Source organism: Anolis sagrei, chromosome 2, assembly GCF_037176765.1.
Source record: "Anolis sagrei isolate rAnoSag1 chromosome 2, rAnoSag1.mat, whole genome shotgun sequence".
NCBI classification, from domain to species: Eukaryota; Metazoa; Chordata; class Lepidosauria; order Squamata; family Dactyloidae; genus Anolis; species Anolis sagrei.
The window spans coordinates 129839785-129911873 of NC_090022.1; the positions used below are offsets into that span (position 1 = coordinate 129839785).

At 42.8% G+C, this 72089-nt stretch overlaps 1 protein-coding gene and 1 long non-coding RNA gene across 3 annotated transcripts in view; both read right to left on the bottom strand.

Moving 5' to 3' along the window:
* The window catches only part of CBX4 (chromobox 4), a 9971-nt gene extending 1575 nt beyond the window's left edge, over window positions 1-8396 (bottom strand). Inside the window, exons 1-5 of the mRNA XM_060764330.2 lie at window positions 8173-8396; window positions 7989-8032; window positions 7170-7235; window positions 1990-2056; window positions 1-901 (exon numbers count right to left, since the gene is read on the bottom strand). The exon at window positions 1-901 is cut by the window's left edge and continues 1575 nt beyond it. Of these exons, the coding sequence (XP_060620313.2) occupies window positions 1-901; window positions 1990-2056; window positions 7170-7235; window positions 7989-8032; window positions 8173-8241 (1147 nt within the window). The 5' untranslated portion in view covers window positions 8242-8396. The remainder of the gene's footprint in view (window positions 902-1989; window positions 2057-7169; window positions 7236-7988; window positions 8033-8172) is intronic.
* Window positions 8397-28415: 20019 nt separating this feature from the next.
* LOC132768446 (uncharacterized) lies at window positions 28416-43809 on the bottom strand. Of its 2 annotated transcripts, none has more exons than XR_010909232.1 (5): window positions 43593-43809; window positions 34675-34760; window positions 33706-33803; window positions 30674-32078; window positions 28416-29702 (listed from the first exon to the last, which is right to left on the bottom strand). It is a non-coding gene; the product is annotated as an uncharacterized lncRNA (long non-coding RNA). The 2 variants fall into 2 exon arrangements; XR_009630708.2 differs by lacking the exon at window positions 43593-43809 and adding an exon at window positions 36919-37546.
* Window positions 43810-72089: the final 28280 nt, after the last annotated feature.

The following is a 72089-nucleotide window of genomic DNA, read 5'->3' on the forward strand; positions in this document are numbered from 1 at the left end:
AAGCTTGGTGGGCCTTGGTGGTGAGGGGCAAGGGCTGCTGCTCTGTAGGAATGGGCACTTCTTGGCCAGGGATTGGAGAAGTCTTTGGGGAGACAGTCCCAGGCTCTGCTGGCACGCGACCAGCCTCTGCACCAGGCTTGTCTTTGGGGCTACTGCCCGGCCACCTCTCCCCACCAGACCTTTTCCATGACTCTGGTCTCTCCTCCGACCCTTTCTTAGGAGTCCTGTCCTCAGTCACCCGTTTCTTGTGGGACTCTCCGGACTTGATCTTCACTGCCTGCATGCCATTTTCCATATATTTGCTCATGACTATCACTATGCGTCCGTTCTTGTTCTTATTCTTCACAATCTTCATTTTGCCCCCAATGCCATTGCTGGCTACCCCATCCCGAGGTGGGAGGGGTGGTGGCGGTGGCGGGGGTCCTGTGCCACTAGAGAGGTTCTTCTCAGTTCCGCTCTTCCCTTCCAGGCCACTCAGATTCTTTACTGGGTTCAGCAAGCTTTTTGCTGAGCTGTGAGACCATTTGTCTGACTGGGACATCAGGGGGCTTTTGCTGTGGTCTAGGCAGGCCTGCCCTTGCTGGGGCTCCTTGTTGCTGGGCTGGTAGTGGGGCTCATACATCTTGGGATCCGGCTGGTAGTGATGATGCTTCTTGCTGTTCAGTTGGTAGTAGTACTTCCCTTTGCTGTGGGACTGGTGTTTGATGCTGCTCTCCTTGCTGTTTGGCTGGTACTGGTGGTGCTTCTTGCTATTGAGCTCATACTGATGCTGCTGATGCTGTTGTTGTTGCTGCTGCTGTTGGCTTTTGCCAGGGCTGCCAAAATCCAGCTTGGGCCTGTTCTCCATCACAGGGTCTTGGAGGCCACTCAGGATGTTAGAGCGGCGTGCAAAAGACGGCAACTGCATACAGGGAAAATAAGTCCATTAGTAAGGATGCCCAACAAGAAGAGATGGCAAATGTTATTAAACCTTTTGGAAACCTGGGCTTACTAAAATGTCATTATTCTCTGTAATGCTGACTGCTGAGATTCTGGAAATTATATTCAAGAAAATAATGTCTTTTCCAAGCTCTGACTAAAAGACAATCAAGTGATGCTCTGAATGTCAAATATCTTGTTCTGTTCTGTCTGCCCCCACCCCCCATCCTACTCATCCTAGTTGGGTCCCAATCCTGGGTGAAAAGTAAAGCATAAATAAACATAATAGCATCAACATCTTATCCCTCAAATCAATTGGCCTTTTGAGCCAATTGATAGCAAAAAATAGCAAAACAACCTGCCTGGAGAACCAAGGAAGGAAGTGGTTCAGTAAGCAGACAGAAAGTATTGCTGTGAACTCCACCACGACTGCCTAGTCTTCATTTACTTCTTGCCAAATCACAGAAGTTATTGTCCATTACTGTTCACAAACATTAACCAGGAATCATATTTCACATGCAGATCTGCTACTCAGCTGAGAATGCAAGATGGCAAATAGCCATTTCACATCTTGTTCTACGAAACATCAATTATTACATTTCTTTCTGAGCATAGAGAGCTCAGTAAATGGACATCCAAGTCAGCAGTCCAAATCTGCTGTTCTTGGTCAGAAGAGCTCTTACCCACATTGGCCAAGTGGTCCTATTAATCTGTAGGTTAGGCAGCTAGCGGGGGAAAGGGTGTGCTGAGCTTCCGCTGACATTTAAAATGAGGAATACATTTGCATGCAAGCGTGTGACACACACACACACACACACTATTTATCTATTCATCCATCCATCCATACAGAGCCTCCCAGAGCATGATGAAACCAAAATGAAACTCTCTTCCCCAGGGAATGGTAAAAACAAAGATGCTGCTATTTGCCAATTAAACAAAAGCGCAGCAGCCAATAACAAAGGCTCCCACAAAATCATTCTATCCAACAACAATTCTATACACTATAACATAATTATTTTTATACATAGTATTGCTTTGTATTATTCTAACAAAAGAATGGAGAGAATTTACCTGAACAACCATCGGCTTTGGTTTCGGCCCTCGTTTGCGGTATCCCATAAGTTGCTCCTGCCTCTCCCTGTAGAAACATAAAAATCAATAGAGATGTAATTAGGAGACCTCCAACAGTGCACTAGAGGGCTAGGGATGGGGGGAGGTTGGTGGTGTCAGGAGTGTGTGTGTGTGTGTGTGTGTATGGAGGAGGGAAGTGGTCTTTCTCGTTCTGTTTAAGCATCAACACTATGCAATTCTGAGCAAAACTCTGTGTATCAAGTCACCTGCCAATAATGGGGACCCTATAAATGTCTAGGGTTTTCTAAGGCAAAATATTCAGAGGCAGTTTTGCCAGCTTCTTCCTCTGAAAAATAGCTTCTGACACCAGTATTTAATGGTAGCCTCCCACCCAAAAATTAACCAGAGCTAGTCCTACTTAGCTTCCAGGATCAAACAGTATCTGGTGACTTTAAGGTATATTTAGATTCTAAGTGTACCTACTCGAGAAATAACCTCCCTGAACATATGGGAATGGTGGGGGAGGGAGCCTTCCTGAATGTTTACCACAGAGCAGCGGGAAGAAGCTACAGAATGAAAGGCAACAAGATGCAAGATGGTGAAGTACTCAAAGGTCACAGCAATTAGTGCGAGCCAGTAGGCACCTCTTTCTCAAGCGTATGGAATGAGCTATTCTTGTGCAGCAAAACAGAATCCACAGATAAGCAGCAGAAAGGAGGGGTGCGTGAAACAACCACAGCACTTTCACATCTAAAAGGGATTTTGGGATTTCTCATACCCTGCATATCTGAAAAGACAAGGGGATATACAGAAATGACTACTTTGAAAACTTGCCAATACAGGCTTTATATTGGATTTTGAGGCACCGGTAATATAAAAGGGGGAAACATCCCAAACACGTATTGTATGAAGCTCGCGCATCTGTTTGGTGTAAGAAATTATCAAGGTCCTTCTAAATCTCTTGAAATTTCCAAAGGAATCAATGAATTATTTAAAAAATCAAACGCTCTTCCAGTTAACACCAGCTAACACCTCCCGACAAAGGATGCCTCCAGGCAGAAAGCAGCCAGGCTTTGAAGTTGCAAGCCATTTAATGCTAATCAAGGTGGCCAACTGCAACATTCACACTTGCCTCAAACAGACAAAAAGTTCTTTTGCCCGCCCTGGACATTATTACACAGATACATAAACCTCACTTGCCTAGTTTCCAACAGACCTCACAATCTCTGAGGATGCCTGCCATAGATATGGGCAAAATATCAGGAGAGAAAACGGCGATACAGCCCGGAAAACTCACAGCAACCCAGTGATTCTGGCCATGCAAGCATTCCACAACACAAACCCTCTTCCAGTTATCATGAAACTCAGAATCTACTGAAACTTGCGCTGTAAGAAATACATTTTGTGATCATTTAATCTTTTGTTGTTATTCGTTCAGTCGCTTCCGACTCTTTGTGACCTCATGGACCAGCCCACGCCAAAGCTCCCTGTGGGTTGTGGCCACCCCAGCTCCTTCAAGGTCAAGCTAGACACTTCAAGGATACCATCCATCCATCTTGCCCTTGGTCGGCCCCTCTTCTTTTTCCATTCATTTTCCCCAGCTTCATTGTCTTCTCCAAGCTTTCCTGTCTTCTCATTATGTGGCCAAAGTACTTCATCTTTTAATCATTTAATCTTATTTTCAGTAAAAGACACTACTGAATTGCGCTGACCATGCCCCTCAGGTCTCACACTTTAAATTGGTTTGAAAACTTAGCTCTTCTGATCATTTTAATCTTCATTCGCAAATTTCCCACTGCTCTGATAAGAGCTTTAATCTTAAAATATTAGAATTAATACAAAGAGTACTGCTCTAAGCACAGTGCAACCCTATACATGTTTATTCAGAAGATGGCTGCATATAACCCCCATCTACACAGCCATACAATGCAGTTGGAAGCCGTATTATATAGTCAGTGTAGACTCATATAATGCAGTTGAACTGTATTGCACTGCAATATATGAGTGTACACTGACTGCCATATACTACCCTATAACTGCATTATATGGCAGTGTAGATGGGGGCCAGAGTTCCACTGAACTTACAACAAGGAAACGGCATGTCCATTTCAACCTGCTAGAAATACTTCCAAGATTCTACATCCAAATGGATGTACAACAAAATTAATAAGTGCTGTTTATATTGACAAAAGACCACAACCCAAATCTAACCTAAAGAGAAACATCTATCCTGACTTATTTGCAATGAAAGAAGACTCCCACCAGTAAACAAACAGAGGGGCTACTCATGTAGTGACCCTGCCTAAAGGTGAGCATACAAAGGGTGGAGCCAGGTATTCAAGTCCAAGTAAGACAGAACACTGTTAATAGATTTCCTTATTTATCAGAGGAAAGATTTCTACAATCCTCTCATTGGCAGAAGATCAAGGGACTGCTGAAATCATATTCTAATAAATGGATGCAAAGCAGCTACTGGGAATATGTGATATTTATATAATAATGAAACATAAACTATGGTAGAACTGCCAAAAGCAAAAAGAACAGCCAACTGCAGATGAGCTTTTACTACAAAACAAGATGCACAAAGAGCGATTCGGAGATGTAAACCAAGACTTGCGACTCAAGGCTATAGCCAACAAAACAGTGAAGAAGACTACAACAAGACTTTTGCTCCAAGTTATACACATAACCACCAGCACAACTTCATGAATAAATAAGTTACTTAATAAGTAGTAGTAAAGGTTTTCCCCTGATACCACTACATATCCTGGCAAATTCAACCATGTATATGTGCCATCAATCTGTAAAAGGTAAAGGTAGTCCCCTGACATTAAGTCCAGTCGTGTCTGACTCTGGGGGTTGGTGCTGATCTCCATTTTTAAGCCAAAGAGCCGACACCTCCAAGGTAATTTGGCTGGCATGACTGCATGGAGCACCGTTACCTTCCCATTGGAGCGGTACCTATTGATCTACTCACATTTACATGTTTTCAAACTATGCTAGGTTGGCAGAAGCTGGGGCTAACAGCAGGAGCACACACTGCTTCCCAGATTTGAACCTGCGACCTTTTGTCAGCAAGTTCAGCAGCTCAGGGGTTTAACCCACTGCACCCATTTTACTTAATACTCCTATTTTATTTTCAGATTAACAAACTGATGGATCTGGCTACTCTGCAGTTCTGAGAACCCACTGGAGTGTACAAACTCTTTACGTCCATTAAAAAACCCAAATTAAACTGAATCAGGTGCAAAACAGGATTGTTAACTTTTAAACCAGAATAGGCCATTGTACGATACTATTTTATTTTTATTATTTTTTGCTCCAAGGCTGCACAGACTGCAAGATAAAGAAAATGAACAAACTCAGAAGTGACCATAAATCCAGTAATGGTTTTGAATATATATATATATACACACACACAATCAATAGATCCCATTAAAACATGAACTACTAGTCCTTGGCAAGAAACAACTTCCTGAAGAGGAAATTCACTCTTAATTATGGGTCAAAACAAGGTTGATCCAAGAAGTCTGTCTCAGCCCAGAGCTTCAGAACTGGATTGGGGGAGACATATGTGGGCCCAAAGCCACACTTTGCTCCCTGGATTTCACCTCTTGCCCTTGGCCCACACTCTCCCACCCAGGGCCCTTTTACACAGCCCTATATCCCAGAATATCAAGGCAGAAAATCCCACAGTATCTGCTTTGAACTGGGTTGTCTGAGTCCAGACTCTGATAATGTGGGATTTCCTGCCTTGATATTCTGGGATATGGGGCTATGTGAAAGGGTCCCCAGTCGTCCTCCTCCTTACAAGGCCCTTGATCTACCTCTCTGAAAAGGCTCACTATGCCCCTATCTATATGGACCATTTAATGCAGATTGAAGCTAGTTTCCAACTGCAGTGGCTGGACAACAAACACGCACAAAAGTGTGCAAAACAAAGGTGTTACTGCGCATCAGGGCTCTGCGGTTTGAGATATCACCACCTGTGTTTCACACTGGCTCCAGGGTTTCCTATGTAATCATCTGCACAGTAAATGATTTAAGAACCCTGATCCCTCCAGAAAAACTGCTAGCAGAGGTGTGTCTGTTGGGGGCCCAGTGTCTTACAATGACCCTATACCCCTGATAGACCCTCTGGATTTGGGACAAGGGGGAGCGGGGTCTTCTGCTGCAGGAGGTTTGTTAACCAGGGGCTGCAAGCGTCCCTTCCCCAGTCCCTGCCAGAGAGGGGGAGGAGACCTGCAGGAGAGCAGGGGGCGGGGCGGGATGCTAATCACCTCATTAGGATGCACCGGGGAGCCCCGCCCCCTCGCGCTGCCTGCCTGACGGCGGGGAGACCTGGTTTTGGCTTGTTTCACAGCCAAGGGCCCCAGCGGGAGATCCAAGGCAGCCACCCAAAGCCGGCGGCGCACACACAGCCCTCTTGCGCCGGGCCCAGGCGCACTGTGAGGCTCCTGGCTGCACTGCGCCCCACCCCAGCCCCAAGGCCACGTCTCCGACCTACAAGGACAGGGAAGGCACCCAGCTCCCAAGGAAGAGTGCGTCTACACAGGGAAATGAGTGCACTTTGACACTACTCGCACCGCCATGGCTCTGTGCTAGGGAACCCTGCGAGTTGGACCCTTTGGTGGGGCACTGCCACTCTTGGGCGGGGAGGACTCAGGCCCTTGTAAAACTAATATGACGAGTCAAAGCGCGTATCTATTGCAGTGTAGATGCACCCTCAGCTGGGGCTCACACGCGCCAAATCCTGCAGGGGAGAGTGGAGAACACTGCAGCAGCACCCTGGCTGGGAAGGGGGAATCCAGATCCCCCTCCCCAGTCGTGCAAAGGAGGCGGTGGAAAGGGGGGAGGGGGAGGCGCGATGTCGCAGTTAGAGCTGCTCTTTCCAAGGGCGGCTAACTGCAAGCAGCAGCCAAAGCAGTTCACTCGCTTGTTCGCTCGCCCGCCCTGCGCGCGCACACACGCCTTCCCACGCGCCGCTCCCTTCCGTCACGTGCGCCGCCTCGCGGCCCTCCCGCGCGCCCTCCTCTTCCCCCCCCCCCTCCCAGGCCGACCCCTCCTCTTGGAGTTGAGGCCAAGTTCCGCGAGGCCGCCACGCGCCCTCCCACCTGCACCGCCGACAGAGGAAGGGGCCTGAGGCTTGCCCTTCCCTCCCTCCCTTCCCACTCACTCACCTGTTTTGAAAGGCGATCAGCAGCCTCGGATCCAGGATGTTTTCCTCCGGCTCCCACGTGTTATACCTGGCAAAGGGAGGGAGGGGAGGGGTATTCGTTAGAGAGCAAAGCCACCCAGTTGACGTGCTTGAGAGCTACATGGGTTTCCCAAGAGGAGTTCCAGAGCACGAAGAAGCTGGGGGTCTGGCGGGGAAGGCAGTGTTTTGGCTTCCAAAGGCCAGCCAAAAAAAAGCCTCTGGCCTCCGATCTCCCTCCGAGGCAGATCTGTCATCCAGACCTCTTCCTCCTCGTCCTAGCTCTTGCCTCCTCCCGTCGGTCAAGTGAAATGTGCAGCCATGCCCCCGCTGCCTAGTGACAGGGCTCCCCTCCCTCGCCTTCCCTTCCTCCCTGCAGCCCGGACAGGATTCAGGGGTTGAACGCAGGCGGGGGATTGAATCATCGCCATGGCTATTATTATTATTATTATTATTATTAAATAATAAACGACTGCGCCCTCCGCTTCTCAGCCCCCTCCTTCCCCCGCCCTGCCCGGTCAATGTCTGAGCTGCTGGGTTCTGCAATATGGAGCCCTGCTTTCCAAGGGAAAGGAGCCATTTTCTGCAACATCAGAACCTCGCCGCCTGGCCACTGCCTGTTTTGCCCGCCTCGTCATCGGCGTGTGGGTCCCCCTCCATTTTTGTGCCAAAAAAATCAAAAAAGGACCACCCGAGCCTGATAGAGCTGGAGGGAAATTGGGGGGAGGGAGGGAGAGAGAGAGAGAGGAGCAGGCTCTGCAGCCCGCGAGAAAAAGCGCCCTTGACTTCCCTTCCCGGGACTTACTTGGAAGACCATCCTCTCCATTTGACGAGGTACTCCACTCGCCCCTGCAAAAAATGAAAGAAATTGGGGTCGGGGGAGAGAAGAAGGGGGGTCAGGCAACGGAGTGACACCCCCGTCCCCAAATACAACCCCTCCTGCCCCCTCCTCCCTCCCTCTTTTCCTTCCCTCTTGCCTTGCTGCTCACCTTCCGGATTCGCTTCTTCTCGATGCTTTCCACGGCGAAGACGTGCTCGCCCACTGCCGGCAGCTCCATCTTTTATTCTTAGAGGGTTGTTGATGTCGGAAAGAGGAATTTTTGGGGGGGAAGGGGGAGGGCTCGGCTGCAGCCTACTCCGGGCTGCCTTCGCCTTTCCAGACAACTGAGCGGCAGGCTCTCGCGGCGGCGCAACTCATGCAAAGCCAGCCAGAGACGTCACAAAGGGGCGGGGAGCTCGCTGCCTGTCAAACGGAGACGCCGCGACAGGATTGGCCGAGCGCCGCCGAGGGGCGGGACAACGGGGAGGGAGGGTAGAAAGAAGAAGGGGGGTCTTAAAGAAGCAGGGGGGCGATGGATTTGGATTCACGACGCCCCCCTTTCATTCCCCTCCCCTGCGAGGAAAGAAATTGGGGTGTTCCCCCTGAGTCCTGCACCGCCATTGCCCGCCCTTTTCTGGGAAATGGGGCTGGATTGCGAAGGGGTGCCCCCTCCCTTATTCTGGCTAGTCTACCCGGTGACACAGTTTTAAGCCGCCCTGATTCGTCCACAAAACGCGCGGGGGGGGGGGGGCTGATTAGGGGGGGAATTGCCCCCACTCCCCGGAGATGGATTTGGGGTTCCCCCCAAATCAGGAACGTTTTTGAGACGGGTGTCTTCGCCCGGTCTTCTCTTTGAGGGCGCCCTCCGATCCCAGCGGGAGGGGGGAGCCTTTAGAAGCCTATAATACACGTGTGGACCTTTCGATTGAAAAGAGGACGTGGCCCGAGCGGATCTCCCTGGGATGGGCGAGCCGTGGGGAGGGGGGGGGCAAGGTGAGCCCCCGCCACGGCATTCGGAGCCAGGCTCCTATCTACACTGAGCATTTAGTGCCGTTCTAAGCGCCGCAGCCAGGCAACAACCTCCCAGGAAAGCGCGCGAAAAAAGCCCATCGTGTGTGTGTGTGTGTGTGAGAGAGAGAGAAAGCCTCGGTGTGCTCTGTGGCTTGCCTCGTGGCACCCCGTCCGGGTCTCCAAAGGGGTCCAGGGTGGTTTCCTTTGCCATCCTTTGCGCGGCGAAACCACTTCTTCAGCACTGCCTTAAATGGGCAGTGTCGCCGGGCTGAAGGTGGCCACCTCCCTCGGAGTTGGCCTCCCGAACGGAAACGAATCGCCGAATCGAATCCCTGACTCGGGGTTCCGTTCCTCGTTTCTTCGTTGCAAAATGACACGTGTCTGTGTGTCGGACTGGCTCGTTCCTCTCCAAAACAGTCCTGAAAAGGCTCAAAGGTCAAGGTTGCGCCCTCGAATCCTTCCGCTGGAGATCCGCCCCTGCCCGGTTAAGGAGAGCAGTCGAGGGGGAAATCCACCTCGGGATGCGTGAAACGCGCCTTTTGTGGTCGTGAGAAAGGAGAGAGAGAGATACTGTGTTGGAGAAAAGGGGGTGTAATGGAAGCCTCCCCGCCGTTGATGAGCCAATGCGGAACCTGGGCGCATGGAAGAGGGCTGAGATGAGCCCAGAGTGGGGCTCGGGTGGTCATCTCAGGACGAGAAAGGCCAATTCTCCCGGAGTGCGTCCGCGCTGGCGAATGAATGCAGCTTGACACCGCTTTAACTACCCTGGCTCAAGGCTAGGGAATGCGAGGCACCAGCGCTCTTTGGCAGAGAAGGATGAAGAAGACCCTGTCAAGCTCCCATGGTCCCATAGCCTTGAGCCAGGGCAGTTCAAGTGGTATCGAACTGCATGGATTCTGCAGTGTAGATACACCCTGAGCCGTGGTTCAAGGCAGGCGGAGCCAGACTTGCTCCTAGCTGGATCTACACTGCCAAGGAATGTTTGATCTGCATTATAGGGCTCTACACTGGCTATATAACGCAGTTCAAGCTGCATTAAATTGCTGAGAGTTTTCCGGGCTGTATGACCATGTTCCAGAAGCATTCTCCCCTGATGTTTCGCCCACAACTATGGCAGGTATCCTCAGAGGTTGTGAGGTCTGTTGGAAACTAGGCAAGTGGGGTTTCTGTATATCTGTGGAATGTCCAGGAGGTGGGGAGAACTCGTCTGCTTGAGGCAAGTGTGAATGTTGCAAATTATTTGTCAGTGTAGATCCAGGCGTTTCCGCTCCGATTGCAAAGAAGACACCCCGCTTTCCCTCCAGGGAGCTCCCAAACCCCGGTTTGGAGCGCCCCGAGGGGGAAGGGTCCCTCCGTCCAGACGCTGGGAACAGAAGCGCATTCATCGAACCCTAAGGATGGCTTTGCCGCTTCGCCTTCTGCCAAGCTACCCATCAGCTCGCCCTCTATCGACATTCAGAGGAACTCAGGGTGCATCTGCACTGTAGAACGAATGCAGTTTGACACCGCTTGAACTGCCAAGGCGGCTCAATGTTACGGAATCGCGGGAGTTTCCGTTTGAAAACGTCTTCTAGCCTCTTCTGCCGAGTTAGGATTCCACAACATTGAGCCTGGCACTCCATTCATTCTGCAGTAGATATCCCCCCCCCCGCCCCCCAGTGCCTCTTGCTTTCAGAGAGCGGGAGACGGCACACTTTAGACAGAGGAGGGCGGCTGTTTTGGGGGGACACAGTCCCGATTAAGGAGCTTTTCTGCGTTTCCTTGGGTGACTCTCTGGTTGCTTTGTGTGCATGGACCGGAAGGAGGTTGGAGCGGCTTTTTGATTTTTCCCTGCTACTCTTTTTTTCTGCCGGTATCCTTTTGAAAAGTCCCCAGCCCGTCTGCTGAACAAAGCGCCCCATTCACTCGTGGGCGGGAAACGGAGCATTTGGCCACGTGGAACTCCTTCGTGTTGAACTCAAAGCTAAGGGTGTTTCTAGAACGTGGCCACACAGCCCGGAAAACTCACAGCAACCCACTAAAGCCTTCGACAATAGACATAGGCTGAATAATGCAGTTTGAACAGTGTAGATCCATCCACTGACTGAAGGAGAGAACTGCCTCAAGAACAGGAGGGCGCGGAAACACCCACGCCTTTCGCGCCAAAGAAATGGAGTGGATTTGCGGAGGGGCAAAGACCCCTCGTGGATTCTAATCTTCCTCGAAGCCTTAGATGTCCCAGTCCCTTGTGCGCCTTTTGTGTGCTTTCCCCCCCATCCCGGTGTGAGTTTAGAATCTACATCTACATCTAATGCAGTTTTGACTCCGTTTTAACTCCCAGAGGCTTTTAAGCCTCTATGTCAAACAGGCATGTAGCGGGGGGGGGGGGGGGGGGGCTTGGGGGGCTTCAGCCCCCCCTCCCGAAATTCTCATGGTGGTCCACGAGAAGGCCTTACTGGTACATTATTTAGACTGTTGTGTTTATTCATATCATGATCTGATCACCATGCTCAATATATCCCATATGCATGGGGGTATTGGGGTAACGATACAAAAGGTTTGCTAGGGTAGACCCTCTTTCACTCAGACTCAGCCCCCCCCCCCTCAACCAAACTCAGCCCCCTCCCCCCCCCCCAAACAAAATCCTGGCTACGGGCCTGATGTCAAAGAGTGCTGGTGCCTCGTCAAACTGCAACTTCCAGGATTCCAGAGCATTGAGCGAGGGCAGTTAAAGTGGTGTCAAACCGCATTCATTCTACAGCGCAGATGTATCTATGGCAGTATGGGGAATCGGACTAGTTCAGAGATAATAGGGAGCCCGGCCCCTCCCCATCTGTTTTCTAGCGGAGCCCCGCATGACGCAAGCATTCTGTCCCTATTGTGACATCACGGGGCGTGACGTCATGACATTCCATTGCTTGCCGCCAGCCTGATCCACTCTGGCTTCCGAGGGCTCGAGACGGAGCTCAACAGAGCAGAGCGCGTGAAACAACCTTGAACACAGTGCAAGAAAGAGTGTGTTTGGGTCATTTCAATATAAAGCCCACTGACTGGCAAAGCATCGCCAGAGGCAGGCGCCTCAAAGGCTTCTAGATCTTTAAGAGCGGGCTGAAAGGGAGACTTCCACCCGGGAAAGCGGCCGCGTCGGGGGAAATGCCCCTTCCCCGTTTCCATGCAGGCTTACTTGCCGGTAAGAAACGCCATAAGGGGTCTCTGAGTTATGAGTGAAGCCTCCGAAGGAGCTGTCGGTTGCTCCACCGACTTTATTCGCCCGGCGGTCATAGAATCCTAGAGTTGGAAGAGACCTCATGGGCCATCCAGTCCAACCCCCTGCCAAGAAAATTGCATTCAAAGCACCCCCGACAGATGTCCATCCAGCCTCTGTTTAAAAGCTTCCAAAGAAGGAGCCTCCACCACACTCCGGGGCAGAGAGTTCCACTGCTGAACGGCTCTCACAGTCAAGTTGTTCTTCCTCGTGTTCAGGTGGAATCTTCTTTCTTGTAGTTTGAAGCCATTGTTCCGCGTACCAGTCTCCAGGGAAGCAGAAAACAAGCTTTCTCCCTCCTTCCTGTGACTTCCTCTCACATATTTATACATGGGCATCATGTCTCCTCTCAGTCTTCTCTTCTTCAGGCTAAACATGCCCAGCTCTTTAAGCCGCTCCTCATGGGGCTTGTTCTCCAGACCCCTGATCGCTTTAGTCGCCCTCCTCTGGACACATGTCAGGGAGGACAAAAATTTAACATTTACACTGCAGGATAAATGCAGTTTTTGACCCTACTTGAACTGCATGATGTGAGTCTACACTGGCCATATAAGGCAGTTTGATCTACAATGGTCAGTGCACCGTCCTATAAAGCAGCTTAAACTACGTTCTATCGCCAATCTGACTCAGCCATGGGCAACCTTGGGCTCTCCTGGTGTTTTGGACTCTTTATTTATTTACTACATTTGTCTACCGCCTTTCTCATCTCACGGGCGACTCAAGGCGGGTTACAGAGGAAAAATTCAATGCCTGAAGCTTCCGAGGGAGGCTGTTAGGAATTGTGGGAGTTGCAGTCCAGAACCCCCGGAAGGCCCAAGTTTGCCCATGCCTCGTCTAACTCATATAATGTTCCATATGTTTCAGACTGAGCCATATGGGTCTCCACTGTAGATCCAGCCCTGGTTGCCCTCAGTTCTCTTTCCTTCCCTCTCCGCCCTTCCCTTCTCATACACAATGCAGGCGGTGATCTTCATGGTTAGTCCTGACTGTGGAATAAATAATGGAAAGGCGAGCCAATCGTTGATCCCATTGATCCAATGGGTCTTCTTTAGCCCTGATCCCGATTCAGTCGCCCAAATCAACGTCCCCCGAGGACGGACGGACAGACAGACAAGGACCCCGGACTACGCGTACGCGGGCTTTGCTCAAATCCAAGAAGACCCCGAGATGACGCTGGGGAGGGAGGCTGTGTCTACACTGACTGCCATAGAATGCCCTTTGGAACTGCATGAGATGGCAGCGTAAGTCCAGCCTCAGTCTGCGATCCGGCCAATTCGAGGCGACAGTTTTAAAGGGAAGGTCTCTTCCTACCTTAATGTTGTTCCTAGGAATCTTAGACCATCATCATATTCCGATGCCCCCCCCCCCCCCCCGCCTTTAGACCTTTCCGATTTACCACGACCCTGGGTTTTGGGGGCAATATTTGTTCAGAGAAGCATTACTCTTGCCCTCCTCTGAGGCTGAGAGAGTGCGGTTGGCGTACGAACACCCAGTGGGCTTCCACGGCTGATCAGAATGGAACCTTAGTCTCCAGAGACCTTAGCTGGTTTCCTTTTAGGAACTGCATTAGATGGCAATGTCGACTCCTAGAATCCAGCTCAAGGCAGTTCCTTTGCATTCCAAGACTGCCTTATTTGGCAGGGGAGGGCAGCCTTGGGCGCCCCTTCTCCTCGTGGGCAAGGCGGGAGGCATCCCGGAAGGACTTCTGGCAGAGCCTCCAATGCACGGGGCATTGGAATGGATGCAGGATAACTCCACTTCAGCTGGGGCCCCATCTACACTGCCATATCATTTCGTTTCAGAATGCAGTTGAACTACATTGAACTGGATTATATGAGTCTACACTGCCATATAATCCAGTTCAATGCAGTTAAACTATTCTGAAACTGCAATCAAATTCCCCACGCCCCAAATTTCTTTATTTGTAGAATCGAGCTAGGAAAAGGCGGCTTTTCCTAAGAGAAATTATTGTATGAATCCCCTTCTTTCACAAGTCATTTTCGTCTTCCACAAATAGCGGTGCTAATCCGCGACTGAGTCAACAGAACTGTCTGCACGGTGTGTTTGTATTCTTCCAGGTCGCGCGTGGAATCAGCCACCTCAGTCGCTGGCATTCCTTAAAGAAGCAAAGAGCGGAAGCGCGCGGGAAAGGAGCGGGAAAGAAGGAAGAGCCGCTGCGCCGCCCGGAAGCGAGAGGGTTAAGCGCCGCCGTATGCAAATGAAGCCCGGGCTGGCAGCCACGTGTGGCGCTCGCGCGGGGCAGGCGAGCCGGGCGCGCACTCGCTCGCTGGCCGAGCTCTGGGTTCCCTGCGGCCTTCCTCGATGCAGGCTCTTGGCGCTTCCTCCCTCCTTCCCTCCTCACCCACGCCTGCCCTCTTCTTCCACCCCTGGGGGCCTGAACAAACGAGGGGCACCTTGCCCAGCTCGGATCATCTCTTTTGCCGCTGAAGGAGGGTGTGTCAACACTGTAGAATGAATGCAGCTTGACACCACTTGAACTGCAATGGCTCAAGGCTATGGCATCCTGGGAGTTGCACTCTTTGGCAGAAAGAGGAAAACCTTGTAAAACTGCAAAATCTCATGCCTTATCATTGAGCCATGGCAGTTAGAACAGTGTTGAAGTGAGTCAGTTCTATTTAAATTATCTTCTTCATGGCATGTCTCAGGGTGTAGAATTGGATGCACTTTGCACTTTAACTGCAATGGTTCAATGCTATAGGATCATAGAATCATAGAATCTGAGGCTTCAAAATTATCTAGCCTTCTCTGCCAAAGAGTGCTACTGATTTAGGCCCCATCTACATTGGCAGTGTTCACTCAGATAATCCAGTTCACTCAGATAATCTGGATTCAGAAACTGGATTATATGACAGTGTAAATCTAGCTTCACCAAACTGCAAGTCTGTGGGTTCCATCTCACTGAGCCATTTCAGTTCAAATGGTGTCAAACTGCATTCATTCTATAAGGTAAATGCACTCTCAGGCAAGCCACATTGGAACAAGCTTGGGAAGGGGATTCATTTGTGGACCTTCTTTACCCCAATGGTGTCCTCAAATTACAGTAAACGTTTGCATGGAAGTCATTCTCACACTCAGTGAGAATGACTTTCAACCCACCTGCAGAACAGGCCATAGAGCCCTGTCTTGGACTTTTAAATTATTTTGTTTAAGCATATTGCTCCCACCGAAAGTGAAGACACCACTGCATCAGTATCTAAGGCTGCTCTTCTGACAATACACCCCATGGCTTTCCTTTCTCCTCTCTTCCTTGATGTTGCTTATAGCTCATAAACAGCCATTTCCTCCCAAAGCTTCATATGTGCCTGTTTTTTTCAAGGGGTTTTTCTGGCCTCACAACCCCTACTAGCGGGCTTGGTGGGTCAGACCAAAGGCCTTGCTCCTCCAGCCTCCTTTTCCCACAACGAAATGCATGAGGACAACTGATAAGCAAAGCTATGCTCCTGTGTTACTGCAGATAATATATTAGCTATCAGGACTGCCAGCTGTGGTTAACAACTCTGGAACTTCACCTCACATCCTCTGATAGCCGCCCAAGGAAGCAAGCAGTCCCCTGGCACCAAGGTGCTGTAAGCATGTATTGGACTATTGGATCATGACCTGTTAGGATCATAACCTAATGGAGATTATGACCTGTTAGGATCATAACCTATTGGGTAGCAGAGTTTCAGAAGTGTTCCTTTAGTTTATTGGGTAATGGATAATCACTGGGCACTTAAATATCTTGTTTCTATTCCATGCTTTCTGCAGACAAAGATTCAAGTAGGCTTTAAAATAACATGTTTGTTTTACTCACAACTTCATGTATTTAAATATATAGGTAAATTTCTTGTCAGGTTAAATTCTAAAACATTTCAGATTGTATCTTTAACTCAGTGGTTCTCAACCTGGGGTTCCCAGATGTTTTTGGCCTACAACTCCCAGAAATCCCAGCCAGTTTACCAGCTGTTAGGATTTCTGGGAGTTGAAGGCCAAAAACATCTGGGGACACCAGGTTGAGAACCACTGCCTTTAACAGTCTTTTCAAAACTATAGTGCTCTGTAAAGCTTTCTTTTCATAACAGTCTACTTCCAAGGGACTCAAGCCTCAACTGACTTCTAACACTGGCTTCTGTACTCAAACATACTCAAGACTCAACTGTCATTCCTCAACTGTCCTCCTTTTAAACTGCATTCTAAACAGTCACTGAACCAGTCACATGGTCTGCAGCCCCTCCTAATGCCTCTACTACATAGAGTTAAGAAAACTGCAAACCAAAGAAAACATACATTATGAAAAAAAATATAACATTAAATAGAGGAGGCTTGAGAAGGTTGCTAACTCCAAAAGCATGATCAGGACACCATGTATATGCAGCATGATTGGGCTGCATATACATTCATTGTGGAATTTATGCAGTGTGACCCTGCCTTAACTACCACAGGTCAATGCTATGAAATCCTGGTAGGTGTAGCTTCACTGCCTTCTTTGCTCGAGAAGGTTGGTGTTTCACTAAACTACAACATAGCATTGAGCTGTCCAAATGAGAAGATGTTGGCCTAAGCGTATGAATGGCTCCCACCTGATGTGTTGTACACCGAGCAGCTTTTAAAATGACCAAACACTATGTTTCATGCCATATTCAAAAGTAAAAGCAAAATGATCCACAGCTAAATTATCTAGAAATCCTAATTGTATTTTGTTATGTGCCTTCAAGTGTGGTCAGACATGTGGCAACTCTAACCTTGGCAAGATTTATCTGGAGAAAAATTGCCATTGTTTTCCTCATTTTTAATAGTTTAAGAAAGTGGAGAATGGGTGAGAAGCCAAATATAGTGGACTTTCTTTAGTATATGTGTGCAGTCAAGTAGCCTGTCGACTTATGATGACCTCAAGAACGTCACAAGGCTTTCTTCGGCACAGCTGTAGGTATTTCTTTCCTCCACTTCTAAAAATGGCCACAAACCCACATCTAAGGGTAAGCAATATTATACCCAAGAATGCATGTGGAGATCATTTTCTTTGACCACTAAAAGAGTACAATCATATACTTGAGTCATGCCAACTGAAGGGGTACAGGAAAAAAAAAGTGGCAATCCCTCATTTCCACTCCTGTATAAGTAAAAAAACAGAACTAGATTTCTTGTTAAAGATAGGGCACTTCCAGACAGGCTCTATATCCCAGGATCTGATCCCAGGTATTCTGATTATACCAGATTATCTTGCAGTGTGGACTCATATAATCCTATTTAAAGCAGAAAACCTGGGATCAGATCCTGGGATATAGGGCCTGTCTGGAAGAGCCCTAAGTTATATTCATTGAGATGCTTGAGGTGAATGTTGAATCTGTAGAGATCATCACCAGAAATGCATGGAATTGTCTCCCCATTTCAATCCCTTATTTACAGATACCACCATATCTCTATTGTGTAAAGATCCAATCAGATTTGTTGTTTAGTAGCAACAATAATTATTGTACAGAACTGAAGAAAATTAAAATGCTCTATCACCAAAGGGGGGACAAATTACATTCCATTGGGAAAAAACACATGTCAACATATATTTCTCAAGAAATTATAGTAGCTATAATGAAATATTTACACAGATATGTGGATAGTAATACAGATGAATAAGTACACCAGCTCTTCACATACTATGGAAATACGTGCATGAACAACTCACTTTGATATAATTTTGTTACATAGAGATGAGAATAATACCAAAATGACTTTCACATGGGAAGTTTTTATTTTTCCTTCTATAGATTGGCATGCTTTTTTAAAAAATATCTATCTGGTATTATTTTCTTTTTGTGCAGAATTTAATAAAATTGTTTAAATGGAATCAAAGTTATAATTTTCATTTAAAAAAATAAAATAAGGGTCAGCCTTCTTGCACAAATAAATAGAAACCTGGGTACAAAGTGAATTAAAGCAGTAAATTACTTTTTAAAAATGCATTAAAATAAAACAGATGATGCCAACAAGAAAACTATAGTGGGAATGCACAATAAAACACAGAGGACCAACACTGGTTTGCAGAAATGAGGACTGAATGGCCTAGTGACAAAGGCCTTTGATGTAGCTTTAAAAAGGACAACAACTGAGCATTTGAAAAGAAAGAATTTTGCAAAATTATCCAGCTGAAATTTCAAAAATGGCTCAGCGAGAGCTAGTCTAGCATAGCAGGTACTCTCTTAGCTTGTCTATCCTTCCTTGAGAATAACACCTGCCATTTGAGCACACCTTGATATTGCTTGGCCACACATGTCCTAGTTTTTAATCTGTGAAATGTTGTGAATTATTGGAAGGTACAGGCTGCCCAACTTGGGAAATATGGAATACCCGAAGCACTATTGCAAAGATGTCCTGGATACTGTGTGATAAGCATTCTAAATATTCAAAAGAAGGACTATAAAAGATTTTTGGACTTTTATGAGGATCACTTAGTAAATCCCACCCACCTTACAGATTGTGGTATCCTTCTGGGATACCACAATTTGTAGATACTCAAATCCCATTATAGACAATGCTATAATAAAATGACTTCCCGTATATAAAATAGGAAAATCAAAACTTGCATTTTGTTTTCAGATTTTTAAAATTTTGTTTTTGGAATATTTTCAAGCCATTTGTTGATACTAACAGCCAGCTGTACCAATTGAAGAAGGAGATAAGCTTTTCAGGTCCAGACTCCTCACTCTATGGGCTTTATCTTAAAGAGAGTTCATCCAGAATAGGCCTATTCCTACCAGCTTAGATACAAACATCAACCGCTGCTACCCCTTTTCTGACATGATTTAGCTTTCCTTCATTGGCTTAAAATATGCATACAGGAAAGGTCCTGCTACATGGAGAGTTAATGAAAAGGAAACAGCAAACTGTGCTTCAAATGTACACAACACAGCACAATGCAAATAACACTGGTCCCTGTGGAGCCCTGCAAAATTCAGCGAGGCAACTGCTTGGAGCATCCATGAAGGGGAGCAAGTTATCAGGAAGTCATATACTGGTTTTAATAACGTAATGTTATGTACACTTAGGCCTCTTCCATACACTATCTGCTTTGAACTGGGATATATGGAAGTGTGGACTCCAATAACCCAGTTCAAGGCAGATATTATGGGATTCTCTGCCTTGATATTCTGAGTTATATGGCTCTGTGGAAGGGCCCTTACTTGGAACAAACTATCATCATCAGAATTTCCAACTAAATATGCTATGAATTATAGAAAGTGGCATTGAAAATGCCCCCCCAGGCTCTGAAATGCAATGATGTGGTGTCATAAAACTAATTTTAGGTGTGTTAAGGAGATAGAGAAGGAGCACTCCATATATTAATTTCATGGTTCACTTTGTTACAACAAAAGGATCACAGGAATTTGTGTGCGCTACAGGGATTTTTGGTGGTTGCTATTGGGCTTGCCATTTGCATTTGTTTCATTTAGGCACCGAAATGTCCTTAGCACAACAATATATCGGGATAATTCTGTTCTGGGCAGCTGTAGTGTATTATGGAATTATGAGGACCCTTGAAAATAAGAGACATCTCCATCCTATAGTGTAGATGCTGTGAAACGGGCGTCTTGTTTATGATGTAAACTGAAGAGAATGCGTACAATGTCTTGGGTTGGCGGCTATTATTAAACCACCAAGTGAGTGGGCCCAGACAACATATACAGAAAAGAATCAGTAATCAATGACTTGTCTGTAATTGACAGAACAATTATTTTGAATGGGAAGAAAGGTAGAAAACTACTAGGTTACCAGCAACCTGAACAAGGTTGGCTGGGTATCACCATTTGTACACACATTGCTGGCTAAGAGCTGAACAAAGACCCTGCCTCTGCACTGTCACTGAGCTGAGCCAATAAAAAGCAAACTGATATTACAATTTTGATTTCCCTAGGGGCCTGGCAGGGCTTAATGTAAGAATTATTATCCATTGTGAATAGCAGCTGATATAGAGTGCACAAGGAAAATGAGGGCGGTCTCTTTGCTTAAAATAAATAAATCAGCAGTTTTTCTTCCCCTGCTCAAATAATGCTAAATTCGTTTGACCGTGCAAGTTCTCAACATTTTGTAAAACTTCTTTTAACAGACAGATAGAATGCCTCTTCAACGTCTGTGATAAATATATGGTTATAAAAATTATATATATATATATATATATATATATATATATATATATATATATATATAATTTTTATAATCATATATATATATATGATTATATAATTACATGCATAAAGAAAAATCAGATCTGAGTAATTTGAGAAGAGATGGCAAGAGGAATGGAAAGATAACATCCAACCTGCTGAATCAGGGCCGTTTCCCAAGCACATCCCACCTTTAGTCCCCTGAACTTTCAATGGATGTCTCCATCTCGGAAAACTCAATATTTCCTCTTCAGAGCCAGTCAAGCTTAAAAGTGGTCAGACAGTAATTGTGCAGCTGTAATATATCTTTTCAAAGGCACAAATTAATTTACTCAGGTTCTTTGTGATGCTAGTGCTGGGGAGTATCTCAGGTGAAACAATGAAGGATACCAGTAAAGAGTATAAAGAAAGAAATCACGTCTTGGGACTACCATTCAGTGTTATAATCATTCAATTTCAAAGAGTTCCAATTGCTAAAAAGCCATGTCTGACAATCTGGAGTTCAGCAGGATTTTCATCTGGTTTCTCTTCATGGACTGATTGCACATGATTTGACAGTAATGGTTATAATGGGGCTTATAATGCTGTCTGCCTTCATAGCAGTTAGGAGGTTCAGTATTATCTACCTCATATCTATCTATCAATCATCTTTCTATCCGTACTTTTGTAAGTACATAAGAAGGACAGAGCTTCTAATTTTTAATAGTTCACTTTTCATAACATAAATAGTAAATACTATATTTTTCATCAAAGTGGAGCTGGGCTTGCTCAGTAGACAGAAGGTTTGATTCATGAAAGGCTCAATTCCTTCCTGGGGGAGGCTGAGCTGACCCCCTCTGTATTGTGCTTCTACTACCAGACAGAGCTTTTTTATTCCAGCAGCTTCATGCCACTTAAATGCTTTCTGTGGAAGGGTGATTCAGTGGTGGTGTTAGATATTTCCCTTCCTTTTTTGTTATCCTTTCAAAATGCTTTGAACTATTTTAACTCAGTGTTTGGCTTTTAATAAAATAGCTTATTTTGCTGTTTTGAAAACTACTCATATTATGCTTTTAGCTATATTTTATTTTAATGGACTATTTGGGGTATGTACACTTTTTTCTGTTATATCTTGTCTCAAAAGCCAGATTTTTTTTAAAAAAAAATCATGTCAGAAGCTACTTGAGAAAATGCAAGTTGCTTCTGGTGTGAGAGACTTGGCCATTTGCATGTTGCTCAGGGGATGCCCAGATGTGTACCATCCTGTGGGAGGCTTCTCTTATGTCCCCGCCTGGAAAGCTGGAACTGACAGACAGGAGCTCACTCCATCAGGTCAGCAGTTCAGCCAGCACAAAGGTTTAACCCATTGTGCCACTGTGGCTCCTAAAAGGAAGATGATGAAATTAAGAATGATAATAATAATACTTTATTTATAGCCTGCCACCATCTCTTGGAGGAACTCAGGGTCATTTGCAAAGCACTCAAAGGTGCAAACACGCAATATACAAAAAGTGCAAAGACAACACAAAGCAACCAACAACCAACATAAAAATCACAAAATCCCCAGATTTAGATCAATAGAAAGAAGGGGGTTTCTGAACATTAAACAATAGTTCTAGATAAACTGGAAGACAATGATGGGCTATTAAGTACATATATACATATGGTACATACATATCCACATACATGCTAACCAGATGTCAAAGGGTGCATCAAATACTATTTCACAAAGATCTATATAGACACCTGGTTAGTACATACCAGGAGATATGTACAGTATGCTCCCCACTCCCAATTTGTAAGAGATACTTTTGAAGAGCTCTTATGGATATCTGAAACCATAAATAATGATGGAGTTTATTTCCAAAAGGTACCAAATCCATCCGAATAAATTTTACAGAAATAAAAAATCATACTGAGGATATGCCTTCTGTTGAAGAAAATTGCAATTTTTCCAAATCCTGTACCAAAATAATTTGATGCAGTTTCACAGTCTGATCTGTACATAATATTGCAGTCCTAGGCACCAATGGGCCACCTCCTATAACTGAAAATTCTCATTTTGGGGGGGGGGGGGGGGGAGGGAGGGGAATTTGATACTTTTGAGAATAAATGCCACATTAATAAACCCTATATTTTGACTATACGTGTGCTGGAAGCATGCCAGTTTCTCTGAAGGACCCAGAGAGGCCCACAAACACTTTGAGATGGTGAAATATTTTTGGATGTAGTTAAGTGAAAGAATGGGTACCAAACCAGTTGATATGGGGGCTGGACTGTATTTATATATTTGATAACACAACATTCTCTCTCAGTTTACCCAGATCTATTGTTTGCCTCTTAGAAAACCCTTAGCTTAATTCACTTTTCTGGCTTTCTGTTCACTCCTGTACTTAAATCATACATAAACATATCTGAGCATTTTTTTGAGTTCCCAGTTCTAATATCTCTTTTACTAGTGACATTAGACTTTATCTCTATATGTCCTTATCATGGCAGTTCAATCCAAACTCTGTCAGGCTGGCTGTTGGGGGTTGTAAACAAACAGAATCCTCTTGTGCTGTCTGAGCTGACTTTTCACTCATTAAACTTCAGCTAGGCTAAGGCTAGCCTAGCCCGCTCTGTCTCCTGATCTCAGGGATGAACTACCAGAATGACCTGGCAGCACAATTTCTCTGCTAGCTTAGATCATGAGTAGAAAAATAAAAAACAGGAAAGACAAGAGGGACAGCAAGGGAAGAGTCAATTTCTGTTAGGTCCAAACCCCTTCCAGAGATACATTATGCTGGGCAGGGGCGGAATTGAACCAAAAATGGCACACAGAACTCCCACGACGAACAGAAAATATATATCAGTGATTGGTTGTGGGGGTGTGTGCCAAAATACTGTTTGCTTACCATTGAAAATCACCTAGGGCCACCTCTGATGCTGGGGCAAATTTAGGCCAGGGTAATCCTAAATCATCTTCAGGGGTTTAGATTAAACACGGCTTCAGATGGCTCAGCTAACCCTTGGCCATTCTTATAACATCACAGTAAGTCACCTGCCACACACACCAGAGTTCAACAGAACTGCTAGTCTCACCTAGAGTAGAACCATTGATTCATTTACTTGAAAGTATATTGCCACCTATGCAAATTTCCATTAATTCTCTTTCACTGCTATAGTTGAAATTAAGAATTGGTTGGCAGTGCAATTGTAAGTCAATGACGTGCCAGCTGTAGTGGGTTTGGATTAGGCAGGACTTTCTTCATTTGGTTCAGTACAGAGCTCTGCTTATTTATTTATTTCATATCAAAAGCATTGCATAAATTAGTAAAAAACTGATAAAAATAGAAGGAGCACGAGTGGCAATTTTTTTTTGACCAAAAATAGGCAACAGCAATCACATTATCTGCAGACTCAAACAACTATTCCTCTGTACATGAGGCAGGACATTGTGGGCAAGCATACTGATACCGAGTTGTCTGTTCTGCTCCACAGTCACACAAGGTGAAGAGTTCTTTTAGGTAGTGCCATTTTGCCACGTTGTCTTTTGATCTGCCCAACCCACTTCTGAGTCTGTTCTGGGACTTCCAAGTTGACCATTCTAGGTTTGCCCCTGGAGGCAGACCCTTGTGGGGGGGGGGGGGGGGGGCATCCAATTGGGATTTTCTGGTTTAGCTACCCAGAGGGATACTCTTGCTGTTGCTGGGGAAAAGTTAAGAGGAGTGGTGGTTCTTATGAAGCCTTTCCTTGATTTGAGTCTACTGTTAGGAGGCTGATAGCCATGCAGAGGATGGCTTTCACAGTGTTCAACTTTATTTCTCTCACAGTTGGCAGCAACTTCCCGTCACACATCCCAGAGGGAGGGGGGCAATGCCTGCTAGCTTGTAGAGTTTATCAACAGGTGTTGATTTAAGACACCCTGTGATTATTCTACATGTTTTGTTCAGTGCTATATTCACCTTCTTTTCATGGGCAGACTTGTGCCAAACAGGGCAGGCATACTCGGCAGTTGAATAAGACAAGGCCAGGGCTGATGTTCTTATTAATTTTGGGTCTGCACCCCATGTGTTGTCAGTAAGTTTCTGCATGATGTTATTGCGTACAGCTACTTAGAGCTCTGCTAATAGAAGGCACTATCACAGAATTCTTTTGGTGACTAAAGTCTCCTAGAAAACCATCCTCAAAAGAGGCAGAAAAAAACAAGATGAAAGCAGAGGCAAGCTATGCCAGATCCATATTTCCAGTGAGACATCAACAGCATTGGCACAAAACTAGGCCAAGGTGAGGATAGTCTTAAATAATTTCTAATTTCTAGCTGTAGGTTGAGAAGGCTTTAGAGTCAACACAGCTTTAGCTGGCTTAATGTTGACTCAGCAGAGCCTTAACTGCCTTGGCTAATTAAGGTTATGTCCTATTAGGCCATAGTCCAAGAGTGGGAATCACATAGCCTCCCAGAGATTATTAGACCAGAGCTCCCAGCATTCCTCACCATGCTGGCTAGGGCTGCTAGAAGTTGCAATCCAATGATAACACAGCCCAATAAAAATATATTGGTGTCCTGGTTTTTAGGCTGTTCCTGGGGTTATTTGAGACACTGATTCAGAAAATTGCATTGGGTAAATCATATCAGCTCTAGTTTCTTAGACATTGTTGTTATGATGACTAGTAGAATAGAATATTTTTATTGTCATTTTACATTGCACAATGAAATTAAATGTTTTCCCCAGCACACACCAGAAAACAACACACCGAATCCTCCACACTCCCACCACCACCACACAGATCCCAAAGCACATCAGTGTGAAGCCATGGCATTCAATATAGTTACAGCTCTAGGATAAAAGTTGTCTTTCAGTCTGTTTGTCCTTGCCTTTGTCACTCTGTACCATCTGACAGATGGTAATTTTTTTTTTTAAGAATATGCTGGGTGATATGGATCCCCAAGAAAGCTCTGAGCTTTCTTACGGCTGCGGAACCTATAAAATTTTCCAAAGAGGGGAGAGAACAACCAATGATTCTCAGTGCAGAAGTGGTGACCCTTTGGAGTGCCTTCCTACCTGCCACTGTGCAGTTACCAAATCACACACAGATGCAGTAGGTTAGGACACTCTCTGTAGCACAGCAGTAGACAGTCAACCTCAGTTTTTCTTTCAGTTGTTGGTTCCTTAGAAGTCTTAGGTAGTACAGTCTCTGCCAGCTTTGATTTTGGATTTAATATATCCTAGAAGATTTCTATGTTTCTGTTCATGTACTCCTGTTCAAATTTTACTAGTTATACCTTCTGGATTTATGCTGTATCTGTAATTTCTGGCTGTTCCTGGACATCGTTACCTCTGGAACTTTATGAGACATTTGGATTATTGTCTGGTTATCACCTGTTGCTAAACTTTTTTGGATTATATATCTTTCTTTCTTTTTTCCTGATTTTTATATGTTTTTAATATATATATATATATATTATAATAAACCGTTTGCTTATACTCCTGGAGTCTTGTGTGGTGCAGTGGTCATAGGTGTTTCTAGGCCTGGAGTGCAACAGCCGGGCCCTCTTAACCAATATTGCCATAAGGGTGCCCCAGATCAGATCCTCCTTAACAGTGACACCCAGGAACTTAAAACTGGCCACCCACTCCACTTAGTCCCCATTTGTGATTAAGTGCTAGATTTCTGGTCTATTCTTTCTGTAGTCCACTATCAGCTCTTTGGTTTTATTGATGTTAAGAACCGGATTATTGTCCCTGCACCACGAGAACAACCGATCCACCTCATCCCAATAGGCAGACTTAACCTTTTCAGAGATAAGCCCCACCACGATTATATAATCTGCAAATTTGGTAATGATATTGTTATGGTGGACGGGGGTATACAGCATATGTTTCGTATCTCAAGAACTAGATCTGATAGGTGAAATCTGGTGCTATTTTTGGAATCAACAGGTCAAATATCCCAAAAAACAGGGCCAACATTGCAGTCACCAAAATATGTGTGTAATATCTCCATCTCTGCCACACTCTGTTAAAAATAAGCTTCTGAAAGTTACAATGGAAACCTGTATGTGTCTTCCTAGAGGTGAAGCCCATTGAGCTGGTGGCAATTACTCCCAGGGGAAAATAAGATTTCAGCCCTGGCTGTGCAAAAAGCTTTGAATTAACAGAGAGAAGAGATGCTGGAGGTTAAAGAGAACTGTGCTCCTGGGTTGTTGTATGACAGAGGTAAACTCAGCTTACCTAGCTTGCATGACAAGCTCTATCTGCTAAAACATTTACTTTGTACAGGTTTAAAGATGCAGAAACACTGTCACATTTTTCAATGGTCCACTAGAGATGAGGAAAGTCATGAGATTTGAATAAGTCAAAATGGGTTTCTAGATGTCTTGTTGAAGTTTTCTACAGAGCATTAATGATTTTTCCCCCTGGCAGTTAAGGGCAAGATAATGGTATTCCCATCACATCCTACTTATTGATACTGTTTTATTGCTAATTAGAAACCTTGACAAATTGCCAATACAAATTCTGTTCATTTTTATTATTTCACCCATATTTGCAGCAAAGAAATACAATTTATGCAGGATTTCTAATAACCCCCAAAGAGCTTCTCGGTGTTGTCTGCTCATGCTCATTCAGGATACTAGTATCATTAATTCCAGTTGTATAGTTGAGGGATTTAACACTCATCAATATATTTGCTGTATGTAGAGATCTGAACTCAAGTTTCCCAGTTTAAGGTCCATATGTTATAGTAGAGCACTGGCTCTCATCAGCATGCATTCAAGTTTTCATCTTTCTGTGTAGTTTCCAGATCCAAGACACTGGCAGCAAGATACTACAATTTGATCTTCCAATATGTAGTTTCCTTAAGATAATAGATTTCAACTTACTCATGGATAATACTACCCAACACAGTTAAAGCCAAGGATAAGATAGTGGGCAAAACATTATTGTTTACAACACAGAAGACTGTTGGTTTAATTTTTCTCATCTGCTTTGGTCAAAATATAAGAAAGAAAGCAGTAGATGTGTACAAATGGACCACAAGAGGGATAATTAGTGTCAATTCAGTGCACAAAATAATTAGCGTGACCATTTTGGGGCTGTACTAAACTGCCACCAATCAAACCTTTCACTGTTTGTGGTCATTTACCCCCAAAATTTACAATCCCTTTCTAACTCTCTCCTTTTGCAAATGGAAGAATAATAAATCAATTATCTGATAAGGTTGATACCAGTACTAATTATTAAATACCCGTGCCACAATAAAATGGGGTGAATATCCACTGTACAATTAATGTAGTTTGATACCACTTTAAATGACATGGCTCTATGCATGAGGCACCATCTCTATTTGGCAAAGAAGGCTAAAGAACTCTCATTATTCCATAGCATTGAGCCATGGCAGTTAAAGTGGTGTCAAACTGCATTAATATTACAGTGGAGATGCATTCTTAAGGCCCTTCCACACAGACATATAACCCAGAACATCAAGGCAAAAAACCTACAATATCTGCTCTGAACCAGGTTATCAGAGTTCACACTACCATATATTCCAGTTCAAAGCAGATCATGTGGGATTTTATTCAACTGTGTGAAAGGGGCCTTAGTTAATTCTAACACACTACACCAGGGTGTACAACCTCCAGCTGTTTCAGTCTCCAAGTCCAAAACGCCTGGAGGGTCACAGGTTCTGCACCACTGCTCTACACTATTCTTTGTGGTGCACAGACACAAAACAGGAAAATGAGACTTTTGGTGGGAATTTCCCAACTATTTGAAGACACTACAACAAAGCTGGAAAATGTAATGACTACTAAAGTGTTGTGGAAAAGCAACAGGATAAACTTATGCTTGTATTCTGTTCATGGGCTTTCCATTTGTCCCCAAATAGCAGAGTTTGGGGTGAATTAAGTTTTTGGTCTAATCCAGAACAATTTATGTTATGTTCTGGGGAGGACAAGGTGAAAATTATGGTGATGGGAGGACAAAACAAGACCAGAATTGTGTATTTCTTTTGGGAAAAAAACCCCCATACTACAAGTAATGTGGCATACATATGCGTTCTGTTTATTTTCTTTGCTGTCTGCATCAATGCTCCTTAATGGCACTCAGTTTTGATTGTTGTTGCTGAAGCTTTTTATTCCGATAAAACTTCCTACCATTCGTAGACAGAATACCAAGAATACTAAGCCAGTCACGCAGGTAGTTCAATCTGTCTATGGATTCTAATGATTTTATTGATTACGACACAAGCTTTTGGAAGCTTTCTCTTCTAGATGCATAAAACTGACAGAGAAGTGCATTTCCAAGTTTGATTGAAGAAGACAGGAGTGTAAATCAGGAGTATAAACCAATTTCAGTGCTCTTCATTACAGGAAGAGCACTGACACAGACAAACAAAAAGCCAATGATCAGATAATTTCCCTCAACCTTCAGTGTCTACATAGGATATTGTTAGCAACCAAAAGTTGGTTCCTAGACCCAGCTCCTATTGTTCCAGGTTCTCCTTTCAGATTTTGGTATTAATCCTTTCTATTCAAAAGCAATCAGTAATAGTTGAAAAGGCAAGCAAAAGAAAGAACAGGAAATGGTATGGTTACCTTATAGAGAAGAGGTTTTTTTTGTCATGTCAGGAGAGACTTGAGAATCTGCAAGTCACTTCTGGTGTGAGAGAATTGGCCATCTGCAAGGACATTGCCCAGGGGATGCCTGGATGATTTGATGTTTTTATCATCCTTGTGGGAGGCTTTTCTCATGTCTCCGCATGAGGAGCTGGAGTTGGTAGAGGGAGCTCATCCGCCTCTCCCCGGATTCAAACCTGCGGTCTTCAGTCCTGCCGGCACAGGGGTTTAACCCACTGCACCACTGGGGGCTCCACAGAGAAGAGGGTGAAATGCTAAAAAGACAGAGCTACTCAAGACCTTCTTTGTTTCAGTCTTCTCCAAAAAAGAAAAACATTGCTTAACCTTCCTCTTATACTCCCTTGGCCTGCTGGATGCCTTTCTTGGATTTGCTCTGGCAGCACTGTATTTCACCTCATCACCACACCTGAAAGCATTGTTTCTGTCACGCAAAAGTCGCTGGACTTCCTTGGTCGTTCAAGGTTTCTGGTTAGGATAAATCTGGATGCGTTTGTCCACAGTGACATCACCTGTGCAGCATTTGATGTAGCTTAGAACTGTTAGAGTGTGTTCTTCCAGGTCTGGAGGACAAAAAAAGTATCAGTTTGTCCTCTCAAAGCAATACTGAAGTTGTTGGGAAACATCTTTAGACCAGGATTTGTCTTTGTTTCAGGCAGGGTCTGTTTCCTGAGATGAATAATCTTTGATTCCTGGAAAACAGAAGAAATCCTAGCAAACTAGATGAAAGTAAATATTGATTAAATTACCTGACTTCTGGTCCCAGCATACCATGGTGGTGTGCTGGAAGACGTAGAGATTACTATATTCTAGTGCAACTCTATGGTAAAAGCATAATGGTAAACATGATTTCCATATTTTGAAAGTACCATGCAAACTTCTAGAAACAGAAGAACACACAGGAGAGAAGATTAGGGTGAACTATTGCCAGGAGTTAACATTTCTGGAAGAAACATTAACAACCTTAGATATGCAGATGATATTACTTTGATGGCTGAAAGCAAGGAGGAGCTGAGGAGCCTGATAACCAAGGTGCCCTGTGAGAAGCAGCATAAACAGCTGGGTATGTTTAATCTTGTGAAGAGAAGATTAAGAGGTGATATGATAGCCATGTTTCAAACTTGAAAGTTTGCCACATTCGGAGGGGGCAAGCTTGTTTTCTGCTGCTCCTGAGACTAGGACACAGAGAAACTGCAGGAAAAGAAATTCCACTTAGATAGTAGGGAGAACTTCCTGATGGTAAGAGCTATTCCACAGATGCACATACTGCTTCAGACACTACAAGTGTGTGTTGGAGTCTTCTTCTCTGAGATGTTTGAACAGAGATTGAATGGGCATCTGTTGACAGTGGTATGTGTTTGTGTATTTCTGCATGGCAGAATGGAGTTGGCCTGGATGGCCCTTGTATTCTCACCCAACTCTATTGTTCTATGAAATTGGTTTTAGAAAGGGGTAAAGTGGAGAAATGCAGACAAAAATGATAAACCTCTTACACCTTTACCAGTAATGCCTGCACAAAATTTTTGGCAATTATCTGTTCTATGTGGCTATGACAGGTACAAGACTACTACCCCCATAATCTCTTTTTCACCAAGCTATCTTATTATAAGGGCAAAGTGGATATGATATGTACATGTTTCTTTCTGCATGACTGTAGGCTTACCAGATGAGGATAGCACTTCATGCATCTGATGGATTGGCCTCAAGTCTTATTTCAGATCTGTTAAGCTTTGAGGTCCTCTTTTGAGCTTGCTTCATCAGACCAAGATGGCTACTCTCTTGGGTCTCCACAGATCAACTGCTAGTCAGCTCCTTGTGACAGCAACCATTCATTGCATTTACTGCAGTTTCTCTTCTCTCCCCTCCCCGTTTCTCTCTCGGTTTCCTTTCAATTTCTATCTAAATATTTGAACCCATCAAGCATCGGGTTTGATCTGTGAGGCAAACAAGCAAGTTGCATTTTCAAAAAGAACAATAATTGCAAGTCAAATGCGTATGTTCAATACTCTATTGACAGATTTGCCTTGGCAACCCAGAGCAGGGATTCTTTGTGTGCCTCTTACTTTGTGGCATCCCATTGATTTTCATTTTCAAACCTCTTTTCTTCTTCTTCTTCTTAAAAAAAAATCTATCTACTCATCTTTTCTTTCTTTCTTCTTCTGCATGGTGTTTGACCCTCAGGAAAGTGGATGATCACTTATATTTCAAATGCGTTTACGCTTTCATGAAGCATAGGCTAGCTAGACAAAGGCTGAGGGGAGCATTAGCAGAACAAAACGAAGGAGGAGCTCTCTAGCTGTTCTGGGACTGAGGGATGTAAAGATTCACCTAGGTGGGAATTCACTTTTCCTTAACAATATAGATTTGGCTTCTCAGAACAGCTTGAGATTCTTACAAACTATAAAACCATTTTAGCCCCATGACTTCTTCAAGCACAAGTGAGTCAGGTAAGTGTTTGGAAGTGCTGTCTATGACGGTTAGAAATTCTTTTAAAAGAATTCTGTTTCTTCCTTTATTGAACCGTGTCTTCATCCATCAAAAATGTATCTTGTTGTTTTAACTGGAAAATTTCTGTACCAATAATTGCATAATTAATATAATTTACTTTTACCCCAGTCCCCTTCTGGATAAACAAAGCTGATGCATATTATCTTTATAACCTTGGGTCCCACTCGCAGAGAAAGGTGGCATATGAATGAATGACTGAATGAAATGTATTGTTGGTGCTGTGACATGCTTCTTTCTCCCATGAGAGGGGAAAAGTCAAATTTGTTTTCTGGTTCTCAGTTGAACTAGATTGTAGATGGTTAAAAGTAATTTTGGTCTAGTTTTCTCCAATTACATGGATTTGAAATAGTAATAAAGAACCAGCTGTATATGGAGGAAAGAAGGTACACCGGCATTATTTTTCTATGGTCAGCCATGCTCCACATAAACAGATTTTCTTGTAGGAGGGTCAGGCATGGGTAGAAGCTGAGAAGTTGGCACAGTTATAACCATCTTAGATTCCTGGCATTTCCTCATACGGTCAGTCCTCCACTGTCAGTGAGGTTAGGGACAAAGGACCCCTGTGAAAGGGAAAACCACAAATGACAAAACTGCTATTTTTATTTCAGAGACATTCCTGTAAGCATTTATAAGTGTTCAGCACAACTCTATGGTCAACTTCTACTGGAAGCTGAACATAGGATTTCTTCACACAGAGCTAGATCGCCCTGTTTGGGTACTTTTGGCCAGGGCTTACTGAGCACCATGTTCCTCCCAAAGTGGAGGTAAAGTGCCAGAAGGTGCTTCCTCCTCCACCTTGGGGAGGAAAGTGTTTTTCAGGTAGTTTAGATAGAGCTACCCATACTTTCCTCCCCCTTTCCCCATCAGATGAAGGAATCTGATGGAGACAGGGTGCCAGCATGCCCTGTCCCGCCCCACCATGTGATGGGGGAAGGAGGGAGGACATATGGCAAAATGGGTCTGCCCCCATGAACCATGTGAAGACAACCATAGAAATGCACTGGAAGACTTATAGATTCCTCAGACAGGTGTTATTTTCAGAAATCTCTAGGTCCTCTAGCATGACTAGGGGAAGCTAACCACAGAGTCACACTGGAGGACCTACAGATTTCCAGAGACAACATATTTAATCAACACTGAATAATCAAAACCATAAAAGTCAAACCTACAAATGTAGAGGAAAACTCTATAAACCTGCATAAGGCAGGACCTAGAATGGCACCAAAGTAAATACTGAGGTTCTTTCACTGAGTTTTTATGCTTAGATATGCATAAAAGAACAAGTGGTGCTTGTTTCATGTAGAGATCCAAGAACTGGAACTTATGCTTGGATAATTGTTTAAAAGAAACTTGATACATAGTTATGTCAGAAGAAAAGAAAGTCAGGATTTTAAAATCTTCATCAGATGGGAAAGGTCACTTGCTTAATAAGCTACAGTGGCTGAAATCTGCTCAGTCCGATGGCTTCAGATGCAGCAGCCATGCTCTCTGGTTCACCAGAAAAGAGAGCTCTCACTTTCCAGGCTAGGAAAGAATATTATCTTGCATTACAGTTCAGTTGCAGAGATATTTCCTTAGGTTTTGTGAAGTAAGGGGGAAAGGAATTGCTAGATGAACCCTGATCAGGGGTCATACCTGAGCCAAATGTGCTTCTGGGATGTCCTTCCCCTTTTTATTAACACTCATACCTTTTCATGAGTGCTAACATTTAGTTAGCCAAACTGTTAATGAATCCATGGCAGAGCTGAGGCAGGAAGAGACTGAGCTTTGTTGGAGACCCACTTTCTAAGAAGATGCCAAAAACGAAGGATATCTGGATCTGGCACAAAGAGAAATGGGCCCTGGGGAAAGTTTTCCAGCTATTGCACTGATGATGTTTTTTCATCATAGGCTTGGAGAGATAAACAATGGTGTCTTACAGACTTCCTCTACTCCTGGATGGACAAATGTGGCTCTCCAGATGGTGATGGGCTTTTAACTACAACTCCCATCATACTTAGTCAGCATAGCCAATAGGGAAGAATCATAGGAGTTACAGACCAAAAATAGCCAGAGGACCAGACTTGCCTCCTTCAGAAATTATCTTCTCATGTCAGTGATGTGAGAATGGAACAGAACAGCTCATCCCCATGAAGCATGATAGCAAAACCAGATTACTTATGCCATCAGATTGGAGAAGGAAATTACCGTGACTTCTTTGCTCCTCTTCCTCTCCAGTGAGCTCCAGTCAGTGCTTCCATTTACAAAGGTACTGATCAGGGGTGAGGCTATATCTGGGTACACACCTAGGAGAGAAGGAACAGATTGTGCTCTAATAAAACTGCTACATGTTCAAGTGCAGCTAGAATATGCCAAGGCATAGCCCCCTGACCAAAGCACTGGCTGGGAGAATGGAGCTGTGCCTGAAAGCCTCCTGGGTACTCCTTTGTCCATTAGGAGCAACAATAGTGCAAATAGAGAAACAGATTGAACATCCCTTGTTTAAAATGCTTTGGAACAGAATTCTTTTGCATTTTGGAATACCTTTATTTGCCTATACATGCATAATAAGATATCTTGGATGTGGGACTCAAGTCTAAATACAAAATTCATTGATGTATTCTATATACATACATTGAAGGTAATTTTATATACAATATTTGTAAGAAATGCATGCATGAAACAAGGTTGTATAGATTGAACTATCAGAAAGCAAAAGTATCTCAGCCACCTATGTGGGCAATTTTGGAGTTTTAAGAATTCCAGACAAGGGATACTGCATTTGTACACTATGCCTCCCTATGCAATATAATTCAAAATATATACACAAAATAGTAAGGGTAAATAACTGCCTTGGCCACTAAGGATCTGGTGTAAAGGGTTTATAGTAACAAAATGAATGCATTTCTGTTTTTGGATGAAGAATGGTCTTGATGAAGATGGCTTTCCATCTCTACACCTATGAAGCAAGTTTAATGCAAGGAACAGATGTGCTGGGATTCATAATTGTTGTGACATTTGGAGAAGGGACAGAAAGAGATCTACTGCAAATTTAAGACAGAATGAAAATAGCCGTGAACCTTGCTCATTCCCCTGACTGCTTGTTTCAAATTCAACATTGACAGACATGTAGAAACATTTTGAATAAATATTTTAATTTGGAAAGTCCAGTCATACCAAGTGTATGTAACATCACGTAACAAATCATTTCTGATCTTCACAGCAGAGACTCAGTTTGAAGAGAGGATCTGCATTTTTCCTTCCTGTGCAAGAGAAAAAATGGTACCTAGAGTCCTCTATGGTAACAGAGAGAGATGCATCAGTACAGGGAAGAAAAGCACTGCTGTCAGACATTTATATAGAATTTATGAGTGTGATTCCATAAGGTTTATCTCCGTAACACCCTTGAGAGGCAGGGTATTATCATTCCATTATAGGGGCAGTGAACTATGATTATAAAGAACATTTCTAATGACTTCTCATTTCCCTCCTCTACGCAGTAACTAAAGACAGTGAATTTATCCACCACTCCCCACCACCCTCACCCCACCAATACCTGGCTATCTTGTGTGTGTTTAGGATCACACTCAAATATTATCCACTCAGATATGCTGTGATCTGTTTTGTGGTAATTCAAAGGAAAAATATTATTTTCTGGGAAGAGCTATATATCCAGTGGTGTTATCTTGAAGACAGAAATCTAGAGGATTCCTGAGCCACCAAACACACATACATCAGGGGATACTATTAGTACAATATGGCCCCTGTATCCACGAGAGATATGTTCCAAGAGCATACATACATGGATGCCTGAAACCATGAATAATAGTGCATCCTGCATTTTGTCTACACTTGGAAGCCTACCAAAGAATCCTCCTTGTTGGATTGTCACTTTGTTGTGAGGGGGCTTGTGTGTTCCAGTGAACCTGTAAGTGAAGCTGTTGGAGTTCAGTGTTCCCAGGGGGGTCTCCCATGGTTGTGGAGTCATAGGGAAGGAGCCAGACAAAGAACAATCTGAAGGCCTCAGTGGGAGAGCAGGTGGATGATAACACGGTAACACATGTTAAAACAGCTGTGAAGGAGGATAAAGGCTGCAACAGATGAGAATCCACCATTTGTCATGTTAATCACACAATTGAATCAAACTCTCTGTCTGTTAAAACTGTGTGTTGGTCTCTGTGCAGCAATCTCCATACATAAAAACATATCCATGCAGAGGCATCTTCCAAGAAACCCCAAACCACCAAAAGTCCCATGGCTATGGCAAGTGGCAATGGGGGCAGGACTGTGAAAACTGGAAGCCCCTAGCCACAGATGGGCACATGGGTGGTAGATATGGATTCAGTTGTTCTAACTCAAGGTCTGAGGCAGTTGAGCAATTTGGCAGCTGTATATATGTCTGAGTAATCCTATTTAGAATCCCCTCTGCTCACCTCATATGGTGGAGGGGGCTAGAAGGATGCCCTAAACATAGTCTGCCTCTCCTACTTATCCTGACTGGGCTGCCACATCCAGAGGGGTCACCACCTTGAAGTTCTAAAAGATAAATGAATTTTGGAACATGGAACATATGGACACTGTTGGAAAACACAGACAATGAATGCCCTGAACATAGGACTGCTGTTATTGAAAAAGAGCTGAGGCTCTTTAACACAGATATAGCGGTGCTCCAAGAGACTCAGGGAATAGAAGGACAGCTGAAGGAAGAAAAATTAGGCTATACCTTCTTCTGGAAGGGACTGAACAAGAATTACAAAAAGACAAAATTGCCTTTATGTCAGAAACAACCTGGTGAAGCTTCTGTCTGAAGCACTCACTGGCGTTAACGAACGACTCTCATCCCTCCGAATTAATCTTGCCAAAAACCAAGATCTTGCCAAAAACCTATGCACTAACACTAGGATGCTGATGAAGACATCAAGGAAAAATTCTACTGTCAGCTGGCAACCATCCTATATGAGATACCGAAGGAGGACAAAATCATCCTCCTGGATGATTTTAACCCAAGAGTTGGGCAACATTTCAACCTGTGGGCTAGGAACTATAGGGAAAGACAGGGTTGGAAATAGCAACTAGATTGGCATCCTCACCAAATGTGTGGAACACAACCTTGTCATCACCAACACACTTTTCTGCCAGAAAAATAAGTTTAAGACATCATGGAGGCACCCCCAGTCAAGGCATTGGTACCTCTTAGACTATATACTTATACACGCCAGAGACTGCCCTGGTGTACTTCTCACAAGACCCATGACACATGCGGATGACTGTTGGACAGATTAATTTGATCCATGATGGCTATCAAGATCATTCCTAAATGTAAACACCAAGGAAGAAAGATAAGACATAAAATAAACATCCAAGTCCTTCAAGAGCCCTCTAGACAAGCTCTCCTCCAAACAACGCTTAAGGATAATTTACCTACAGAGCACCCTGAAATGTGGAGGAACTTTGGAATAAACTGAAGTCTTCCATCATTACAGCCTGTGGGAAAAAAACATTGCATATCAAACCAAGAAATATCAAGACTGGTTTGTTGAGAATAATAGTGAGATCCAACATATAATCAACAAGAAAAGGAAAGCCTTTCAATGACTCCATTATCATCATTCTTTTCAAAAAGGGAGAAAGAACAAACTATGGAAACTATTGAGGTATCTCCCTTTTAACCTCTGCAGGGAAAATCTTTGCAAGAACCCTCTCAAACTTCCTTCTACCTATTTCAGAAGACATCCTCCATCAACCCCAGAATGAAATTCGCCCTTCCAGAGGAACAGTGGATATGATCTTCACCACACGACAGCTCCAAGAAAAATGCAGAGAACAAAATCAACCTCTGTACATGGCATTCATCGACCGAGAGGGGCCCATAAACACTTTTAGGGGGGATATTTTTGGAAGCATGGGTAAGTAAAACCATGCAGATTGAAACTGTAGAATAAGAGGTTGTACTGTATTCTGATATGAGAGGGCCAAAGGAAGGCTGGTTCCTGGAGGCTGCTTATTACATGTGTTTTGCCACTTAAGAAAATGCCGTTTATTGACAGATTTGTATAATTATATTTTTTTCTCCTTGAGGAATAAGTCTACATTTGTGTCTGTCTACTAGCAACAAAGGAAGATGTGATAGCAATAGGAGCAAGAAGGAGCTTGTGGGCTGCTCCAGAGACCTGTGTTGCAAGTGGATCTTTGGCACATATTTTACAGCTTCACTCCCCACCCCCTTCTAGCCATGATCTAGTTTTTGTGGAAGGCTTTGCTATGAAGCTTTTCTAATATATGCTACAACAATCCTAGAAAGTCACACATCTTTCAGAAGTGAATGCATTTGTATTCATGTTAACTCAAAATCAAGTCTCACTGTGTTAAAAAACGACTTAGTAATGCTGTATAAGACAACACATTTAATGAAGTCTGAAACACTTCTATAGGAAAGGCCTCTAGGTTTTAGGATAAAAGCAATTTATTCATTTCAAAATCAAACACATGGGAGTATGAGCTCTTTATTTAAGATTCCCACCAGCCATATCCTCTCCCATTTTGGAAATATTTCATGCTAACCCTTTCCCTCTTGTAGAACATTCCAGGCAGCCCTCTCTGATCTGTTTCCCAAAATCTTCAATTGCAGGTAAAAGGTAAATGTTGGTAAAGGCTTTCCCCTGACATTAAGTCCACTCGTGTCCAACTCTGGGAGTTGGTGCTCATCTCCATTTTTAAGCCAAAGAGCCAGTGTTGTCAGTAGACACCTTCAAGGTCATGTAGCCAGCATGACTGCATGGAGCATCGTTACCTTCCCACCTGATCTACTCACATTTGCATGTTTTCGAACTGCTAGGTTGGCAAAAGCTGGGGCTGACAGTGGAAGCTCACACCGCTCCCCGGATTCAAACCTGTGACCTTTCGGTCAACAAGTTTAGCAGCCCAATGGTTTAACCCTCTGTGCCACCGGGGGCTCCAATTGCAGTCATGTTTTCCCCCCCCCCCTCTTCCAGAATTTTGAATTCCATACCCCACTTTAAACAAACACTCAACACCCAAACTTTTTTAGGCTACTTAGACTCATTCCCTTGCTTTTTTCATAAAAAAAATATCAGGCAGAGGTGTATGGTACTTTTGCTAGTCTTACCATTTTTCCAAGCCTGCTGATGACTTTCCTCCAACATATGGATGGTGTTGTTTGGCGATTTGAGAATGAGTTCACTATCAGTAAACCTGATTTAACAGAAAAGTCAAAGAGCCACAGTGGCTAATCATGAGTACTATTTATGTAAGACCTCAAGAGCTTGTGGGAAAATTCAATATGTGTTGAACATAACTCTGAAAAGACCATTATTTCTACAAACCTTGATTATCTAAACATAGATAAATAAATCTATAAATCCTGAATATCTCCACATTTGCACTGTGCTCTCACTTTATTCTTCAAGAAAAGCAATTTTCCATTTTTCTAACCTTGCCTGCACTTCTAAAATTGTTTATTTCCTTCTATCTTATCCTGACCTCAGAATCTGTCTAAAAGGTAATGGCTTTGCTAGAACCATCTACAATGCAATAGAATGCTAGACAAGCAAATCTCTTTTCCTTACTACATCTTAAGAAAAAATAAAATGGTGAGGAAAAAATGGACAGAGAACTTGAAAGAATCATAATTTTGGATTTTGTAATTATCTTCTGGTAGAGGATAGAGTGGGATGTGAAGAATCCAAGTGACTAAACTGTATTAATGAAATGAAACTTTATTTATAGCCCGTCCTATCTCCCCGAAGGGACTCAGAGCAGCTTACAGCAAAATACACAGTGACAAACATTCAATGCCAACCAAAATAAACAAATCAAAAACAACTCATTAAATTATAAAACAACTTAAATAAACATGCCATAACACAATATAGATAATTTCAAACATATTAAGTCATTAAAATCCCATTAAAAATCTCTAAAATTCTACTAAAAATTGTTGGAGGGGAGATGGTAAATAGCAGCTTAACATGTGTTAGCAGCTAGTCGGGGTGCATATGGATGTGCTTAACCTCTTCCCCATAAGCTAAATTGCTTGGATGTGTTTTAATAGCTTTTTAAAGGAGGAGAGAGGAAGCCATTTTTAATTCTGTAGAGAGGGAGTTCCAGAGGTGGGGAGTTATCACGGAAAAGGCCCTGTTTCTTGTTCCCACCAGCCACACTTGAGATGGAGGTGGGACTGAGAGCAGGGCCGCCTCATCTGGCAGCAACACTTGTGTTGGTTTGTATACAGAGATGCGGTCTTTTAAATAGTCTGGGCCTGAACCATTTAGGGCTTTATAGGTAATGACGAGCACTTTGTATTTAGGCTGGAAGCAGATTGGCAGCCATTGGAGCTGTCATAACGTAGGCACTGTCCACTCCCTGTACAGCGCTCCAGTTAGTAATTTGGTTACCGATCTCTGAACCAGTTTCAGCTTCTGAACTGTCTTCAAAAAAAGCCTCAGGTAGAGAGTGCTGCAGTAGTCCAAACGGGGTGTGACCAAGGCACGGACTATCATAGCCAATTCTGGCATCTCAATGTATGGGTGCAGCTGGCGCACAAGTTTTAATTGTGTGAAGGCGCTCCTGGGCACCACTGACACCTGGAGCTCCAGGGTCAGCAATGAGTCCAGGATCATCCCCGGACTGCAAATCTTCAGGGGAAGTGCAACCCCGTCCAACACAGCTGTAACCACACACCCTGGTCCACCTTCCAACTGACCAAGACTACCTCTTTTTTGTCTGTATTTACTTTCAACCTATTAGCCATCATCCATCCCATCACTGATGACGGCACTGGTTTAGAGGCAGGACAGCATCCTTGGCATTAGGTGGAAAGGAGTAGGGTAATGTCCATATAAATTTGACACCGAACATAGATTACAATACAGCATATATTATAAGATGGCAAGTAGCATGAGGCTGTCTTGAATCACGGCTACCAGCACTCAGGAGAAAGAAACTTAAGGTCCTGTGCTGCCATTATGGTATTTTTAATTTCTGGTTTTGCAGATGGTGCTCCGCCTGCATTTTGAAGGAGCTTGGTGAGGATCCCTGTAGGAGCATATCTCTCATGAGCCTGAGCAGAGAGCTCGCTTTAGGACCAAATCCTATCCATCATCCAGGCCCTCTTATGGCCCTAAACCCAGAGCTGGCGCCTTAGTCTGAGCAGCTAAAGAGAACCCTGTCTGCTTAACTAAGTGCCTCCATATCCCCTAAAGATCACTTTATGATACATTTATAGTAGTATATCTCCTCCAATTCATGCTTTGCTAGAGAAGTGCCTATAGATCAGGACTGGGGAAGAAAACCCAAGGGGGCTTTCATGCTACACAGTTATAGCACCGTGATTCCATTTTAATGTCTACATGGCAACATACCATGAAATCCTGGGATTTGTACTTGCAGGAGGCGGATTCAAGAATCCCCTGCCAGACAGCAATGGTGCCTCCTGAACTACAATTCCCAGAAATCTTCTGGATATGACCATGCAGCACTTAAAGTAAAATTGTAAAGCTACACCACGTAGTGCTGAAAGGCCCTAGTTGTCCCAAGAATATGAGCTACATACATTATACATGAGCCTGGTAGTTATAATTCGAAAGATCATGGCTCAACCAATAAGATGATTGAGGAAACAAGGTTTCCAATTATGTTGCTGGGATCTCCATGTAAGACTTGAAAACAGGATTGGACTATTGACAAAGCAATAAATGTCTCATCCTGTGTCAAGGTCAGCCCAGTTATTTTAGCAAATGATGCAAAATAATCTTACACCTCCGCAGGCCATTCTCTGCTAGTAAAAATGAAGTAACAACAAGTTAAATAACTAATGATTGGCTGCCATTTTATGACACCCCTGATCTGCTCCTTGATGTAGTTAAGTCACTCTTCTTAATGATAGAACTGGTCCTGCTGGGAATGACTCTAGTCATTCACTCCAGAGAGCATATCCTGGCCAATGGAGAGAAAAAATACTAGGCTAGATGGATCAGTGATTTGCCCCAATTGTATTTTGTTGCCTTAATGACCATTCATGTTGTGAAAGATGGAGGATGCCATTGGAAGAATTTAGTTGAAAAGTTTAATGGACATCAGTTCATATATCCATTGTCAACACACCCGATCAGCTCCGAAACCTTCATGATTACAGGTGGGACCAATGGTGAGGACACACAGAAAAAACATTTCCAACCACTGTGATGAAAGGAGGACCACTCAATATGCCGTGGCAAGGATGCAAATGCTGTGAAAGAAAGCATCTATACCTTGTCGGGGCTGCTGGATATCATATAGACACTGCGCAGATTTACTGTTTACAGGGAAAGTGTTCTCAACATCCTTGTCTGTCCCCAGGAATATACTGGGGACAGAGCTAAGTGTGAACCTTTCAGATATTTACACCTTGTGGAAAGCCCTCACGTTTTCTTAGCCACTTCTGTGTACCTGCTCTAGCATACAAAACATCTATTACTCAGATTTCCAAGTTACTAACAGACTCTATACTCTACTCTGCTTTACTCTATACTCTAGTTCTTTGATACAAGTTCCCAGTATTAGGCAAGTTTACATCTAATTAAGTTGTTAGCATTTACAAAGGGATTTCATGAGTGTTTACCTCATTCATACCTATAATAACCTTATTTATTGGTCAGCACTGTTATCTCAATATTATGGATGAAATCAAGCTGAGTTTATGACTGCATTTGAAGCACATTGAGCTAATCACTCAGGATGTCTGTTGTCGTTGTTGTTTTTGTTGTGTGCCTGTATATTGACTCTGAATTATGGAAACTCTACCCTAGGACATTCTTGGTAAGATTTCTTCAGCTTCCCTTGAGGGTGAGAAGGTGTAACTTGCCCAGGCTCATCAAGGCTCCTTCTACAGTGCCATATAATCCAGACTATCAAAGCAGATAATCCACATTATCTGTTATGAACTGGATTATATGAGTCTACACTGCCATATAATTCAGTTCAAAGCAGGTAATCTGTATTTTATATGACACTGTAGAAGGGGCTCCAGTGAGTGTTCCTGGATTAGTAGATATTTGAATTCTGCTCTTCTGGAATCCAACATTCAACATAATACCTGGCATTGCCTGGCAATGACTGCAGTATTACGGTATACTTTCAACTCCAACAACATGGTGTCACTAGGTGGTATGGTAGATATAGGTTTGCCACATACAATAGGGGAAGCTCTCTGCCTGTGACCTGCAAAATCCTTTTAGATAGCAGCATAGGAAAGAGGGTGTGACCTTTCATAGATATCAAATTCCAAAGGTCTTCCAAACCACTACATATCCTGGCAAATTCAACCATGTATATGTGCCATCAATCTGTAAAAGGTAAAGGTAGTCCCCTGACAATAAGTCCAGTCATGTCTGACTCTGGGGGCGTGGTGATCATCTCCATTTCTAAGCCGAAGAGCCAGCGTTGTCCGTAGACACCTCCAAGGTCATGTGGCCGGCATGACTGCATGGAGCGCTGTTACCTTCCCGCCGGAGCGGTACCTATTGATCTACTCACATTTGCATGTTTTCGAACTGCTAGGTTGGCAGAAGCTAGGGCTGACAGCGGAAGCTCATGCCGCTCCCCGGAATCAAACCTGCGAACTTTCGATCAACAAGCTCAGCAGCTCAGTGCTTTAACCCACTGCACCACCGGGGGCTCACACCATCAATCTGTAAAGACACACAAATCAGGATGTGTGGGCAGCTTCACTTGAATGGCACAGGATGCCTCTCCACCACTTATGGCAGCAGCTAACAGAACAAGATGTTAGCTACTGCATATGATCACTGCCAGTCAGCCCCCATGCTTCTGTAGATTCAATATACATAGTCTACTAGTGTCTTGCAGCCCCTTCACTGGCTTTGCTGCTGGCTCTAGATAGAAGGAGGAGACCTGTATCTGACTGCCTGGCCATCTGACTGTGCTTGTCTTTTCTGCACCTGAGCAGAGATGCCAGTGCAGAGCAGCAGTACCAGCACATACCACTTGACTACTACGTCCACCTCCTGCCCACTTTCCCCCTGGTTGCCTTAGGCTCAGCCCACCCAGCCAGCTCCTTCGGCAGAGTCTGCACTCACCAGCACTGCACTGGCAGGCTGAAAGGACATGCCAGTGCACAGCCATTTGTGAAACGATGTCACCAGCCCTGCGACCACCCTGCGGCTTTTATCCTCTCAGCAGATTACACAGGGGCCTTTATGCTTTGGAAAGATTTAGTTGACAAGCTTGGGGGAGAGCTCTCCTCCCCTTGCTATGTGCATGCTGTTGTTACTCTGGTGCTCTGTGCTGTAAAAGCTGCTTAGCCCCTTCTCCAGTGTGCGTGTGTGTGTGTGTGAGAGCGTGTGTGCATGTGCACACGCCACTACACTAAACCTATTACCAGATGATTTGTGTTGAGGGCTGGGGCTCAGTTCCACGCAAGACCTGGCTGTGAGCAGCGTGGTTTAACTCTTTCTGTTCTGCTCTAGCCTGCAAAGCTGTTGCAATGAAGTAACAACCAGACTCTTTTCCTGAGGAAAGAAGGGAGACACAAAAACAGCCGTTCCCATGAATCAGGAATGCCATGTTCTCGCCATCCTTCTTTGCCCTGAACCATTGTTTCCCAGATCCCCTTGTTGCACAGCCTGAGATTCCTGGCTATGAGGAGTAAGTGATCTCTTGAGCCAAATTTGGCAATGATTGGGTTAATTGCAAACCAGCTTATTGTACCTGACCAATTGAATCTATTTGCTTCCAGTGGCTGGAAACAAGCATAAAGAGAGGACTGGAGGGGAGATGTGCAACTGGAGCAGATACAACTCTGGCCAGCACATCTGGGGAAAAGATCACAGAGCTCCAAGAGAAAGAGAGTCGAAACGGAGGAGAATCTCAGCCTCTGACAATCTTTGCAACACCTGCTCACTGGAGACAAGGAAGTGACCCATTTGCTGATTAAATGGGCCACGTATGTGCAATGGTTCCCATGTCCTCAACCATTTCCTTAACACCACTTAACTAGACAAGATGCCTCCCCTAGGGAGGCACTGAGAAATAAATGGCATTTGTGGGAAGGGGATCAAGCTCTATCCAAACAGGGCAAATTTTGTGTTGATGTGTCCATGTAAGTATACACAAACTGGGAGAGAAAGAGAGTAGGCAGAAACATCCAGATCTCGAAACATCCCAGTATCTGTCTCACAGATCCCTTGAGGATTTCCCCCTCTTTTGGCCTTCATTTCTTAATGGAACGAAAACCCTTACTCTTCAGAAGTCCCATCTGAGTCAGCCCCCCCCCCTTCGCCCACCCCGCATCTGCAGGATTCAGAAGCCTTTCCCTGTTACATCACATCTGGTTGCCATGGCAACAACAGTGATGTCAGACAAAGGAGGGGATAAGCTGCGGGATCCTTGCTGCATAAATCTTCTTATCAGTATTGCCAAGATGAAGCCGGGATAGGCTTGCAGCAAAGAAGAAGCAAGCGGGGAGGATTCTTCCATCCCCAGGAAGGTCCCCACCCTTCATAAATATGTTTCAGATTTCCTGTTTGGTTGCTGCAAAGCAAGCTTGCTGCAGCAGTGCAAAAACCAAAACCTAATAAGGAGCCACACTGTCTCATGCAGATGAATCACACAGCAAAATGAAGATGACATTTTACCCAAATGTGGGGCAACTGCTCTGCAGAAAGGAAACCCGCAGAGGCCACTTGCTCCTTTCGTTTGCCAATGTGTTGCAGGGGGGGGGCACAGATGGGGGGCCAGCTTCATTGGGGTTCATCTGCTCTCTCTGTGCCCCTTGGGTTCTGAGAACGCCAGCTGTGGGAAGCCAAGCAGTAAGAGAGAGAGAACTGCTATTTTTCTAGGTAGGGGGATTCTCCCTTACTGCTAATTTTATACATTGCATTCTGGTTGCCACTGGTTTCATATCATTGCACAAGGTCTGAGGGAAGCACATGTAGCATTTCCACAACATGTAGGGCAGGCAAACCTTGGCCCCAGAACAGTGGCAGCTCCCTGTGTACCTTGCCAGAGGAAGCGGACTTTCTTTTAGGGGCTGGCTTTTAAGAGTTGGCCAGGCACACAGGCTTTCACGAGAGCATTTTAGCATTTCTCAAGGGTTAGTGTGACCCTTTCAGCTGGTTTTGTTCCCATGTTATGTTTTCTTTAGAAAAAAAAAAAGAAATTGCCCTGGCCTCTTGTTATTGTTTAAATTACTTGTCTGGCAGGTTTTACGTTTGGTCTTGCATAAGGAGAAAGGCAAGGTAGAAATCAAATACATAAAAGAATAATGCCATCCTTCTGCTTATTGAATTGTCTTTGTGTGGTATTAGGAGTAAGGGGATGGGTTTTGTAAAATTATGAATTATATGCTTGTCCTCATAGACAACAAGTTAAACATGAGCCAACAATGTGATGAGACGGCAAGAAAAGTCAATGGGATTTTGGCCTTCATAAATAGGAGTCTAGATCCAGGGGAGTCATGCTACCCCTCTATTCTGCCTTGGTTAGACCACACCTGGAATACTGTGTCAAATTCTGGGCATCGTAATTGAATGGAGAGGTTGGCAAGCCGGAATGTGTCCAGAGGAGGGCAACTAAAATGATCAAGGGTCTGGAGAACAAACCCTATGAGGGGTGGCTTAAAGAGCTGGAGAAGCCTGAAGAGGAGAAGGCTGAGAGGAGACATGATGGCTATTCATAAATATGTGAGGGGAAGCCATAAAGAAGAGGGAGCAGGCTTCTTTTCTGCAGCCCTGGAGACTGGGACTCTGAACAATGGCTTCCAACTACAGGAAAGGAGATTCCACCTGAACATGAGGAAGAACTTCCTAACTATGAGAGCTGTTCAGCAATGGAACTCTCTGCCCCGGAGTGTGGTGGAGGCTCCTTCTTTGGAGGCTTTTAAACACAGGCTGGATGGCCATCAGTCAGGGGTGCTTTGAATGCAATTTTCCTGCTTCATGGCAGGGGATTGGACTGGATGGCCCACGAGGTCTCTTCCAACTCTATGATTCTATAGCAGCGGGAAATTTCTGACACTCCAAATGTTGCTGGACTACCTTAGGTAAGGGGATTCTCTTGCTAGGTAGGACTACGTGGCATTGAAGCCAATAATATTGCTGGTGCTTATGACACATTTCTATAAAATTTTAATTGCAACAGCTTATCCCTGACTACAAGCAAAGAGTGATCTTCCCCAAAGCGATTGGTCACTGAAGATGATAAGGATTGAAACCAGAAGCTTCTGTATGCAGGGTATGGCAAAAGAAAATGACTTGGCCTGGTGTTCTTTTGTGCAATTTGAAATTCCTTCTTTAATGTAAGTGTTGAAGACCCTTACCCTCGTTTGCATCCTCGGCCATCCTATAGCTTGTGTTCTAAATAGTATTAATGACTTTAAACATAAGAATACAGGCACATAAATTTTGCTATATGCCCTTGCTCAAGCATTAAGTTTTATCAAGGAGACTTTCCTGTGCCTCTCTCACACTGGGAGGAGCACATTATGTGGAGAAACAAGACTGCCAAAACTAGCCTCTTTTTGGTGTGTTTCATCCCTGAACTGCACAAGTCTCCTGTACTCAATGAGTAGCTAGACTAGATAGGATTAGAGTGAGGGATTCCTCCCCCCACATTCCTATGCATGCTTATCCCAGAAGGAGCTTTGACTTACTCTTCTTCCTTGCCACTAACTCCTCTCCATTTGAAGATGTAGCAATGGATCTCTGTGAGGGATGAGGTCACATCCTCTTTAAATGTATTTTTTATTGCCCTGAGTTTGGCCATGTGGTCATTCTCCATTTTGGCCCTCTCCTCTTCTGCCTTTGTCTTCCTTCCAGTAAGGACGCATTTTGTCATTCCCCAGACAAAATGTAGTTGCATGGATACTTTTGATATTTTATCCTTTTACCTCCCATAGAAGATGAGCTTGGTAAGCTAATTAGCTCCAAGACCCTTTTCTAACTAGAGTGGGTTTCTTTTTTTACTTCAGTAAATATATTCTAAAATTATGTCTCTGCAATCCTGTTCCACCCTCTTGAATGGAGGCTAATCCTGATGCACCACACATACGTTTCTGCTGGTTATGAATTGTGCTTTTCGCAGAATCACCCCAAGTGAGGGTTTGTTTGTTTTTTTATCTTAATGGCTACAAGTCTCAACACTTTTAAACACTATATTAACATAGCCTTTAATTTCCCAATTTGACAGGGGTGTTCTATAGGGTGTTTCTTCCATCCCACTTTTTATCTGCTTTTAAAATGTCCTAGGGCCCTTCCAGACAGGCCCTATATCCCAGGATATGATCCCAGGTTTCTGCTTTAAATTGGATTATATGAGTCCACACTGTGAGATAATCTGGGATAAACAGTAAACCTGGGATCAGATCCTGAATATAGGGTCTGCCTGGAAGGGACCCCAGTTTCTCTCCTCCTATTCCCACCACCCTTCATTCTCTGATTAATTCAATAGTTGAAAACTGAATTCAAGATGCAAAAGTAATTTGCACTGTTTTGTCTCGGCAGGGAAACAGGAAAGGAAGGGAGCAGAACTGTGGCCCCTTCTACACTGCCATATAAAATCCAGATTATCTTCTTTGAACCAGATTATATGGCAGTGTAGAAGGGGCCTGTCCCCTGTCTTGTAAACCCTGGCAAAAGCATGGCTGCAGGCTCTCTTCTGCTTGATCTATACTGTCATATAAGGCAGTTTGAATCTGCCTTATATGGTCAGTGTAGATCCATATAATGCAGTTCAATGTAATTAAACTACATTATATGGTTCTACACTGACCATATATTCAAACATGTAGATCCAGCTCTAGATTGTGTGTTCTTCCTCACTGACAGTTTTTACCATCTTGATCACCTGATGTTGCTTAATCATATGTATCCTGGCTTTCATCTGTGATCTGTTTTAAGGTAGGTACTAAGACTTTGCAATTAACATAGCTTTTGGAATCTTTATTGATTATAGTTCAGTTCCAATTTACCATAGACGATTTTCTACTGGATTATGGATTATTTTTGGTTTATGGTTTCATGGTGCATTGTTTTTATTGCTGCATCTTATCCCAAGATCCACTGATGTAATATGAGTTAGAAATAAACTAGCAAATAAATAAGTAAAACATACTGCTCTCTCTCTCTCTCTCTCTCTCTCTCTTCCCCTCAGTCAATATGGATGTTATGGAATGAATACATTGTTCTAGCCATAGGCCAAAGACATCATGGAGAAAAAAAAAATCTATAACTATGCAGTTTCAACCATATGCATAGAACCAGCATGACAATCCACAACACAGTTTTTGCAGTGCTTACTATGAACAATTGAGCTATTTTGTTTATTTATTCTCCACAGTTTATAGCCTGTGTATCTATGGCATTCCTAACGTGCCTTCTACAATTCATAAAGCAAGAAAGGTTCAATAGCTTTAAGCATTTTTAAAACAATAAGGCATCATTATTAAAACATAATGTGTTATCTGAAAACAAACTCAATTTTCAGGGATTTAAAGATCAAAGGACTGGCAAGCCAGAAATGTTTTGACAGCCCTTCTGAAGGTGCAGATGGAGTGGATCCTTTCCCTTTGACTCAAGAAAGACTCAGAGGCATGATCCAGCCAAAGCCAAGCATATACAAATCCCTCAAAATCAAACAGGAAGGGTTGAAACAACAGGGGCAGCCCACAACTGGAATGAGATCCCCGAGCAGACCCACAAGCAATAGCACCATGGTAGCATTCCCAGAGGCACAGGGGTATGATACAAAATATTTTATTAAATGGAAGTATTATCTAGAGTTAAAGATTACTGTTTTAAATACATCTAATTCCTAATTGACTCCACTAACTCCCTATCTTTTCCTAATCCTAGCTGAATCTAAGTAACTGTCCCGAGTCTTACTAAATCCTCATCTCTCCCCTGACTAATTCTAATTCCTAACTTTGACAGAGTCATATCTCTGACTAATTGTCCTTCACACCAGCCTCTCAAAAATCCCTTCAAAGAGTAATCCACTCACCATTCATTCCCAACATTTCATACTCTGACTCCTCTCCCAACAGATGACTCACCTTGTTACGTACATTACACATGACGCTATTGTTGTTGTTGTGCATCTTCATGTTATTTCTGACTAATGGTGACCCTATCACAAGATTTTCTTGGCAAAATTTGTTCTGAATAGGTATTATTATTATTATTATTATTATTATTATTATTATTATTATTGCTTTTCCTCAGGTTGAGAAAGGGTGGCCTTCCCAAAATCACCCAGTGTGATTCCATGGCTGACTGAGAATTTGAACACTAGTTTCCAGAGTCTTCAACCAATACCCAATCCACTATACCAGGCCAGCTCTTCATAAATGGTACACATAACCAACTTTTACTGTAATTTCTCTAAAAATCCAATGCTTTTTATAGTTGGGAATGAGCTTCACTGACTCAGTAGAACTTAACTCAAACACTCCTGGAAAGAAGTGATGAGTGGAGTGCCACATGGTTCTTTCCTGGTCCTGGTCCTGCTCAACATCTTTATTAATGACTTATTTACATGAAGGGTTAGAAGACATGATCATCGTGTTTGCAGACAACACCAAATTGGGAAAGATAGGTAATACTCCAGAAGACAGGAGCAGAATTCAAAACGATCGTAACAGATTAGAGAGATGGGTCAAAACTAACAAAACAAAGTTCAACAGGGACAAATTGCGGGATACTCTACTTAGGCAGAAAAAATGAAATGCAAAGATACAGAATGGGGGACACCTGGCTTGAAAGCAGTACGTGTGAAAAAGATCTTGGAGTCCTCGTGGACAAGTTAAACATGAAGCAACAATGTCATACGGAGGCTAAAAAAGCAAATGGGATTTTGGCCTACATAAATAGGAGTATAGTGTTTAGATCCAGGGAAGTCATGCTACCCCTCTATTCTGCCTTGGTCAGACCACACCTGGAATACTATGTCCAATTCTGGACACCACAATTGAAGGGAGATGTTGACAAGCTGGGATGTGTCCAGAGAAGGGTGACTAAAATGATCAAGGGTCTGGAGAACAAGCCCTATGAGAAGCGACTTAAAGAGCTGGGTATGTCTACCCTGAAGAAGAGAAGGCTGAGAGGAGACATGATGGCCATGTATAAATATTTGAGGGGAAGTCATAGGGAGGATGGAGCAGGCTTGTTTTTTGCTGCCATGGAGACTAGGATGTGGAGTAATGGCTTCCAACTACAGGAAAGGAGATTCCACCTGAACATGAGGAAGAACTTCCTGACTGTGAGAGCTGTTCAGCAGTGGAACTCTCTGCCCCGGAGTGTGGTGGAGGCTCCTTCTTTGGAGGTTTTTAAACAGAGGCTGGATGGTCATCAATCGGGGGTGCTTTAAATGTAATTTTCCTGCTTCTTGGCAGGGAGTTGGACTGGATGGCCCATAAGGTCTCTTCCAACTCTATGATTCTATTAATTTAAATAAAAAACTTGGCTGTTGGGACAAAGTCTTCACATTAGAGATGGGAATGTGGACATATGATGTACTGGAAATACTGGGGCTCCATCTCCCATTATTTTTCAGTATTGACTGTGTTGGCTCTAGGTCTGGAATTATAATTCCATCTGTAGAGCCACATGCGCCTAAATCCCGATGAACAGACCTGTCTGGGAGTAAACCTCATTGAAAACAGTAGGGCTTACTTCTAATTAGATACACACATGATTGCACGATTAGAGTTTCAGAATGGGTATAAGAAAACCATGCATCAATTTCTCTTGACTTCATTGTTTTAGGAATACACCCCTCACTCCAACCCAAAACAATGATGAGTCATATCAATCTTAATAGATTCAGAGATTTCACCACTGACTTAGACATCCAAAGAATAAAAATATATTAATATAAAGGGGAGTCGGTTGTATTCTTTTCAGCCCCCAGTAACAAATATGAAGGAATTCATTGCAAAACAATAAAATATTTCTACAATACGAATGCATTGTTGAGAGTATAATTAACTAATACATGATCAGCACAGCAACCTACAGTACAGACCTATTGAGACTACTCAATATAACATTGATGAAATGTACGTAACACCACTTTAACTGCCATGGCTTAATAATATGGCATGCTAGGATTTGTAATTTGGTGAGCCACCAGCACTCTTTTGCAAAGGAGGTTAAATAACTTGTAAAATTATAACTACCTTAGTTACCTCTAGACTGGACTATTGCAACGCACCCTAAGTGGGGCTGCCCTTGAAGACAGCCCAAAAACTTCAATTGGTCCAACGATCGGCAGTCAGACTGTTAAAAGGAGCGAATTACAGGGAGCAGTCTACCTCCCTGTTTAAGGAACTCCATTGGTTGCTGTTCATTTTCCGGTCCCAATTCATGGTGCAGGTTATCGCCAACCTTCCTGACCGTATTTCCTTTTACAATTCTACATGATCTCTTCGATCCTCAGAGTAGGCCCTCCTCTCACTCCCACCTCCATTACAAGTGTGACTTGTGGGGATGAGGGAGAGAGCCTTCTCCATTGTGGCCCCTCACTACCTAGTGAGATTAGGCAAGCCCCCACCCTGGCAGCCTTTGAGAAAGACCTAAAAACCTGGCTCTTCCCGCATGCCTTTGACAAGGGAACACATACCCCATATCATGTCCGTCCCAACTATAGTTCTGTCCTTATTACGCACTTTTGCTTGTCTTTAATGAAGGCTCAATCCCATTGATCGCCCCTTCTGAGCTCTCCCACAGACACATACTTCTCCATTTACTTATCTCACCCAGGGTTGGCCCACCCACTGTGCTTTTATTTTATTTCTTCATCACATTATTTTGCATCTGTTTATTTCATTTTCTGTTATTTTGTGCATTTTATTTTGATATTATTGTTTACTGCTTGTATTTTATTTTATTTTGTTGTACTGTAATTCTGGGCTTTGCCTCATGTTAGCCGCCCTGAGTCCCCTTTGGGGAGATGGTGCCGGGGTATAAATAAAGATGATAATGATGATGATGATGATTATCATGAGTCTATACCATTGAGCCATGGCAGTTAAAGTGATGTCAAACTGTATTAAATCTAGAGTCTGATGCCCCCTCTACACTGTCATATAAAATCCAGATTATCTGCTTTGAACCAGATTATATTGCAGTGTAGACTCATACGACCTAGTTCAAAGCAGATAATGTGAATTATCTTCTTTGATAATCTGGAGTATATGGCAGTGTAGAAGGGGCCTTAGATGTAGCCTTAGGCCAATTGTGTAAAAAGATTGTGTCATCTAAGATTTTTTTTTAAAAAATAGTTGCACTTTAGAAGGTCTACTATTACACTGTCCCACTATTGAGAGTTATTCTTCTAATTTCTAGTAAACCATTTGTGATTTTTTCAATTGCTTTCTTGCCAACAAAAGACAAGCAGTTTGTGCACATTTCATGAAAAAGGTAAAGCCTCTTCTCTGTGCAATCTACTGCTGGGGAGTTCCCCTAATATATAGATTCAGACTCTGTTTGTGCTGTTCTAAACCATTAATGTAAGGAACCTGCCCCCAAATTTGGAGCAGTCTCACATTTGACTTATCACAGCCATCATGTCTTGAAATATTAATTATCCCCATGTGCCTGTGTCTACACTTCTCATTGTTTCTGCAGAGGTGGAGCATTAACCAGATGTAGGTGTGTTGTACCCCTGACCTGGCCAACAAACACGACACCCCTCAGATTGCGGAGTGCCCTTGACTACACCAATCTTGCAAAAGGCCTGCTAGTATGCATGTGTATTTATTTGGGTGCAGCTAGTGCTAAATCAACTCACACAGTTTCTGAATCAATGTGGTGCACATTGTGTGTCTTCTAGGAATCAGCATGCACCCAACTGTTCAATGAAATGACCCATTGACTTAAGTGGGGGAAAAGCAAGCCCAGGCATGTTCTGTAGTCTGTTCGAATGAGAGTAATTTGCAGTGTAAAAAGCCTACCTCATTAAACAAGTAGTGATTTGCAAGTAGTCATTATCTTTTTATGTAAAGTTATAAAGCTATGGTGTCCAAAAGTGTTGTAGACTAATACACAAGATGCTAAGAAACAAACCCACACCTTTTACACCCTCCATCAAGGGACAAAGCTTATGCTAAGGTCATTGGTGGCATTTAGCTCCTCCCCTGCATTGGAGACACTTTTTATTTAGTAAGGTAAGGAGAATTAAGGTGTTAAACAAGAAAATACCCTCCTCAAAAAAGAGTCACCCACATTGTTCCTTGTTCCTAGGCATATTATTCACTAGAAAGAAAGTGTTTTTGATTTCAGAATCTAAATTCTGACAGCAGAGTTCAGTGGAACTTATTCCAGCATAGTAATGGTTTCTATCCTTGTTTGTTTTTTAAATACTTTTTGTTAAGCTGCTGGAAACATGAGAACTACAGATATTGGTGGCACTAGACAAACTAGACTGCAACCCTCTTATGCATGGACTAAATATCTATGGTTCACTTATCTCTACCCGCCCCCCATAAGGTTTGTGGGCCTCTCCAGGCCTTCAAGTATAATTCTGTTAGCCATTTCTTGCCATGAATTGCTGTGGCCCAGTCTGATAATCTGGAAAATAAAGTAATGAGAAAGTGTTGGTTTCTAATATATGTAATTTCTTTTGGATAAACAGTATTTCTTGTTGTTTCTTTGTCAGTGTTGATGTTCATATTTGGGCATATGGAGTATTCATGCCAAGTTTGGTCTAGATCCTTCATTGTTTGAGTCCACAGTGCTCTCTGGACGTAGGTGAACGACAACTCCAAAACTCAAGGTCAATGCCCACCAAATCCTTCTAGTGTTTTCTGTTGGTCATGGGAGTCCTATGTGCCAAGTTTGGTTCAGTTCCATCCTTGGTGGAGTTCAGAATGCTCTCTGATTGTAGGTTAACTATAAATCCCAGCAACTACAACTCTCAAATGACAAAATCAATATTTTGAGTGATGGTCACTCCTTGGGTTAGTATGTATCTTGTGGCCAAATTTGGCAGCAATTCGTCCGCGGATTTTGAGTTATTGTGTCATTCAAAATGAAGAGAGAAGATAGATAGATAGATAGATAGATAGATAGACAGACAGACAGATAGGCCCTTCTGCACAAGTCTATATTCCAGAATATCAAGGCAGAAAATCTCACAATATCTGCTTTGAACTGGGTTATCTGAGTCCATACTCAGATAATGTGGGATTTTCTCTTTGATATGCTAAGATATAGGGCTGTGTGGAAGGGCCCTCAGTTACACATCTAGTCCAAGTATAATCAAAATATAGAGTTTGTTCTTATCCACAGTTTTAGGTATCCACAGGGAGTCTTGGAATGTATCTGCCATGATTACAGGAGGTTATACGGTAAATAATTCCTTGAAGAAAGCTAGAAAGACAGGCTAAGCATGAGCTCAGGCAAGTACTTATCTCCTGATGCCAAAGTCAACAGGAGCTTGGAGCATCACCACATCAAAAAGTTTTGATCACTTCCTTCTGAAAACTAGAGCAGTCACGAAGCCCTAATTTTATTTCTAGTGCAAAACTAAATTTAATTATTCTCTTGTTCCAGTACCTTTCTGGTTCATCTATACCTTTTATTTCATTTTTCATATAGGTTATCGGAGTATACATTTGAATCAGGAATTAGCTTGACTGCAATCTTAGCAACTCTAGCTTGTAGAGTCAATGGGGAGGGATTCTGGGAGATGCATCCCAACAGCATCTCTGGAGGCTTGCAGCATCCCTTATTTTCTATATAAATAAAACATGAGAATGCCACACTGAGCTCAATGGGAATAATCAAGGATAAAATTGTGCCACCATGTTTGGGATGCTATTCTTTAAGAATACCTTCCATGACTGATTGACTTATATACACACGTGCACATATGTATAAGCAGAGAATTTAAGTACAACTACACTCAAAGCAAGATTTCCTCCATTCATTTCATTTGGAAGGGCTACCAAGTTTTGTTCGTTGCTGTGTGCCTTCAAATCGTTTCTGACTTATAGTGACCCTTAGGGGAACTTATCGTGGGGTTTTCCTGGCAAGATGTCCTCTGTCTGTATTTTGTTCAGAGGGAGTTGCCCATGCTTTCTTTTGAAGTTGAGAGAGTGACTTGTCCAAGGTCAGCCAAATAGTTTCCACAGCCAAGCAGGGATTTGAACTCTTGCCTCCCAGAGTCCTTGCCAAACATTTAAACTACTGCAATATGTTGGCCGCTACTGTTGAATTGTGGCACATGTCCCATTTACATCAAGAAGAATATCTGGACCTGTAAAAATGTCAAAGGCACATGCACACACAAATATGTTGTATTATCTATAACAAAATACAGTCAGAGGACATCTAGTGTCAGTGGACGGTAATTGCTGCTTTTTGGCAAATGCGTCACAGAACCATTTGAAAACTGGTGTTCTCTGAAGCTGGAGTGGTTTAAACAAAGGTATGCTGGCAGTGCAGGGTGATCCAAAGAAACCCATGCTCAGATAAATGCTCCAGTCCTCAACCATTATGATTAATGTCTTAATATCCATCAAGTATGTGCCCAATGTAAACAGCTTAAGGAAAAGGAGGGAAGCTGAAATTGAGAATGGTCACCCATGAATCTGCTTTAGCAACACATCTGGTTTTCATTGTGTTTCTAAAAAAGAGTGTACTTCTACTAGGTTCTTTTTGTGTGGTGGCAGTTGTGGAGAATTGATATTGGATATAGCTGTGCTATACCTGGAAAAATATTAGAAACTTACAGCTGTTATGCTATCTTGTCTGCAACACCCAAACATCAATGCAGGTTATATGGTGACATCCAGATGTTTCAGGGCAGCATAGCAATGCCAATCCCATAGCGATGCCAATGTACTGGGAACCATACAGCATTTGTTCGTATTAATATGACTTTGTTATATTGTGTACATCTTTTCTGGCAATATCTGTGATTGAAAACTGCCTTAATACATACAAATATGGATAAATATTATGGGAAGAACACAGGAATGGATAGAAAAGTCTAATTCATTATTTCTGCTGTTGACTAAGAAAAAAATCAAAGTATGTCGAGGAAAATGAAAGGGGAGAAGGATGAGTTATTGTTTGAATTAGACCAGTAGTGTCAAATGTGTCACCTTCTAGGTGTTTTGGGCTTTGGTTCCCAGAATTCCTGGCCATTGGACAAGCTGACAAGAACTTCTGGGAGTTAGGAGTCTGAGGGCCCATCCAGACAGTACCTTCCTCAGCAAACAGGAGGGTGGCCAGACGCTGTTCCCTGTAAATGCGGAAGCAATCACTACAAAAGGCAAAAACACAACATTTCCAGATGTGGGAATATAGCAGTCCCTGCACTCAGAATTCACGGGATTTTTAATCTGGGTTTGTTCCTGGGATTTAGATGTTTGTTCTTGATTGATTGGTTCCTAAAAAGAAGGTGACACTTGAGTAGAAGGCAAAAACTTTGCTTGTGTGCCATGAAACGTGTGGAAGGCACACTTTCTCTGACCAGAACAAAGTTGCGGCCCCCTAGTTAATGTTGTACGTATTTTCAGAAGAAGAGCACTCAGGACAGTCATGTATAAGCCTGGAACAGCACCCTGTTGTTTGATGCCAAAAGTACACAACCAAATCTGTCTGGACAAATGGCCAAGCAGCCAGGCTCTAAAAAAGTGTCTATAATGACAAAGCTTGTTCCTGGCTTGAAAGTGTGTGTTCCTGTTGGTTGTGCAGTGCTGACTTGGGCAGAAGTGGTCCTCCCAGTAAACTTTATGTGGCAGATATTTCATGAAATGCCTGGAGGGCACAGGTTCTCTCGCCAATATAAAGAATGGAACTGCAATTATTCTCCAAATATCTGCATATTGAGTTAAAAAAACGCTGAAGTTTCTGGTGGAAGTCCCACGGTGGCCATCTTGGGAGCCTCTAAATCTTGCAACAAAGTATTAAGTCTAGACAACAGAAGCAGAAATCCGGGGACCAACACGTCTGTATGTGGCCCTCTTCTGAAGTCTTGGGATTTTTTTGTCCCTGCTTAAAACCTGTGATTTGGTGCTGTCTGGAAGCACCTTGGAAGATCTGGAGGACCACAAGTCTAGCATCTCTAAATTAGACTGCAGGCACTTAGATTCATTTTCCTGCTCAAAAGCTCATTGGATGGTTGTGGGCCAATTGTTTTTCCTCATCCTGATCTATCTCATTGAGTTGTAAGGATAACATGGGATCACCAGAAACATACTGCTCAAGACATCATAGAATAAAGGAGGGATATATCTATGCTAAAGAAATAATGTGTAAGAAGCACTAGGATAATGCAATCTGCATGCTACATGTTGAAAATACAGTTATAATGTAAAGGAGCATTGTCATTTACCCTAACTTTTACTGAGGCAGAAGGCATATAAAGGAATGCAGAAATAAATGCATCCATTTCAGCTGGACAGTGTTGTAATTGTAGTTTTACCAATGTGGGACTTACAGTTCAATTTTATTTAAACTTATTTGAAAAGAAGTTTCCATGGAATTTAATGAAATTTCTATTGCAATCTTAGATGTGTCTATTTTTAAAAAAAAAAAAAAACTTCAGTTGCTCTTATTTCTACATAAATGGGTACAAGTGTGCAGGCTTTATTTATAATTTTCAGTTGATTATGTTTTATTGAAATTATAGTTGTAATGCTTAAATTGCTCTTTATGTGGGGTTATCGTGGGCTTTTATATTTGTATTTACTGTTATTGAGGCATTGAATGAATGCCTTTTTATTGGTTGGAATCTGCCCTGAGTCCCCTCAGGGAGATAGGGCAGAATATAAATAATGTTTATTATTATTATTATTATTATTATTATTATTATTATTATTATACCGGGACACTATCTTATATGAAGAACACACACGTTTCACAAAATGTATGTCACTTGATATGGAAATCTGCATATGTTTTGTATTTTAAAAAGTTCGAATCAAAATGTGATCTGCTTTTCGAAAAATAAAATGAATGCAGATAATTCTGGCTTAGCCCCAATACAAATTCTGGTTTGCCCAAGCCAGTTCCTGGCTAATTACTCCCTCCTGTCATCTAATAAGTAGCTGCCATATCCCACCCTATCTGCTCATATGTGAGCAAATTACAGGTTGGCGTACCTGTCTTCTTTGCCAGCTCAGTCTCTCCAGATTCTGCCTTGGCTTAATGTGGCTGATTCATCCTGTGCTTGGGCTTTTGCTTACGCATCATAGTGGACTGTTTATTTCCGTGCTTGAATGGCCAGACTGCTAAATTAAGCCCTTCTACAATAGCTTGTTGATTCTCCCATTACATTTCCATAGGCACTGACTTCACAAAAGGGGCTGCTTTAAAAAGGCAGGAGCAATGGCTGTGCAAAGTGATTCAGCAAAGAATCGGGCCTTTGTTGTTCTCTGAGCAGCTCCTGAGTCTGAACACATGGAGAAAAATAAGCGTATAAGCGTCTGCTGCTGATGAGTCCATGTGTTTGTATGCACACACACATCTATGTGTGTACGTATGTCTGCAGGAGACAGTTGCGGCATTAGGTTGGCATCAGTGGAAATGTATTATGGGCTTTCTTCACGCTGCTCCCAGCTAGTACCAACAGCATCACTAGCTGACATGGTCAGGGATCTCTTAGGTTTATGGGCTGGAAATGATCCCAGTCTAAACCAGTATTTCCTCTCCTGCTGGGCTTTAGAGTCAGCTGGAAAGGGTGAAATGTGCCTCTGCTTCTGAGTTCCTCTGAAGCATAGCATGTGGTCAGGCACAGCCCCCTTTCCACCCATTCTTCAAATCTGAGACTTGATAGACAAAATATTTCCATTAAAAGATCTCAACTCTTGCATTTTGCTAAACTTAAGCCTTCGGAGCCCAACACTTCTACCAAAAGAAAGCATGTCTCTCCTACAATTTAGGAAACTCACTGCTCCCCGCAAAAAAGAACTTCTGTGGCTATTTCTGTCAGAAAAATAACCATCTGTCTAAAGCAGGCGTCCTCAAACTTTTTAAACAGAGGGCCAGGTCACAGTCTCTCAAACTGTTGGAGGACTGAATTATAATTTGAAAAAAATATATGAATTAATTCATATGCACACTGCACATATCTTATTTATAGTACAAAAACACTTAAAAACAATACAATAATTAAAATAAAGAACAATTTTAGCAAATATAAACTTATTAGTATTTCAATGGGAAGTGTGGGCCTGCATTTGGCTGATGAGATAGGATTGTTGTTGTTGTTGTGTGCTTTCAAGTCCTTTCAGACTTAGGTTGACCCTTTACGAGGGCCGGGTAAATGACCTTGGAGGGCTGTATCCGGCCCCTTGGCCTTAGTTTGAGGACCCCTGGTCTAAAGGGTGGCCATATCTAACTCAAGGAGAAAATACCCCCTCTACATCCTGCGAAGAATATTATGTTTTCCCCTCGATGATAAATAATTTGTTTGCCTACTCTTCCTCAAAGTGAATTGGCTGTCAATTCAGAAACAGAGCCCAATGCATAACATCCACATGTAGCTCCCCAGAGGCCAGCATTCAGTATTAAGCTCCTAGGGCAAGACCAAAAGGCAATATATCCGCACACAGCAGCCAGAGCAACAACAACAACAAAACTCAGGAACATGTCATATTCTGTTTCTCCTTTGATAAAAATTAAAACATTGAAAGATTCAAAATTAAGTTCATAAATATATGAATAAATATAATCCAAGCAAAAAGTTAAATGCTGGGACTGCAAGAAGAAGAAGAAGAAGAAGAAGAAGAAGACGACGACAACGACTCTGGCACAAGCGAGTAAAGGTGGTCCAAGTGGTGATCGGTACACTGGGTGCAGTGCCTAAAGACCTTGGCCTGCACTTAAACACAATTAGCGCTGACAAAATTACCATCTCCCAGCTGCAAAAGGCCACCTTACTGGGATCTGCATGCATCATTCGCCAATACATCACAGAGTCCTAGACACTTGGGAAGTGTCCGACGTGTGATCCAATTCAACAGCCAGCAGAGTGTTTGCTGTGGACTCATCTTGTTGTATTTCTAATAATAATAATAATAATAATAATAATAATAATAATAATAATAGTAATAATAGTAATAATAATTGGAACTTATGTCACAAGTACCACCTGCCAGTAGGAAAGAATTGGTGGGATCATAAACCTGCAAAGGTTGTGGAAAATGAACGTGCAAAAATACTGTGCGACTTTTGAATCAAGACTGACAAAGTTTTGGAACACAATACACCAGGCATCACGATTGTGGAAAAGAAAAAAGTTTGGATTATTGATGTCGCCATACCAGGTGACAGTCGCATTGAGGAAAAGCAACTGGAAAAACTCAGCCATTATCAGGACCTCAAAGTCGAATTGCAAAGGCTCTGGCATGAACCAGTACTGGTGGTCCCCGTGGTAATCGGCACATTGGGTGCCATTCCAAAAGATCTCAGCTGGCATTTGGAAACAATAAACATTGACAAAATCACTGTCTGTCAACTGCAACAGGCCACCTTACTTGGATCTGTGCACATCATTCGAAAATACATCATATAGTCCTAGACGTTTGGGAGGTGTGAGACTTGTGATTTTGTGATATGAAATCCAGCATATATATCTCATTTGCTGTGACATACTGTGTTTTTGTATCAGTAAAATGATGATGATGAGGAGGAGGAGGAGAAGACCTGATTATGGCTCACGAATGGAACCTGAAGAAGGAGACCGAAGGCCTGATTCTTGCAGTCCAGGAGCAAGCCATCAGAACAAAGGCCATTAAAGCCAGGATTGAAAAATCAGCTGATGACCCAAAATGCAGACTGTGCAAGGAAGCTGATGAAACCATAGATCATATCCTCAGCTGTTGCAAGAAAATCGCACAGACGGACTACAAACAAAGGCACTATTTGGTAGCCCAAATGATTCACTGGAACTTATGTCACAAGTACTACCTACCAGCAATAAAGAATTGGTGGGATCATAAACCTGCAAAAGTCGTGGAAAATGAACACACAAAAATACTGTGGGACTTCTGAATCCAGACTGACAAAGTATTGGAACACAATACACCAGACATCACAATTGTGGAAAGGAAAAAGTTTGGATTATTGATGTTGCCATACCAGGTGAGAACCGAATTGAGGAAAAACAACAGGAAAAACTCAGCCTTTATCAGGACCTCAAAGTCAAACTGAAAAGTCTCTGGGATAAACCAGTACAGGTGGTCCCAGTGGTCATTGGCACACTGAGTGCTGTGCCAAAAGATCTCAGCTGGCATTTGGAAACAATAAACATTGACAAAATCACGATCTGTCAACTGCAAAAGGCCACCTTACTTGGATCTGCAAGCATCATTTGATTTTGTGATACAAAATCCAGCATATAGATCTCATTTGCTGTGACACACAGTGTTTTTGTATCAATAATAATAATAATAATAATAATAATAATAATAATAATATAGGCTGAGCTCAGTCTTAAAATAACCAGATAAGGTGGGCCTGATTTGCCCCAGACTGAACTCTGCCTTTGATTTAATTCTGTGCAGAATTATAAGACAACACAGAAACAGATTGTTACTAAAATCTTTTAGAAACAGATTGTTACTAAAATCAATCTTCAACTTCCATTATTCACTTAGCAATCAAAATGTTTACTATGGCTCTTCTGTTCAAATCCATTTTGTGGCACTCTTACTTAGACACAACTACACATCAGATCTCTTTCTGGTTGAAGCCTACATTTTCTGTCCCTGCCACACATGTATCTTTCACCTGGACTCCTTTTGCCTAGAGGCACTTATGGCAACAATGCAAGCTTACAGTTAACAATTCCTTTCCCTCTTTTTTCCTTAAGACACAAATTTCCCCCCTGTTTGATTGTGAATCAATTTAATTTTATTGCCCAAATCATTCAAGAGCAATCTTTCAAGTACAAAAAGGTCAGCACATCCTGGCCTAATCAATTTTCTTTCCCCACGGCAGGAGGCTGAGGCGACATACACTTTTATTGTCTTCATGATGCCTGTCATTAGTAGCAGGTCTGATGTGCCCCAGAGTGTTCTTATGACAGAAAATTGGGCGATAGGAGGGAAATATGTTGCAAGAGGACTAGTCTGAGGACATTTATAGCCATTCAGGACAAGTTTGATTGCAATAACTGTGCTCCAGCTGAGGAACCGGCCAAATAAGTAGCTGGGATGATTAAGACTGGGAATGACTGCCAGGCCAGTTGGATGTATAAAGAAGTGGATCAAAAGGTTAAGGAGGAAAACAGAGTGAGGAAATGAGCTGAGATGGATTTAAGAAGTCCTAGACCTGTATTGTCAGGTCTCATGGCTTTATTTTCTGAAAATGTCGGTTAAAATGGTGGGGAAAGTTCTCTATATTTATTCCAATACAACTTTGGGTATACTTTAATTTCTGTTTGCCTGTAGACTTTTTGGTGAAGGTTCTCTTACTTGATTAGATTAAGCATCCATGCACATACAGTTGTACAAGAGTTTCTAAGAGTTGCAAACATCTGTTTAAAGTGTTTTTTTATAACCAGTTTCTTAATAGATTTTGCAGGAGTCGGAAAAGCAGATAGCTTGTCCAATAAAAAGTACACTTTCCCCAGCATTATAGAGCATGTGCATCATGGAAACAGTGGGCCATCTCGCCTTTCTAGGAAGTTATTACCTTTGACCCACAATAACCAATTACTGCATTGATTTTTCCAAAGGTACCTATGCCAGCACCCTGGAATAGCTGTTCTGGAACCAGCTGGCAAGAAGGTGTTCATCAGAACTTCACCATGGATCACCCTGCCTCTCAAAACAAAAAGAACAGTGAGGGGCTTCCACGAAGAAATTGAAACAGCATCCAAGACTCCCTTTTCTCTGATGAAAATCTGTTCTCCTCTATTTTCTCTTCGAAACAATTAAGTTTTAGCCATACATTGGTTCCTGTGAACACCTGACTTAGTTCCAGAGAAATTCAGAGTAGTTATTTCAGGTCAACATTATAAACTTCAGCTCAACACTAATCTGGAGAGATAGGGAGAGGGGGGGGGGGGAGAGAGAGAGAGAGACTTGTGCAATCCAGGTAAACTGCTATCCATTTCAGTATCCTGGATTTTGGTGGGGGTCCCAATCCATTTTTGGGAGCATCCCAAATTCAGCAGAACAGAAATCTGTTTTTGATCTGGGATGCCAAAAGATTTGTTTTCTATCCGGACCATTATTTGTTTTCTATCCGGATTATTTAGAGCAATGGTGGGGCTAAAGGCAATAGGGAACAACTAGACATGCCTTATTTTAAAAAAGCTTCATGCTCTTACTACTAGTCCTCAAGTGTTAGGACACTTCCACACAGTCATATAACCCAGAATATCAAGGCAGATAATCCACAATATCTGCTTTGAACTGGATTATCTGAGTCCACACTGCCATATACTCTAGTTCAATGTGGATTTTATACAGCTGTGTGAAAGGGACCTTAGAAGACAATGGATGAAAAATATGAGGGAGAGGCTTAGTAAACCTCCTGTAATGTGTTATAGGGAAGGGAACGGGGTCATCTTGGAAAACTCAGAGGGTGCAATTTTCAATTTTATTGAAAAGTGCATCAAACTCACAAGCTTTCTACAAAAATATTACTTTTATGAAGGAAGCTACATATTTCTCACATTTGAACGCACTAATAGCACTTATTTCTGTACGTTGTTCTGGCTATACATAATTTTTTTTAAAAAAATGTCTTAACAACACAGTTCATAGTTTTAACACCACCACCACCCCTTGCTAGGTGCGTTCTTGGCTGAAAAAATACAATGGAAAACAGTATCATAAATTCCAGCTATCTGGATTTGGCAGAAACAATCCTGATTAATATTCCGTCAATTTTCAGCTCCTCTGTAGAATGTTTCTCTTTTTCTCCTGCTTTGCTTTCAGCCTATTTCGATTTCTAAAATGTTCAAAAGTAGTTTGCAATCAATTAACCCAGCTAAAAAAAAAAGAAGAAAAAGGTGGAATCTTGACCTTCCCAATAGGTTTAGGCAAAAGCAAACAGTTGCAGCCTCTCCTAGCTTGTGTGTTTTTCCTCATTAACAACTTTTGACATCTGGATCTAATTCTGATCTTGCGTGGCTACTGGTGGCTCAGATCTTATCTGCGAAATGTTGGAGGGTGTGGAACATAACAAGTTAGTAAATAACCTGAATGAATGAAAAATGGAGTGCAAAAGATCTGCATTGGCCAAAATTGACTGGTTGGAACAGACATCTTAAGTATGTAGTAAATAAAGTGGTGGTGAGGAGGCTGCTTCTCAGTTTAGAACTAGGAATTTCAGGTTGGCCTTGTCTGTCTTGTTCATGAGTGCTATTAGACATGCTATGTCTGTCACTGAAAACAATGCATAGGATCCAATAATAATACAGGCTCTTATGGTGATTCCTCTGTATCCTTGATAGCTCCCAGCTTTGTCTCTGTAAAAGATGGCTAGACTCAAAAAAGGAACCCAGAGCCCTGAATCTGTGAGACCTGAACAGGGCTGTTGAACATATGGTAACTTGGTAGTTTCTCATTCATGGGGTTGCCATAAGTCAAAGACAACTTAATGGCAGTAAACAAAAGAAAGGTCTCAGTGTTATGCTTTGCAAAATGCAAATTTTGAGAATACCTGGTGATTTTTTTAAAGTCATGTAGATGAGGTGCTCTGCCAGGAAATAGAGACCTGACATTTGTTTGAATAGAGTTTTCTAATACAATAATTGGCAAAATAACATTTATCCAAGAAATGTAGTGTTCAGACATACACTCGAAGCTTGGGACTTTGTTATGCAGTTGTGTCTCTTGGGGTTATAGGCCCTTAGTTTCACTCGAGCTGGGCTTAGCAAAGGAGTGAAGCAGGCCCCAATAGCATAAGACAACTAGAAACGAGGCAGATTTATTAACTTTGGCAGGAGGCCCAGAGTCCAGGCAAGGCTTTAGGTAGTTGCCAAGGTTTCCAGATGCTGCTGGGGATCATTCAGACAAAAACAAAAAAGAAAAATCCAGACCAAATCCTGGGAACTCTTGTCTCCAGGAGCTTAGGCTGAGGGGGCAGCAGAGTTGTATTAAGAAACCCCTCTTGCCTTTTGGCTGCAGAAGTAAGGAGCTGCCTTCACACCTCCTGCGCTTTAAAGAGTGGCAAATGAATTATGGCATTATTTATTTGGGTTCTCTGATGCAAGAGGGGAGCAAGAGGGTGGAAGCCATGGGATTCTCAATCAGCCTGCTTAACCTGGAGATGCATGGATACCCAGAATACTCACACATCACATTTAGGTGCTATGTATGAAACAGTTCTCCTCCTCGGTGATCGGTCTATTGTCACCTGTTTTGGGGCACATTCCTTCATCAGGAGTCAGCCCTGTTCTATAGTTACCAGATTAAAAACTGGAGTGATCTCCTTTTACCTTTAATGGTTAGAGGTAAACCATTAAAATGCCCTCTTCTACACAACCTTTAAGGACACAAGAGCCGCCTTCGTTTTTCACTGTCAGCAGATTGGGTGGTGGTAGGGAGGCTGCAATGTAGAAGAATCCTTCATGCACCACTGAAAAGAAAATATTGTCCCCTGATGTTTACATAAAGGGCAAAACGTAAACCACAAACCTGTTCAAATTTGATAGGTTTCATTTCATGTGATTGCTGAAATGAATGTGCGAAGTTGAAAAGGCTGACAAATAATTTCTGAGAAATTGAGTCTTCTCTTTGGAGAACTAGGTGTTACCACAAGCCTTTATCACCTGGGGAAATGACATGTACAATGTAATGCTGAAATGACCTCAGTAGGGCCTGTCTTACTCATGATAAGCTGTTTGGGATACAATGTGTATATCTGTTTCTCTGCATGTACAGATATTAGAATCCCATTCTCTTGTCTCCTGAGATACAGTATGCCTCAAAGGAATATTAAAACCACAGAAACCAATGGGCGCAGGAGGCACCTGCAGTATATATGCATATACACTCCCAGATAAGGCATAAGGACACCCTTCCTCTGCTGATCATACCAAAGGCTGATCCAGACATGCATCCTGTTTTATACGAGTTGCTGAGGAAGTTCAGAGCCAACCTGACTATTTGGCAAAAGGAAACACTGCTCTCAGGCAACATGATTTGGGTGTCACAACGAAAAGATAGCAAACTGTTAGTTATTAGCTTTGCTTTTATTACATTTTCAAAATGGACTCAAATCAAGCCAAAATTATTATAGCCCAGTAGGAGAGAAACGTGTGAGATTTTCTGCCGTGTGTGCCAAATAACTTGTCTGACCTAATATTCCTCAACTTAGGGGGGAAAGATTTTATTTGTTGCTGTATGAAAATACCTTTGATGGGGGAAATAGCTTTCTCCTACTATTCCCCTTTGTCTGTTCTGAATTTCTACCACTGAACTCCATTAGATGACTCTGGGTTCTAATATCATGAAAGGGAGAAAAAAAAATCCAAAACACATTTTCTTCCCGAAATGTATACACCTCGGCCACATCGCTTCCTCATAGACCTAAATATCATTAAACACTCCTCATGTAAAAGTTGCTCCCAGCTGGCCAGATCACTTTGCTACCCTATTCCCAGTTTGGCAGAATCCACTTTTGGAGCCATGGATGAAAAGCAAGCAGCCCTCCCCTTCCCCCATGCCTGAGCCGCTCCTTCATTAGAGCGCACCGCCTCCTGTAACACCTGTAACTCTTGGCTGACGGTTGCGTCATAGTGCTGAGCACCTGAGAGCCCCAGTGCAGACACCTCCACCTCCAGCCTGGATTCCTGCCAGCTGTCCCTTCAACTCTCTTCTTGCTGGCCTGACAATTAGCTGAGAAAACACACTGGAGAGGCGCCCTGTAACAGCACACAGCAACCCTTCCTGCAGCATCCGGCACACTGGCCTCAGAACTCCCATAGCAACCAAATGTCTCTCAGGGCTCTTGGCTGCCCCTCCAAGCCTGGCTCTGAGTTCAGCTCAACATGGCAGGGAGTGCAAGGAATAAGAAGGGAGTGGCATTTTACTAGGCATTATTATTATTATTATTATTATTATTATTATTATTATATTGTCGAAGGGTTTCATGGCCGGAATCACTGGGTTGTTGTAGGTTTTTAGGGCTGTATGGCCATGTTCTAGAAGCATTCTCTCCTGACGTTTCACTTGCATCTATGGCAGGCATCCTCAGAGGTTGTGAGGTCTTTTGGAAATTAGGAATATGGTTTTAGAACATGGCCATACAGCCCGAAAAACCTACAACAACCATGTTATTATTATGTTTATTTATATCCCACTTTTTCTCTCCATACAGGGACTAAAGTGGCTCACAACTAAAAGCACTTCTATACAATTTAAATACACAAATATATTCTCACTATCATGAGATAAAGAGTGGCTTCAATTTCCTCATCCTCTGATGGTGTACAATGCTGTAGCAAATGGCTTCAATTTCAATTTCCTCATCCTCTGATGGTGTACAATGCTGTAGCAAATGCGCTATTTGTCTGTTTAATGACAGATTACTCTTCAGCAACGTAACTTGACATGACGCAGATGCTGTTGACAGTCCCTGCTTTCCTGGTCTGATATTTGGGGTTCCATCAGCCCCTTCCCCCTCATAAATTGACTAAAGTCTATGGATCACTCACCCATTTTTTTAAAAGAGAATTTAATATGGGACTTGGTCAATCATTAATCAGAATGAAGATGACAGACAAGAAATAATTAAAAAAAACCTTACATTTCCTAGAAGCTGAGGTAACTAAACTGAGATTATTATACTTTGGCCATATCATGACTCATTAGGAAATATGATAATGCTTGGTAAAGTGGAAGATAGTAAGAAAAGAATAAGACTATATTTCAGATTGAGAAACTAAATCAAAGAAGCCACAACCCCAAGGCTGCGAGGTGTAAGCAGGGCTATTGATAACAGGGTGACTTGGAGGTCTCTAATTCATAGGCTCATCAACATTTGATGTCAGGTTGAAAGCAGTTAATATCAACAAAATATGGTACTCTCTCCAAAATCCCCATGTCTTTTTGGTACAGTGGTTCCCAACCTTTTTTGATCAGTGACCACTTTGACCAGGGACTACTTGACCAGGGACCACTCTTCACCATCAGTACCAAAAGGGCTACGAATCAGTTTTTGGTCAACTTTAGATTCAGTTTGGGGTGCTGATTCAGCAAATTGGATTGGATAGACCACATCGGCTCTAGATTCCTGATACAGAACATATGCCATGGTCAGTGACAGAGGAAGGAGTGCAGGTGGTGCAAAAGGGGTGGAAATTTTAAAAAGAAATACATAAATAAAGAGGAAGGAGGCTCACGGACCAAATTTTTATCCTTGCAGCCCACTGGTGGTCCACGGCCCACCTGTTAAGAACCACTATTTTAGAAGAAGAAGAAGGGGGGGATGCAGAAATTAAATCTGAAAGAACTGCCTGTTTTGAGTCTTTCTAGACAAGAGGGTAGCAATGCTCAAATTATGGGTGTGACAAGATGCCATTCATTATTCAGACAATGTACAAAAGAAAAACTGGACTGGCATTGGGAGAGTGTCTACCAATACAACTGAAGTATCAAATTAGTTTAAGGGAGCCAAAGCAAACATATGAAATCTAGAGAAGGGAATCATTATGAATAGCTAAATAATAAGGGCAGGACTAATATGGGGACAAGGAGAGGAGAATAATATTGTATGTGTCATATGAGAATATGCAAAACATTTGGACATTGTTGGGAGGATAGAGAATTTTCATCAGAAATAATGACATCTACTGGCATTGCATTGAGGCAGGAATCTGGTTTCACCCATGAATAAGTTCCTCATGTGAGGTAGCTGGATAGAAGTGGAGATGTAGCTTGCAGTCTTATTGTGTATGGATATGCATTGTGCATGGATGAACATGTGTATTTAATTGCACATTTGCCATCCACATGGAGAGATGTACACCACACATCTCCATCGATGAGCTACAACAAAAATGCAGCACCCACTAAAGCTATTTTTTCCCATCTCAACACTCCAGGATTCCTTAGGCTAAAGCAAGATTTATCAGTAGCATCTACGGACAGAAGTGCTTAATTAAAGACAGGGCTGTATAGATTTGTTATGTTAAGAATGTTAAAGAATGTTCTACTCAAGAATTTAGCAAGAAAGGGCAGCCACATGGTGCCACGGAATATGGCACTTTGGGCCATCAGGTATGGGGCGGCATAGAGGAGAAGGGTGAATGAGCCACTTCAGTGTGGCATTGTTGCCTTCCTCCCATAGCACATCTTTGTGAGGAGCGAGAATGGGCACTCATTGATTTTGAACCTGCTTCAAGTCTGGGCCATATGACTGGCTTCACTCCAGCTGGCATGGGGTGGGTCTACACGCTTGTTTGGAGCATCATCCCACCCACCTACCCTTTACCACAATTGCCTTAATTTGGTAATTTGGAAATATTTAAATATATTATGACAGGTTGTTGTTATAATTTTGGAGAGAGTTTTGCATTGGTTCTGGAAATAGGACACTGATTACCAGACTCCCTTGACATTGGTAATGCATGGCTATTTCCTTATAGGATTTGTTGTTGTTGTTGTTGTTGTTGTTGTTGTTGTTGTGTGTGCATGTGTGGTGGAGGTGGGTCTTTCCTGGGGAGAGGGGCTGATACTGTCCCTGGTGGCAGGGAAGGTCTTTGCCTGTGGGTTCCTTACCCATGGGGTTCCTTTCTTGTCATCCCAAATGCTCCAGCAGCAAGCCAGGAGAGGGGGGTTAGTCAGTGCCTTAGTCCATGTCCAATCTATTCACAGCTTTGTGCAATAAAGTTGTGGCCTTCTTTGCCCATTCAAATTTGTGTGCACTGGTTCTGTTTCTCAAGCAAAGTGGACCCACCCCTTAACTCAGAAAAGAACTGTGCAAATTTGCGTGCAATTGCTTAGTTTGCATATTAATTGTGATGCTCAAAAACTGTTCACTGAAATATGTAAGGAATAAAACATTTCCTCCTAGCTCTGTGATTTAATCAGGATTTTAACCGGAATTTCGTGCGCAGCAGCCACAATGAACCTACAGTGCGGGAAATGAGATGACCAGGATGCAGAATTCTGCATCTTGTTTCCACTTTGGAGTTGCATGGTACAACCACAAAGTCACAGGGCATGGAGACTTTACAAAAAAGAACCAAGTCGCCTCCACGGTCTTGCAATGAACTGTTAGTCTTGCATCAGCTGAAATGGTTGTGTATGGCTGCAGACACATTAATACCTTTAGCATTTTGCTCAGAAGCCTGGGATGCATTGTGAGTATTTGTGTCACCTGCTGACAGCCTCGACTCTCCAAGGCTGCCCTTGCTCACTGTGATTAGTATGCAATGATCATGAAGTCCCAGTGGGAGCCATTAGTTACCTCTCCACAAGAACAGAGATGTTTCTCTATTAACGTCAAAACATGGCTCCTCCACTCTCATGTCACTAGAAAGACCTGAAAGGTATTGCAACAGCAATTGTAAAGGGAATTAAATCAACATTCCCAGGAAACCAGAGAGCCGCTGAGCCATTCACTGTGGCCGTTCAGGGGGCCCCTTCAAACCCCCTTTCTATTAAAAAAAATGCCACAGAGAGAATGGCTTCTGCTTCACATAGGACTCGGGGGTCATAAGCCATGACATTCTGACGAAATTGAAAAAACTGGCTATGCTCAGCATAGAGTAATGACAATTAAAGCCAGGGATGTGATGATGATAGACTTCACATGCGCTGCCACAATCCGGCTGAAATGCTTGTTTTCCTTTGCTCAGAGGGTGAGGCAAGGAAAGAGATATGTTAATGTGTTGCATTTGTATTTAAAGCTCCTACCAGGCCCTTCATGTACTTCAATGCTTGGAAAAGATACATTGTTTGAGATCCATATTAATTGCACACAGCATAAGACTTTGGAAAAGTTATTTCTACAGATGACAATTATCAGAATCTTGCAGGCAGTACACAGTCCAAACAAGTCATTTTCTACAGTCTGTTTTATACCGTGTACAGAAAGTTATGAGATCACATATTTTTTTAAAAATCAACTCATATCAAGCGGTGTCAATGATTAGTAATCAAGGGTGTATCCACACTACCCTATTATATTTGCATAATATCTACACTCCACAATTAAAGTGATTTTATTCAGGTTGACTGCCACCTTTACTTTCTGATGATTGGGTTGTTGTAGGTTTTTCGGGCTATATGGCCATGTTCTAGAATTTATTTTTATTAATTATTTATTTCAGATATTTGTACCCTGCTTTTTTCAAACCCACCCCCCGGGGGGTGGGGGGTGACTCAGGGCAGCTTCTAGCCAGCAACAATTCGATGCCTCCAATGTACACATAATAAAATGCATAATAAAATCCAATAATTACATACATTTAAAACATTAAATCACATTACTTTATTAAAATCTGTTTCTCTTGTGATGTTTCACCTGCATCTATGGCAAGCATCTTCAGAGGTTGTGAGGTTTTTGATGATTCATTGTATACAAAATTTGTTTCATGCACAAAATTATTACAAAGTATTGTGTATAAAATTCAGACTATGTGTATAACATGCTTTTAGC